This window comes from Triticum urartu, chromosome 2A, assembly GCF_056163025.1.
Source record: "Triticum urartu cultivar PI428250 chromosome 2A, HENAU_Tu73, whole genome shotgun sequence".
In the NCBI taxonomy this organism is placed as follows: domain Eukaryota; kingdom Viridiplantae; phylum Streptophyta; class Magnoliopsida; order Poales; family Poaceae; genus Triticum; species Triticum urartu.
Window position 1 is genome coordinate 767,181,682 of NC_141874.1, and position 72,089 is coordinate 767,253,770.

The following is a 72,089-nucleotide window of genomic DNA, read 5'->3' on the forward strand; positions in this document are numbered from 1 at the left end:
TTGAGAGAGAAGACGTCCATCTTTGTGCTTCTTCACCTCAATCCCAAGAAAATAGTGCAAGTCACCAAGATCCTTTAGAGCAAAATCTGCACTTAGATCCTTAAGAAGTCCTCTGATAGCTTCATCAGATGAGCTGGTTACAATAATATCATCAACATATATAAGAACAAATATGCATGTGTTGAGCTTGTTGTAGATAAACAATGATGTGTCAGACTTGGAGGGAATGAAACCAAGTGCTTGCATTTTGTGACAGAGACGAGCATACCATGCTCTTGGAGCCCGTTTTAATCCATATAGTGCCTTATCAAGCTTGCACACATAAGAAGGAGCATTCTTACTCTCAAACCCAGGAGGTTGTTTCATGTACACTTCCTCTTCCAGAACACCGTGAAGAAACGCGTTCTGAACATCAAGCTGTCTGAGACTCCATCCTCTGGAAACAACAATGGACAAGACAAGACGAATGGTGGCAGCCTTTACCACTGGACTAAACGTGTCCTCATAGTCTATGCCATATCTCTGTTTAAATCCTTTTGCTACTAGCCTAGCCTTATAACGATCAATAGTTCCATCAGCTTTTCTTTTAATCCTGAAAATCCACTTGCAATCAATCAAGTTTTTACCTTGCTGTGGGGGAACCAAATGCCATGTTTTGTTTTTCTTCAATGCCATATACTCTTCATTCATAGCTTTCTTCCACCTCTCATCACATAATGCTGCGTCAAGGGTGTTAGGTTCATCTGGTTCACCTGTGGAACAGACCATGCCATACTTGGTTATATGCTTGTAGTTGACAGGTTGAATTACCCCTTGTTGAAGACGTGTGCGACGTGGCTGCTGAGTACTCGTTTCTGTTGCCACAGAAGATCATGCAGTTCTCAAATCATTGGCTGCACCAGAAACCAAGGAGGATTCGGCAGCAGCAGCGCCACCCAGCAGCGTCGGATCTTCTGTGGTTGCGTCGCGATGCGTGACGCCTAAAGTGGCCGCAGAAGATCCCAAAGCAGCATCCACTCGGGATTCCGCGCCGGTCGGATCCGCGCCAGGTTCCACACGGGATTCCGCGCCGGTCGGATCCGCGCCAGGTTCCACACGGGATACCGTGCCGGTCGGACCTGCACCAGGTCCCGCGCCCTCCCTGGCCCGCGCACCGGCGCGCCGCTTGTACGTCACCGGTTGGGTGGAGTAGCGTGCGTCTCCTGGGCCACCCGGAGCCTGCCAGGTGGAAGACGATGATTGGTGCTGGACAGGGGAGCCGGCGCAGCCGGCGGACGAAGGCCGCGTGTCAGCCGCGGGGCCAACGCTGCGGGAGTCTGGGGAGACCGTGCGGTTGCCTGCACCTGCCATATCCTTTATACTGAGCGCTATATCCTAGGAAGACACACTGTTTTGATTGAAACATGAGTTTGCGATTGTTGTAAGGACGGAGATTTGGCCAACATGCACACCCAAAAACTCGAAGAGACTTATAGTCAGGTTTTGTGTGAAGAAGGCGCTCTATCGGAGTTTCATTATTAATGACACGACTGGGTAGCATGTTGATAATGTGAACGGCAGTGAGGAATGCTTCATCCCAAAATTTGAGAGGCATGCATGGAGGCTCCTGCCAAAAGAGCAAGACCGACCTCTATAATGTGTCTGTGCTTGTGTTCAGCTGAGACGTTTTGTTAGTGAGCGTGTGGGCATGATACTTGGTGAGAGATACCAAGATTTTGGAAGAAGGAGTTCAACTTTTCGTACTCCCCCCCCCCCAGTCTGATTGGACAGCGATGATTTTGCTATCGAACTTGCGTTCAGCAAGAGCTTGGAAATTTTGGAAAACTTGAAACACATCGGATCTTCGTTTTAGAAGATAGATCCAAGAGAATTTACTGTAGTCATCAATGAAACTCACATAATAGGTATGTCTACCAATAGAGTGAGGGGCTGGACCCCAAACATCAGAAAAAATAAGCTGTAAAGGTTTGGTAGAAACACTAGTAGAAACGGGATATGGTAATTGATGACTTTTAGCTCGTTGACATGAATCACAAATAGTTTCAACATGACGCTCACCAACAAACGGGAGCTTATTTTTCCTAAGCAACTTTTCAACTAAAGAAAAAGAGGCATGTCCTAAACGATCGTGCCATCGTGTGGACGTAAGCTTGATAGCACCACAAGCTTGTTTATTGAATCTTCTAAACTCTGGAATCAACGGATAGAGCCCTCGAACACATCTACCTCGATAGAGAATTTCCCTCGTTGCCTGATCCTTGATCAAAAAGAAATAAGGGTGAAACTCGAGAAGAACATGATTATCGATGGCAATTCGATGAACATAAAGAAGATTTTTATGTGCACTAGGGACATGCAAAATTTTCCTAAGATGTAGTTTACGTCTAGGGGTACGAAATATTGAGTGACCAACGTGACATATACTCATACCTTCTCCGCTGGCAGTGTGGATTTGATCCTTGCCGCGGTACTTCTCCATCATGGTGACTTTCTCGAGTTCGTTGGTGATGTGGTTTGTGGCCCCACTGTCGACGTACCAATTTGTGTCGACGCCGTAGGACCCATCGGCCGCCGCAGCAACCTTGTCATCATCCTGGGAGTCCTCATCATCCTCCTCGTACCTGTACCAGCAATCTTTTGCTGTGTGTCCAGGCTTCCCGCAGATCTGGCACCTTGGAGTGTCGGGGCGCGTTCTGTTGCCGCTGCCACGACCGCGACGACGGCCCCTGCCGCCCGCGCGCTGAGGAGAGGAGCCGCGGTCGTTGCTGCTGCAGCCACCAGATCGCCCCTTGTTGCGGGGAGTGCCACGCGAACGGGAGCTGCCACCCCGCCCACGAGACGCCATGTTGGCTGAAGACTTGAAGCCGCCGCCGCCGGACCCGTGGTAATGGGCCACGCGCTGGTCGAAGTTGGAGAGCATGGTGTAGAGTTCGTCGAGTGTGAGGGGGGTGATACGGGCGTCCAGAGCAGATACCAGAGGCTGGTAATCAGCATCTAGCCCGTGGATGATGTAGGAGATCAGTTCGTCATCCTGGATGGCCTTGCCCGCCGCGGCGAGCTCATCTGCATATCCTCGCATAGCAGCAAAGTAAGAAGCAACCGAAAGTTTACCCTTCTGCGCGTTGATGAGGGAGGTGCGAATGTTGTTGATGCGGCTCGCCGAGTGCGACGAGAACATGGTAGCGAGCGTCGTCCAGAGCGTGCTTGCCGTGGTGACCGTGGTCACCGTGACCAAGACCTCCTTTGTGAGGTTGGCCAGCAGGAAACCAAGGACCTGCTGATCCTCCCGGACCCATATAGGGTGGAGAAGGTTGGGTGATGAAGTCTCCTTGCCTTCTTTGGTGGTGATGAGGAGCTTCGCCGGCTCCGGTGTGGTGCCGTCGACATAGCCGTAGACGCCGGCGCCGCGCAGTTGGGGGGTGAGCTGCGTTCTCCACAGCACGTAGTTCGTGCGGGACAACTTCTCTGTGACCTGGCTATTGAGGTTGGAAGAGAAGGCACCGGAGGCGGAGGAGGAAGACATGGCTAGGCTTAGATGGATTCGACAGAAGCTCCAGATGGGGAAAGGAAGGCTCTGACTACCATGTGCGATAGCAGAAAACGTCTTGCCTCTCTCGAGGGACGTGGTTTGTGTTATATGGAAGGGGGGCGCGACCCCAACAATCGTTACAGAGAGATTCTCCAGGGGAGATTACTTGGGAAAGAGGAGATAGAGATAGTTACAATCGTGATATGTTTAAATAGCCTAACTAACAACCAAGTCTATCTTTATCTCTATCATGTCGTGAGATCTTCAACATGTAACGTGAGGTCCAGGGAAACATTGTTTAACAGATGCAACTCAAATGAGGATTCATCGTCACTGTCTGTATGTATTGTGTTGCCACCCACTGGGGCAGAGTAGCTTGCTCTGCTTCTTTTACTATCAGACCATCACTAGTCTTACGGCACTTAGCTGCACTTGCGAATCTGTTATTGACCAACCTCCACTAGTCCTCCATACCCCACATTTTTTTCAACAAGTTGGGGGTTCCGTGGGAGCACGGAAGACAACTTCCTGCTCAGGAGGACTAGGGGAAGCTCGGAGACAAGGTTGCTTGGCACAACCTCGCCGGTCACCGCATGCTCTAGGCGCCGAAAGCGTTCTCTTCTCACCAAATGGTAGACGGGCTGATATTTTTGGGGTACAATAAAATTGACACTTCTGGCGAAAATCCTGTTTGCACGAGGCAAGCTCGGGAGGTGTCCTATGCCGGCGCAGAAATCGTCGACACGGTGGACGGTGATAATTATGTGCAAAGTGCAGGGACGGAAACTTCGTTTCAGTGTGATCAATATGGTGTGAAGAAACGTTCAAAATATAAACCAAGGACGGAAGCAGGAGATGGCAGCACTAGTAAAAAACAGAGCTTTGGTTCATGCTTGGCTAGCCCATTAGTTTCGGTTTAGTCATGAACCGGGACCCCTGGAGGCATAAGTTTCGGTTCGTGCGCCTAGGGGGTCAGCCGGGCCTCGTGGGGCATTTGTCCCGGTTCGTCTGGACTCATTTGTCCTGGTTCCAGGCACGAACCGGGAACAATGGTCCTCGCTCCTGGCCCACATCCATTAGTCCCGGTTCGTGGCTGGAATCGGGACAGAAGGGGGGCCTTTAGTCCCGGTTCAAGCCACAAACCGGGACCAATGAGGTGCCTATATATACCCCCTCGCCGGCGAGCAGAGCACTCCACACTGCTCTGTTTTTTTAGCCGGCAAGGAGAGAGCTTTGTGGTGCTCTGGCTCACCTTCTATGCACATGAGGTGTTCGATGAAATGCGCGAGCCACACTAGTTAAGCTTTCTTCTCTCGAAGCTCGACCTCCAAACTCTATTTTTCTCGAGATTTGTCTAGGTTTAGCGGTTCGTCACGTCCCGTCGCCTTCTTCACCGCCGTCGATCGCCCGCGCTGATCTCGTCGCCGGCACCACCGTGGTGAGCCTCTTGTTCTTATCTTCTTTCTAAAAGAAACAAATTTCTTACCTGTATGATTAGATAGATACTTGTCTAATTTCCTTATTTTTATTATTGCTTGTTATTATATAGTGCGATGGTTTTGGTATCCGCCCCCGTCGGCCCTCGTCCAGTCTATGATTCGGATGTGGTATATATTATCTTTTATAACTATTTGGTTCATTTATTGTTTATGACAATTATGCCGACCAACATGACATAGATTTTATTTATCTAGGGAGTATGTGAACCGGAAATTCCAACCGACCCTATTGTCAAGAGGTTAAATTTAGTTGAAGAAGAAAACAATTACTTGAAGGAAAAAAATAAAAAAAATTAAGGAGGAGAAGATGATATTGAAGTTGCATGTTGCGGATGTCGTCGATGATCACAAGATCAAGATGGACGCAATGCGTTTGAAGATTAGAAAATATGCCATTCATACTGGGGATTGGTATCATTATGCCGTTGGATCAATTGTTACCTTGGTTGCGATTATGATCGCATTTGTTGTTGCATTAAAATGTTTTACATAGTTTCAATGTATGGTTTAATTAGATGCTCTGAAGAGCTATATGTTGTTCAATGAGAACTATATATGTACTTTGGTTTAATGTGATGGTGAACTTCTATTAATTTAGTCACTTATCTATTCATGATGTTCTGTAATGGTTTTTGACACACTTAATTATATATAATGCACGCAGATGAACCGGTAATGGATGTACAATGACAGACACACCTCCAAGTACGTTAAGGGCGTGCATAATTTTCTCAAAGTGACTGAGGCAAACAAGCAGAATGGTTTTATTACCGAAAAAGGCTTTCGCCCCGCTTTATAAATAAAGCAAACCGCCACAGAGCACGCATACATGGACTAGTTCAAACACACGCATCCAAGTCTCACACACAAGTACAAAGGTTCTGCTGAGGGCACAACTCAACAAGCCCAAAAAACTAAAAGAAAAAGAGTCAGGGGGGCGGGGCCCAATAAGCATCTAGTCGGGTTCCGGCGGTGGCGGCGGGGGCGGTGGAGACAGACGGACGGCCATCGAGCGGAGGTCGGCGATGAAGGCAGAGATGGCGTCTCGGTCGTCAGGGCGGCTAAGCGGCCGCCAAAGCTGCAAGAAACCAGACAGTTTGAAGATAGTGTCAGTAGCCGTCGAAGGGGGAGGACTGGAGCTCTGTATACAGGTCGGGGAAGTTGGTGTGGCACCAATTTCCACCCACCACCTCGTGGAAGCAGCTCCACACGAATTGCGCGGACACACAGGAAAAGAAGATGGGGTGGCGCAAAGCGGGCAAAGGCCAGTGCCCGGGCCATTATGCTTGCGGACCTCCACGCCTGACGGTATCCGACCGCAAATCCACCGCCACATGAAGATCCGGATTTTCAGAGGCAAGCGGATGGACCAGACCATCGCAAGGGGGGGGGGGGGGGCGGAGGAGGGGGCGATGGCATGGTAGAGAGACTTAGTGGAGAATTGGCCCGATGGCTCGAGCCGCCATCTCACCTGGTCCGGGACACCGTCCACCATAGGCTCGTGGAGAGCCACGCAATCTAGTAACTCACGCCAGGCGGCGGACTCTGGGGGGACAAAGGGCCTCCGGAAAGTAAGGCGCCCTAAGTCAATAAGGGCCCTCTCAACTGAGATCAAGGGGTCTACAACTATGGAGAAGAGGTCAGAGAAGCGCGCAGCGAAGGGGGAGTCTCCGGCCCACCGGTCAAACCAAAACAAAGTCTCCGTGCCAGACCCCACCGAGATGGAAGTCCCGATGCGAAGGACAGGGAGAAGCTGGACGACCGACGACTGCCAGAACTGCGAGCCGCCGGTTCTCTGACAAAAGGCAAGGGGCTGTCCATGCAGGTACTTGTTCCGGATGATATCGAGCCAGAGACCACCCTGGCCTTGCGAGATGCGCCAGAGCTAGCGGGATGATATCGAGTACACATGGGTGCACCAGCAAGCGGACAAAGCTGTGAGCTCACCCAGGACCATGGCTGGTTCTTAGCTGGAAGTTCCCCGGAAGCTGTGAAGGTTGACTCCTGTAGACTGATAGGCTCCTCCCACCCCTCAGTCTCATCCAACATTGCTAGGTTCATTTCTCTCCTTCTCCTGCTGATGATGTTGCTGCGCTTTTGACAGAGAACGCTCGCGACGGCAAGTAGCACGAATCCAGGTGGGACGGCTTTCTTCTACCAGATCCACGATTTGATTTCTTTTCCACGTATGAAGGTCATTTGGCGACTATGGTACCCTTTTTTTTTGTATTAATACAGTACAGATGCAGTAACAGGCTTCTCAATTTAAATTTGCCTGTATTACAGGGATAATACTTCTTCATTTGTCTGTCTTGCCTTGCTGCAGGGTATTTGTTTTCTTGCTTTCACACAGTATAGGCGTCATCGAGGATGTCGGTATTCAGTTCGCTTAGTCTATTCGTTAATGCTAGAGACACCCGGGAGAAAAGTATATGATCTAAGGTATGAAACAAGGAGCAGGTAGCATCTACAACGTGGTGCACCGGCAAGCGGACAAAGCTGTGAGCTCACCCGGGACCATGGTTGCTTCTTCGTGGAAGCTTCCCAGCATTTTGTATGCAACAAGGAGCAGGTAGCATCATGAATTTTGTATGCAACGGCAAGCGAACAAAGCTGTGAGCTCACCCAGGACCATGCCTTGCTTCTTCCTGGAAACTTCCCGGAAGCTGTGAGGGGTGACTTCTGGACATTGTTAAGCACCTCTCCAAGATTGTTAGCTTCATTTCTCTCCTCCTCCACCTTCTGCGCTTTTTACAGTGAGCGCTCGTCCAAGCCAAGCAGCACCGATCCTGGTGAGCAGGCCTCTCTTGAACCTTGCTTTCTTCTACGGTTTGGATTCTCCTTCTGTGTTCCACATGTCTTGTTTTTTTGTTTGTTTCTGTATGTGCGTTCTTAAAAGTAGAATCCAGGGATCAATTTTAGCTTAGAACAAATCTTTTTCCGAAGAACACTCTGTTATGAAGATGTGAAGCAGGCGGACAAGATAGTTTAGTTTTTTCATGTATTGCACCCAGAGTTGCATAAGTAAATTAATAAAAGCAGAAAAAATTATGTCATGTTCCTCCCCATGTTCTTTCTCTCGGTTCAGTTCCAAATGTGAATAAAGTCCATGTTTGGATCAGAACGTAAATACGCTGTGCTAAGCTGTGGCGAGCCACAAGTGCGGGCGGACGAATCATCCGTTACACTTTACCTGCAAAATGGTGACGCGTGGTGGCTTATTTTGGTTTGGCGTGCTAGAGTGTGGTAGAAACCAAACAATTCCTGTGTTAGTTTGGCACGCCACACATGCACAGCTCAGCGGTGCAAGGCATGATCCAAACACGCCCTAAATCTCACTGGAATATAGCAGTGTATATTTCATGTACGTGATTAAGTAAATCATTTCTGTTAATAATTGTAGAGACATACTGGATTTCTAACTAAATCTTCACTTCAATTCCTGAGATGTTTCTCTAATTTTCTGGTGTGTCTGTTCAATCTAACTTGATTGAAATTTTGGTGGAAACGTATCTGCTGAAAACAACTACTGCAATAGTCGGCTTGTTATATACTCATACTGAAAAATTTACTTCCACAATGCTAATTGCATCTTGTTTGCTCGTAGGAAAATAACAGGTGTCCAGACTCTGGCCACCATGAGCTTGCCTGCCATTGGGATTATTGGTGCCATCAATGAATGCGTCACTTTGTTTCAGTGGGCCAAATCTGCCATTTCATCTCTGCATTCCCGATGGAGTGGCTCACAGGAGCAAAGCCTCCAGGATGGTGTGTTGCTATTGGAGAGTGGACTACAACGCCTCAGGGATACTCTTCCTGCAATGTATGACCTAATCAACAAAGCAGAGTGGAGAAGCCATGAGGAAAATGTGGCCAAGCTGCTTCCCAATCTCAAGGACGCAGTGTATGAGGCCGAGGACCTTCTCGATGAGTTCACATGGTACGAGATGAAGGTGCAAGTGGAGGGCAATGCAAGCCAATCTCCTTTCACTGATTTTTATGATACCGTAATCCAAGGCAGCTTCAACAAACTGAGTGATGTCCATTCAAGATTGAATCTTATTTCAAGCCATCTGGAGAATATGGGGATTCGTGGAGTTGCACAACGCTTTGACAAATTAGTCAGGCCGGAGACCACCTCTCTGCCAAATGAAACAAAAATATTTGGTCGTGACAAAGAACTGAAGCAGGTATTGGGATTTCTTAATATACCTACAAATTCAAAACGCAAGCGAGCAATTAGTTCAATTAATGCATCAACAAGTGCATTAGCAAGCAACCAAGTTAGTAATGAATCAAGAATATCTGCTATTCCTGTTCTGTCAATAGTTGGAATTGGGGGTGTTGGAAAGACTACTTTGGCCCAACATATCTGCAGCCATCAACAAGTGAAGTCCCACTTTGAGCTAATAATTTGGGTTTGTGTCTCAGATGACTTTGACGTAAAGAGGTTAACTAAAGAGGTCATACAATCTTGTAATGGAAAGGAGGCAACATCTGATAATTTGGATGCTCTTCAACGAGCGCTTATAAACCATGTGGACAAAAAAAGGTTATTGATTGTCCTTGATGATATGTGGGATGATGCCATGAAGGAAAATGGGCAGTGCTGGAAGAGGTTTTGTGCACCTTTTAGAAGTGTCCAAGAGGGAAGTGTGATGTTGGTCACCACTAGATGTCCAACTGTTGACGAGGGGGTGCGCACAATGGATCCTGTTATATTAGAAGGTCTAAAAGATGAAGTTTTTTGGAATTTCTTCAAATTGTGTGCCTTTGGATCCGAGAGTTCTCGCAATGACCCTGAGTTGGAGTCAATTGGTAGAAAAATAATTCCTAAACTGAAGGGTTCTCCCTTGGCCGCCAAAACTCTTGGTCGCATGTTAAGCAGGGACCTTCAAGCATCACATTGGAATTCTATACTTGAGCATGAACTCTGGGAGTTGAGTCAACAAGAGACTGACATTTTGCCTGCCCTTCGGTTGAGCTTCATGTATTTACCATTCCATTTGAAGCAATGTTTCTCATTCTGTGCTGTGTACCCCAAAGATTACAAATTTGAGAAGTATTCCTTAGCTGATATTTGGGGAGCAGAAGGGTTTGTGGATCCTCAAGGTGGTGCTACAATTCTATCTACAAGTTTGCAGTATTTTGAAGACCTTGTAACACGGTCCTTCTTTCAAAGGGTTGGTAGTAGATATGTAATCCATGACTTGCTGCATGACATGGCACAGATGGTTTCAAAGCACGACTGCTTCATCTTACAAAAGAAGACTGACTTTGATAAAGTTCCCGAAAATGTTCGTCATCTGTACATACTCCCTAGTGGTGACTTTGATGATTCCAACTTGCTGAGTCTATGCCAATTCACGAAGCTGCGTACCCTTATATGTGAGAAGAAACTAGGGAGAAAATCAGTCTTTGTAATGGATCACTGGGGTACTAAACTTCTGCGTATGCGTGTTTTTTCTTGTGCCTTCATAACCGAGTTACCAGATAGTATTGGCAACTGGAAGCATCTTCGGTACCTTCAAATATCCGAAGCTTGTCCTTTGAAGAGGATTCCCTCAACTTTCTGTTGGCTATATAATTTGCAGAAATTATATGCCCAGAAATGCAAGCTGGAATGCTTGCCCAATGACTTTGGGAAGTTGATCAATTTACAGGAATTTTATGCACGTGGATTATCATATTATGCTGGGCTTCCCATGACTCTTGATTCAGCCAGTGAGCTTAGACGAGTTATCAAGTTAATAAAGAATCTGAAACAATTTCGCGGACACTTGGCGATAGATAATGTTGGCATCCTAAGTAGGGATCATGCAGCAGAATCTGAACTGAAGAACAAGAAATATATAGAAGAGTTGACACTGACGATGTGTTCCTCGGGGGAAGGCTTTCCCGAGTCTCAAATCATCCAGAACAAAGAAGTCCTTGAAGTTATGCAACCTCCTATCAGTCTCAAGTCTCTGTTTCTTGAGAATTATGCCAGTGCCTCGCTTCCAAGCTGGTTTCAGCCAGAGAACTTGCCAAGCTTAAAATCGCTTACTTTTTTAGGTTGTGTTCGACTTGAGAACTTAACAGAGATACCTGCAATTGACGCCTTTCTGTTCCTGACTGACGTAACAATTACTCGGTGTGGAAATATATCAAGCCTTGGAGATTTTCTGCATCCTCGTTTTGTGTCAGCCATTAAGAAAATTAAGATTAAAGAATGCAAGATGTTAGCATCATTACCAACCGAAGATTTTGAGGGTTTTCATTTTCTTGAAGAACTGGATATGGAAGATTGTCCAAAGATCCGCCTCCAAAGATTGGTATCGCCGACCCTTAAGAAGCTCTGTCTATGGAATTCTGGTCTCTTTAGCAGTATTGACTGCTGCTCCCTCACCGACTTCAGTTTAGGATGTCAGTATGTCACATCCATCCAACTAGAAATGTGGAGTCTTCCATCTCTACGGAGGTTGCGCATTAGTTGCTGTTCTCTTACACATATTGGAGGCAACATTGCAACATTCCCGTCTCTAAATGCCCTAGAAATTGAATCATGTCGTAAGTTGTTAACCCTTGATGACATCTTAATGCAAGAAGAATATCTACCCATTATTGAGAAAATTGACATCCAATTTTGCCCCAAGCTATCGTCTCTGCCAATTGGGAATTTTCCTAATCTGAAACATCTGGAGGTTTATGAGTGCCCAAGTCTCAGTTGGCACAAGGGATTGGTGTTACCATCGTCGCTCCAAAGGCTCAGCTTAAGCCAATGTGGAGATATCTCTCCATGTGTTCCCAGCTGCCTAATGGGCCTCACATCCCTCGTCTCACTGACCATTGGTGGCCAGGGTATAACATCCATCCCTGCCGACATTTGGCGTAGTAACCTTGCATTACTTGAGGATTTGAGGATTTGGGGTTGTCCAGACCTAGTATCAATTGGTGGAGCAAAGGCAGTTGCCAAAATAAAGAAGGTGATGATCGTCGAGTGTCCAAACTTAATGGAAGCTAACAGGATCAATGGAAGACCACGCCGAAGGTATTACTTGTTTCCTGTCCAGCTTTTGCTTCTCTTTCATTCGGAAGTCCCTATATACTGAACATGTATTATGCAGTAGCAATCCAACTCAAATCATTATCATTAAAGTATGCTGGACTTGCTCATTGATGACACCTACATGCATTGTATGTCTTGTTTCTACTCCCTCCGTTCCTAAATATAAGTCTTTTTAGAGATTCCACTATAGACTACATACGGAGCAAAATGAGTGAATCTACACTCTAAAATATGTCTACATACATCCGTATGTACTTTGTAGTGGAATATGTAAAAAGACTTACATTTAGGAACGGAGGGAGTACTTGTTAGTTCCAATGTTGAGTCCAATACCTACATACATTTGTAGTTCCAATGTTTAGTCTAATCATAATATATATTGAACGTCTGAACATGTATTATGCAGTTTCAAATCAGTAGAATAATGACGTGTTCATATTTCCTGAAAACAAAGAGTGATGTTTACACTATCGTGTGCATACAATTGTGCCAACATGTAGATCTGTACAAGTGCTGTCCTGTTGCATGTGTTAAGTCAAAACTATCTTTTTGTTGCCAAATCTGTTTTACTGACCATGTTTTGTTCTTCAAGGAACTAATACCTGCATTGCTTGGAAGTTGGACGAAGATCGGCGAAGACAATATATCATGCCTTCCACGTCGCCATCTATATCTATCTCAGTGGCTGATTCTCTCTTGTGCCAGTTTTATTCCTTCGATTATTTCCTAGTTTGCACAACCGTAATAAACTTTTTGTAACCTATGGAAACTTGTTGTATCCGTTTGTTTTGGTGCATCTTTACAATGGAATTATTGATATATTATTCCAAAAGGAGTTTTGAGATAGTATTTTGGATTCCGGCTTTGGTAATTAGTATTAGTGTGCACAACAATTAGAGCACTGAACATGCAGGGGAATTCATATTTTTTCCCTTGAGCATCTCCAACACATGCAAGTGGCTGTATCCTGTACGCATGCAGGTGTGTTTGTTTCTGCTTGTTTGGTAATGTTGGATACGTTTAATTATAATGTATGCGTCTAATTATAATGTATGAGCACTGCAAATGCATATGCCTGCCTGCCTGTTGTATCCGTTTGTTTTGGTGTAATTTTATTATGGAATTATTGATAGATTATTTCAATAGGAATTGCAGTGTGCAACAGAGCCCTTTTTTTGGAGACAGTATTTTGGGTTCCGGCTTTTGTGAATTAGGATTAGTCTGCACAACAATTAGGAACACCCAAGATGCAAGGCTATTCCGATTTTTTTTCCCTTGAGCATCTCCAACACATGCAGTGGTTGTACCCTGTAAGCATGCAGGTATGTTTGTTTCTGCTTCTTTGGTACAGCTAGCTAGCATCATACTCCCTCCGTCCGGAAATACTTGTTGGAGGAATGGATGTATTTGTTAGAGTTATAATATAAGTCATGTACCCCTTTGTATTTATCCCGTTGTATAAGGGGTTTCCTGCATATGTTCCATACCTGTACATGTATATATATCGGCCTATGGCCTCATGGGAATACAAGTTGCATATTTCCTAACATGGTATTAGAGCCCTAGGGTTTTTTATCGCACGCCGCAACTCGTGCTCGATCCCGTCGTGCACGGCCGTTTCCGTTTCCTTCTCTCCGGACGGCCGCTGCTGCTTCCTCTCCTATTCTGCTCCGGTGGAATCTTACCCATCCATCCACGCCAGGTCCTGATCCGCCGCTCCGGCCTGAAGCATCCACGCCCGCCGGCCTCCTCAGCACGCGCTGGGGCACTGCTTCTTCTTCTAGACGCCACAGCCGCCACGTGGTCTGCAAGGTCGGGCAGACTAATCCGGCCGCTCGCTGTTGGCCCGTGACGGCCCGCCTGAACCTGACGTGTGCATGTACAAGTCTCATCCCAATGTGTGCTTGTTCACATGCGGCTGCTGCACCATCTTCCTCCCGTGAAGGCCCGTGACGTGGTGCACTAGCCTCCCCCACTTGATTCTGCTCCGCCGCCGCCTACTGATTCTGATCTGATTTGCTCAGCCGCTGTGTTGGCTGTTTGACTGGTTGCCTTCCGATAAAAAAAAGAAAAAAAGGAAGCATCATGTCGTCGGGTACAATTTTCTCTTCACACTGTCCGCTGATTTTGGAAGGCGTACCCTACACTGATCCTGTCTCGCATATGCGCTTTTCCTTGGTGCTTGGTGCTCGTAGCCTGTGACGTCGTCCGCTACGGCATCTTCCGCCTGTTGTGTTGGTCACTCCTCCGCGACTCTTCTCCCGACCTCTGCACAGGGTGACCGTCGCTCTACGTCGACTCCTCTCGCGACTTTCACTGGTAGTGCTGGTGCATATGGTTCCGTCGACTCCGCCTCGCACAGGCGTCTTCCATTGACGCTTGGCGCTTGTCTACATATGGCCTCGTCTCCTCCACCGGCCTGTGCGGATACTACTGGTCATGCTACACCGCCACATCTAGCGGCTTCCACAGGTGGTGGTGGCCGCTTCTCTCCCGGTGCTCCCGGTGCTACTGCGTCGACTACTTCAGTTGTGTACTTCACTGAGGAGGAGATTGCGCGACTTCGCGCCCTGCTGGTTGCCTCAGACTCTCTATTGTCGGGCGCATCTACGTCGACCTCTTCAGTTGCGCCCCTGACCGAGCAGGAGATTGTGCGAGTTCGATGCCTGCTAGCTCCATCCTCCGGTTCTCCATCGACAGGTTCTGCTGGTTCTGCTGCTGACTCTTCTGGCATTGTGAGACCACCTTCTACACAAGCAGGTACATCTCCGTGGATTCTTGATACCGGAGCATCTTTTTATATGACTCATGATTCATCCACTCTGTCCTCTACTCGACCTCTCGATTCTCCTGTTCATGTTCTTACTGCTGATGGTACCTCTCTCCCGGTTATTGGCCGAGGCATTCTTAGCACTTCTTCTTTTCATGTTCCTGATGTTGCTCATGTTCCCCGACTTACCATGCAGCTCATTTCTGGTGGACAAATTGTTGACTCTGGTTGTCGTGTCATTCTCGACTTTGACTCTTGTTCCGTTCTGGACCGCCATACTGGTACTCTCCTTGGTGCCGGTCCTCGACGTCATGACTCTCAGGGTCTCTGGGAGCTTGACTGGCTTCATCTTCCGTTCGCTGCTGCTGCCGCCAGTCTCTCCTCCTCTGTTGCCTTGTCTACCAGCTCTTTTCAGCAGTGGCATCATCGCCTTGGTCACCTATGTGGCTCTCGTCTCTCATCCTTAGTTCGACGTGGTCTTCTTGGATCCATCTCCGGCGGTGTGTCTTTAGACTGTCAGGGCTGTCGGCTTGGTAAACAGGTCCAGTTACCTTATCCTCACAGCGACACTGTGTCTCAGCGTCCTTTTGACCTTGTTCACTCTGATGTCTGGGGTCCAGCTCCCTTTGCCTCGAAGGGAGGTCATCGCTACTATATTATCTTCATAGATGATTTCTCTCGGCACACATGGATATATTTTATGTCTTCTCGTAGTGAGGTCTTATCTATCTATAAGCATTTTGCTGCCATGGTCCACACTCAGTTCTCTACGCCTATTCGTGTGTTCCGTGCCGACTCTGCTGGAGAGTATATCTCCAAGATGTTGCGTGGAGTTCTTGCCTAGCAAGGTACTCTTGCTCAGTTCTCTTGTCCTGGTGCTCATGCTCAGAATGGCGTGGCTGAGCGCAAGCATCGTCACCTTCTTGAGACGGCTCGTGCGTTGATGATCGCCGCCTCTCTTCCACCTCATTTTTGGGCCGAGGCTGTTTCCACTTCCACCTATCTCATCAACCTTCAGCCTTCCACTGCTTTGCAGGGTGGCGTTCCTTTCGAGCGTCTCTTTGATCGTTCTCCTGATTACTCGGCGCTTCGTTTGTTTGGTTGTGTTTGCTATGTTCTTCTAGCCCCTCGTGAACGCACCAAACTGTCCGCTCAGTCTGTTGAGTGTGTCTTCTTAGGCTATAGTGATGAGCATAAGGGCTATCGTTGTTGGGATCCTATCGGTCGTCGGATGCGTATTTCTCGGGATGTAACTTTTAATGAGTCTCGTCCTTTCTACCCGCGTCCATCTTCCTCAACCTTTTCAGTGGAGGATATCTCTTTCCTCACTTTTCCTGACACACCTCCCTCTGTGCCCAGTATTCCTATTTCTCGTCCTGCTGTTGCAGATCCGACGCCATCCTCTCCTACAGATTCTTCTCCACCTTCATCACCGCCACATTTCCCATCTCCACCTTCATCACCGATACCTTCCCCTTCTCCACCTTCGTCCTCGCTACATTCCCCGTCTCCACCTCCAGTGATTCCACCTCTTCCCTCCTTTCCTTTTCATTATACTCGTCATCCACGTGTTCTAGATAAATCCACTGACATGCCATCTACTTCTGGTGCGTCGTCCTCCTCATCCCAGCCGCCTTATGGTCTTCGGGCTCGGCCTCGCCCTCCCCCTGACCGCTATTCTCCTAGTCGATATGCTCTTTCGGCTATACTCGAGCCTACGTCTTATCGCGATGCTCTTGTTCATCCTGAATGGCAGTTTGCGATGGCAGAGGAGCTTGCTGCTCTTGAGCGCACCGGCACGTGGGATCTTGTTTCTCTTCCTCCTGGTGTTCGTCCCATCACTTGTAAGTGGGTCTACAAGGTTAAGACTCGCTCTGATGGTTCTTTTGAGCGTTACAAAGCTCGTCTTGTGGCTCGTGGTTTTCAGCAGGAGCATGGTCGTGATTACGATGAGACATTTGCTCCTGTGGCCCATATGACCACTATCCGCACACTTCTCGCTGTGGCCTCTATTCGTCATTGGTCTGTTTCTCAGCTTGATGTTAAGAATGCCTTTCTTAATGGTGAGCTGCGTGAGGAGGTATACATGCAGCCCCCACCTGGGTATTCTGTTCCTGATGGCATGGTCTGTCGTCTTCGTCGCTCTCTCTATGGCCTTAAGCAAGCCCCTCGCGCCTGGTTTGAGCGTTTTGCCTCTGTGGTGACTGCCGCTGGTTTTTCAGCGAGTGATCATGATCCAGCGTTGTTTGTCCACATTTCCACTCGTGGTCGGACTCTTCTTCTTCTCTATGTTGATGACATGATCATCACTGGCGACGACCCTGAGTATATTGCCTTTGTAAAGGCTCGTCTTAGTGAGCAGTTTCTTATGTCTGATCTTGGACCTCTTCGCTACTTTCTTGGGATTGAAGTCTCTTCTACCTCTGATGGCTTTTTTATATCCCAGGAAAAGTATATCCAGGATCTTCTTGCTCGTGCTGCTCTTACTGACGAGCGCATTGTTGAGACTCCTATGGAGCTCAATCTTCACCTCCGTGCTACTAATGGTGATCCTCTCCCTGACCCGACGCGTTATCGTCATCTTGTTGGCAGTCTTGTCTATCTAGCTGTCACTCGTCCGGACATCTCTTATCCGGTTCATATTCTGAGTCAGTTCGTCTCTGCTCCCACATCGGTTCACTATAGTCATCTCCTTCGTGTTCTTCGATATCTTCGGGGCACGATCTCTCACCGTCTATTCTTTCCTCGCTCCAGTTCTTTACAGCTTCAGGCCTATTCGGATGCTACGTGGGCTAGTGATCCCTCAGATCGCCGTTCACTTTCTGCTTACTGTGTTTTTCTTGGTGGTTCTCTCATTGCCTGGAAGACGAAGAAACAGATTGCAGTTTCCCGTTCGAGTGCCGAGGCTGAGTTGCGAGCAATGGCTCTTTTGACGGCAGAGGTGACTTGGTTACGGTGGTTACTTCAGGATTTTGGTGTTTCTGTCACTACACCGACTTTGCTCTTATCTGACAGTACAGGTGCTATTAGCATTGCGCGCGATCCTGTGAAGCATGAGCTCACCAAGCATATTGGTGTTGATGCTTTCTATGTGCGCGCTGGTGTGCAGGATCAGGTTATTCCTCTTCAGTATGTGCCTTCTGAGTTACAGTTGGCGGATTTCCTGACGAAGGCCCAGACTAGAGCACAACATGGCTTTTATCTCTCCAAACTCAGTGTTGTTCATCCACCATGAGTTTGAGGGAGGTGTTAGAGTTATAATATAAGTCATGTACCCCTTTATATTTATCCCGTTGTATAAGGGGTTTCCTGCATATGTTCCATACCTGTACATGTATATATATCGGCCTATGGCCTCATGGGAATACAAGTTGCATATTTCCTAACAGTATCTAGACGTATTTTAGTTTTAGATACATCCATTTTTATACATTTCTCCGACAAGTATTTCCGGACGGAGGGAGTACATTAACTGTTGGATACGTTTAATTACAATGTATGAGCACTGCATCTGCCTGTCTGCCTGCCTGTTGATGATCGTAATTAACTAGTCTGAACAATTAACAGGCAAGCAGATTTGAGATGCTGTCTGGAAGTGGTTGATGCAACTGAATATAATTCATCATCAGTGTCACTGTTGGTGACAGTATTTGGGGTTCATAAGTGAGGAGAAAAAAAAATCTGGTTTGCAGGGTTCGGACTTTTTTCTGTTTATTTTTCCTTGCGATAATAGTAGCTGGTTTAGTGTAGCAGTTTTGCAGGCTCAGAGTTTGACTCCTCCAATCAATGACTATTCCATTCAGTCCGCTGCACAAAGTTGAATCTCCGAGGCACAAGTCTGTCGGTGTGGATGATCAAGATTAGTTCTTGTGACAATTAATGAACAGGCAGTCGGATTTGAGGTGCAGTTGTCTTTGGTTCACCGGTGATCACCGGAGTTGACGAAGAGAGAGAGCACACGAGAGAGAGAGAGAGAGAGAGAATTTTTTGCGCTGTGAACAACATGCAGCTTTTCTGCTTCTTCTGCCTTTATTCAGATGTTACCAACTCTAACAGAAAACCGAAAAACCAGGTCATGATCCGGGTCATGAGTACTGCGATCCCACCACTCCCCGCTCTGCGCCTGTCATGCCTCCATGACCGTTGCATCGTGCCATCCCACGATCTGCTCAAGATGCCAAGAAATCCTAGCTAACTAGGCCGAGTCGCGGCTCGATTTATTGCCTGCTAGCTGAACTGAAGAAAAATTCTACTGTCGAAACTGACGACATTCGACACCTAAATCTGACAAAACTGAACCGAGGTTTATCTGCAACAGCAGTATGTTGTTCTGGACTAAAATGATGATTCATCATCACTGTCTTTGTGTGCTAGTGGCGTGCTTTGCCTCCCTGCATATGCAAATTCTTTTCTGTGTCTGGTCGTTCTTCGACAAGAGAAACTCGAGACCAAATCAAATCGGTGCTGTTAGTTTTACATTTGCTAAGCAAGCGAAGATTTGATCCCCTTGATCATTGCAAGAAATCAAGCTTGCACATTTCTGCTGCTATTGGAGTAAAGTAGCATCCGCTGCTTCTTAATTTTACTAGAAGACCGTCACCCTTACTGCACTTGTTAGGTTTCAGTAAGCAAATATAGAACAGTTTGTTTTGCAACTAGTTTCCCCTTGTGCATCTCGAGCTGCAGCAGAATAGCGGTTCAGTTTATGGGAATGGTCAAGCTATTTATCAGCAATTGGAGAAAGTGTTGCATTACTATTGGACATTATCCATGATATACATTTGTCTTCATGAGATTTAATGTTAAATTCAGTTTCTCAAACTCATACACGAAAAAAGTTCACATCAAACTGAATTAAGATATGTTAAATGTTATTTAAGTTGCTCAAAAAAGCCCCCAATCCGGAGGCGCACAGTCGATCTACCAAGGACCAAACAATCCGACGGCGACGCTAGCAACTAGTTCGCCGCGGTGCCGGCAGGAACGCTCACCCGAGACTCGGCGCCGCAGTCACCGTCCACCGCAGTTGTCATGGTCCGACACACACTGCATTTCTGCTCCCCTGTCCTCTGCCTCAACCCTCCTCCGGATGGACTTTCTCTGCGGCGGGGACGCTAGCAACCAGTTCGCCGCGGCGCCAGCAGGAACGCTCGCCCGAGACTCCGTGCTCGTCGTGTCACACGGCACCGTGGCATGCCGGAGGCGCCGTTGCTCGTCTTGCCCAGTGACACCACGGAGACGGCCACGCTCTTCTCGCTGGCGCACCGCCGCTCCGCCGGCGTACACGCCCTAGGGCCCGGTCACCTCGTCCTGAGATTCTAGTTCTCCCGCGGGTGGGTCGTCAGCGCCGATGCCTTTGCCTTCGCCCGGCTGCGCCTCATCAACCCGGTCCCGGTGACCGGCGAGCAGCGGGTGCTCCCGGCCATTCCCTGCGTCGACGCTGAACGTGGGGGCTCCGTCTTCTCGTTCGAGGAGAAGCCGTTCATTAGGGGGCCCCCGCCGTATCCCGATGGGTTCGCAGTCATGAACCCCGGCACAATGCGACGCTACTTCTACCGCAAGGTCATCCTCTCCGACTTCGCCGCCATTGCCATGCTCATCACCGATCTACGGTACGGCGTTGTGGCCTTCGCCACGGCGGAGGGCCGTGTGTGGAAGATAGTGGCCTCACGCCATGGCATCACCAAGGCCGGGACGACATCGGCGACGCCGCGCTGTTTGTCGGGGTGAACGGTTCGCTGTGCGTGTCGACAAGGGAGCACCCTGAACTTAGGGCTGGCTGCGTCTACTACACTGCCGACGATATGTCGCTGTGCTACCCCGACAACCAGCGTGGCGCCGGGGTGTTCAGCCTCAAGGACGGCAGGGAGGAGAAGGTCGAGGGCCTTGGGCCGCACCGGAACAAGCCGCCGCCGGCGTGGTTCACGCTTTGCATCCCATGATAGATTTGGTGTCTGATTTCATAGCTTGGGTGGGTTAAGTACTAGTAGTAACAGTTCTGTTTGATTTTCAGTAAAAGGCTTTAGAACACAGGAAACAGTTTGATTTTCAGCTTCTTCTTTTCGCCCTTTTGATCACGGCACCAAACGAAGGTGGCCCCTTTAGGTTTTCTGAGGGAACAGTCTAATCAGTGTTGCAGGGTTCAGACTTAATTTTATTCTTAGTTTTAATCATTGCCTTGTGAGGTTTCTGGATTAACTAACATGTTTAATTCAGAACTAAACAGAGGAGAAGAGTAATTCTAATGATTTATTCCAAATTGCAACCAAGCTAACAAAATGAAGGGATATATTGCAGTGTCCTACGGGTTGACTGTTTAGTTTGATGGGTTCAGAACTAAACTGCAACAAACCAAGCTTCAAAAAAAAAAAAGATCTTTGTCTCAGTATGCAGGTTCTGGACGTCTAGTTCCTCGACCATATTGAGAATTTATCTGCAGCAGGTCCGGACTGCAAAGCTGTAGTCAGCATGTTGAATTGACTTTCGCGTTCTTCTCCCTCTCCCAAGGCCACGCTGCCGCCGTGTGCGCCCCGGGGCCCGACCACGTCATCCTGGGCTCCTCCTCTGGCAGCTGGTTCGTTACCCCCGCCGACGCCCGACGAGGCCTGGCTGCACATTGTCAACCGGGTCTCCAGTGAGCAGCGCACGCTCCCTGGCATCGATACCATCCCCTGCCTAGGTGCTGCAGATGATATTGCTGCTGATGCTTGGGTGACATTTTTTTTAAGACAGTGGAGTTTCAGAAGTATGAAAGCAATTTAGTTTGCAGGGTTCAGACCTAGTATTAATTTGGTGTTTGTTTTGTCTTGTGATTGTTTCAAACTTCAACCAAGTTATAGCATTCATCATAAACCCACTCTGCATCTGCCTGCCTGGTTGATGATCAAGCTAGATCTTTTTTTTTAGGGTTTGAGGGTTGATGATCAAGGTAGATCTGAGGGGTAGGGTCTTGAGAGGGTACATTACAGTACCAGGCAAATCGGTGGCATTTGGTTTGCATTGTTAAGCAAGCATTTGATGCCTTTGATTATTGAACAGAATCAAGCTGTCGTTTTTGCCCATTTCGGTTGCTGCTGGAGCAGCATCCTCTGCTTTTCTTCACCAGCAGAGCACTCACAGTGCATCTGTAAGACATATCGTACCTGTTGTGTATCTTTACTCTGGATTTGTTGATTGATTATTTCGAAAGGAATTGCAGTGTACCTTATTTAACTCATTAATACAGTTTATGCATGCGCTGCTGGAGCTTAGAATGGGTTGAGAGCCTGCTTACTCACATTTTTCCAAGACAGATTTTGTGGTTCAGAAGTGAAGAAAAGAATTTGGGTTGCAGGGTTCAGACTTCAGACTGTTTTTGTGTGTTTGTTTTACCTTGCGGTTGTTTCCAAGTTTTAGAAGTGGGGAAATAATAGCTAGTTTAATGGTGCAGTTTTGCAGGGCTCAAATTTCTATGCCTCCGGTGATTATTTCAGCCTGCTGCTGCACAAATTAAGTTGAATCTCCAGGTCACAGGAGTCTGTCAGTGTTGATGATCAAGATTAGTTGTTTGGACAATAAGCAGGCAGGCAGTTTTGAGGTGCAGTCAGTTTTAAGGCCTCCATAATCCACAGTGTTCAACTTGTATGTGATTATTCTCCGAAACTGAAGGGAGTATGCATTTTGTTTTTGTTTTCACGAATGCAATATACTCGTGATCGAGAATGTCGGTATTCGGCTCATTCTGTTCTCGATTCATTCGTTTTCGCGACTGTGTCCATCTTGGAAAAAGTTGAACATAATTTAAGATAAAAAAAGACAAAGATATTATGATAACATAGCTTACACCTGGGTGTTGTCGCCAAGGAGAAGCGAACAAAGCGACCATGCCTTGGTACTTCCGCCCACAAGCTGTATGAATGTGAGGATTGACACTTCCCATGAGATTGTTGTTAGGCTCCCTTCTCTCGGACGTCAGCCCCATCCAGGATTTCTCTCCTCCTCCTGCTGAGGCCGCGCATTCGGCGCTCGTCGACAGCAATTAGCACCGATCCAGGTGAGCTTCAACCTTTGATTTGCCCTACTCCTTTGTTTCTTCTTCTGTGTTCCACTCCGCGTACCCCAATTTTTTCCAGTGTGTCGTTAGAAATAGAATCCACCATTTCTCGAAGAAGATAAAACCAATTTTAGCTTTAAAACAAACCATTTATCGAATAAGATAAATCGAACGAAAATTTCAGCAAGCTGAAAAAGAGAGGGAGTGGTAGGACTAGGGTTCCTACCGGCTCTACTCCGTAGGTTATACGGGCAGGACAGTGAGGGTTGGGGGCGAGGGCGGCGGCTCCGGCGTGTTGGCGCCGTCGCAAGGGAGACGAAGGCCGGCGGCGGCTAAGGCAAGGTGCGGCTAGGGTTTCCGGCTCCTCTGGAGCCGGGCAATATGATAGAACTATCTTTATTGCTTGATCTCAAACGATGTCTTACAACTAGTATTTATAACTTTAGCCTAACATAACTTGCCTAAGATAACTTGCCTAAGATAACTTATGGGCCAAGCCCCTAATTCTAATGCCCGGTGGGCCTCTTCCTAGTATAGACCAAACCGGTCATAACAGGGAGAGAGAGGTAGAGGAAGCAGAACGTTGTGTTATGAGGGACATCTCTTTCATGTTCAACTCCATATTCTACGCGTCCTGCGCCCAGGCTCTTTCTCTATGTTCCGCATGTGAATAGGTCTCATTTGAATTGGAATATGTTGGTGTATATTTCAGGTAGATGATTTCTAAAGGCACCTTTGTTAACAGTTGCGAAGACATACCGAAACTGTATTCCCACTTCATGAAGTTTCATTAACTCGTCCCTTGAAACTAACTTCATAGGTATTTTTCATGGAACTGTATCTGGAGAAAATAATTACTTCCGCGATGCTAGTTTCATGCACTGCTTGATTGCAGGACGGACCAGCCACCATGAGCTTATCTGCCACTGCAATCGTTAGTGCCATCAATGAATGTGTCACTTTGTTTCAGTGGGCCAAATCTCTCATTTCATCTCTGCGCTCCCGATGGAGTGGCTCCCAAGAGCAAAGTCTTGAGGATCATGTCTTGCAGCTGGAGAGTGGCCTACAAAGTCTGAGGGATACTCTTCCTACAATGTACGACCTCATTAATAAAGCAGAGTGGAGAAGCCACGAATATGGTGTGGTGAACATCCTTCCTAATCTCAAGGATGCTGTAGCTGATGCCGAGGACCTTCTTGATGAGCTCACATGGTATGAGAAGAAGGTGCAAGTGGAGGGCAATGCAAGCCAATATCCTTTCATTGACTTCTTCGATACCGTCATCCAAGGCAGCTTCAACAAACTGAATGTTCTCCAATTGAGGTTGAATCATCTTTCCAGTCAGCTGGAGAACATGGGGCTTCATGGAGTTACACAACGCTTTCATAAATTAGTCAGGCCGGAGACCACCTCGTTGCCGAATGAAACAAAAATATTTGGTCGTGACAAAGAGCTGGAGAAGATATTGGGATTTCTGAATGTATCCACAAATTTAAAACGCAAGAGAGCAATGTGGTCAACCAATGCATCAACAAGCAACCAAGTTAACGATGAATCAATAATACCGAATCTTCTAGTTTTGCCACTAGTTGGAATTGGTGGCGTTGGAAAGACCACTTTGGTCCAACATATATGCAGCCAACAACGAGTGAAATCTCACTTTGAGCTCATAATTTGGATATGTGTGTCAGATGACTTTGATGTGAAGAGGTTAACAAAAGAGGTGATACAATCATTTAATGGGAAGGAGGCAACAACTGATAATTTGGATTCTCTTCAATCTGCTCTCTCTAACCTTGTGAGAAATAAAATGTTATTGATAGTACTTGATGACATATGGGATGATGCCTTGAAGGAAAATGGGCAGTGTTGGAAAAGGTTTTGTGCACCTTTTAAAAGTGTGCAAGAGGGAAGTACGATGTTGGTCACCACTAGATGTCCAAATGTTTCCAAGGGGGTGTGCACAGTGGAGTCTGTTATAGTTCAAGGTCTGAAGGACGACATCTTTTGGAATTTCTTCAAATTGTGTGCGTTTGGATCTGAGGGTTCTAACAACGATCCTGATTTAGAGTGCATTGGTAGAAGTATACTTCCAAAATTGAAGGGTTCTCCCTTAGCTGCCAAAACTTTGGGACGCATGTTAAGCAGGGACCTTCAAGCATCACATTGGAATTCTATACTTGAGAGTGAACTGTGGGAGTTGAAACAAGAGGAAACCGAGATTTTGCCCGCCCTTCGATTGAGCTATATATATTTACCATTCTATTTGAAGCAATGCTTCGCATTATGTGCTGTTTATCCCAAAGATTACAAGTTTCATAAGGCATGGTTAGCTGAAATTTGGGTAGCAGAAGGCTTTGTGGAGCCTCAAGGTGGGGTTCCCATTCAAGATGTTGCTTGTCAGTATTTCGAAGATCTTGTTGCACGGTCCTTCTTTCAAAATGTTAATGGTAGATACATAATCCATGATTTGCTGCATGACATGGCACAGAAAGTTTCCGAGCATGACTGCTTCATCTTAAGAAAGAAGAGTGACTTTGGTAAAATTCCCCAGAATGTTCGTCATCTGTACATACTCCCAAGTAATGAGTTAGATGATTCCAATTTGTCGGGATTATGCAAGTACACAAAGCTGCGCACCTTAATTTGCAAGAATGATTTAGGCAAAGAAACTGGCTTTGTAATGGACAAGTGATGTACTAAGCTTCCACGTATGCGTGTGCTTTCTTGTGCCTCCACAAATGAATTACCAGATAGTATCGGCAACTGGAAACATCTTCGATACCTTGAAATCTCCAGAGCTTGTCCTTTAAAGAGGATTCCTTCAACTTTCTGTTGGTTATATAATATGCAGATTTTATATGCCAAAAAAATGTGAGCTAGAAAGCTTGCCTTTCAACTTTGGTAAGCTGACTAGTTTGCAAAAATTCGAATCAAATGGATTACAATATTATGCTGGGGGTCGCATGCGTATTGATCCAGCCAATGGGCAGGGACGAGGAATTGTGTTATTAAATAATCTGAATCAGTTTCGTGGACACTTGGAGATAGCTAATGTTAGCATGCTTCGTAAGGATCATGCAGAAGAGGCTAAACTGAAGAGTAAGAAATATCTTGAGGAGTTGAAACTGTGTGTGCAGTCAAATTCCCAATTAATCCAGGACTACGAGATAGAAGTGCTTCAAGTTCTACAACCTCCTAGCAGTCTCAAGTCTCTGGTTCTCCAGAATTATGCCGGCGCGTCGCTCCCAAGTTGGTTTCAGCCACAAAATCTGCCAGACTTAAAATCAGTTACATTTGTAGACTGTGTTGGACTCAAGAGCATATCATTTCCCATGATCTCACAGAGCATAAACTTAAATGAGACACCTATAGGTTGTATTCTCATGTCCCTGACAGATATAACCATTGATGGGTGCGAAAATATATCAAGCCTTGAACATTTTCTGCATCCAAATTATGTACCAGGCATCAAGAAAATAAGAATTAAAAATTGCAAGAGGTTAGCATCAATACCAACTGAAAATTTTGGGGATTTGCATTTCCTTGAAGAACTAGACGTGTGCCATTGCCCAAACATCCGCCTCCAAAGATTGGTTTCACCATCCCTTAAGAAGTTACATCTGTGGTGTGCTGGTCTCTTTTGCAATATTGTTTGCTGCTCCCTCACCAGCTTTTATTTATCATGCGAGTCTGTCACGTCCATCCAACTACAGACGTGGAGTCTTCCAGGTCTAAGGGGGTTGCGCATTCGGTGCAAATCTCTTATCTCCATTGGAGGCTCCACTAACCTTTCCATTTCTGCGGGTACTGGCAGCATTACAGCACTCTCCTCGCTTAATGTTCTAGAAGTTACATATTGTGATAAACTATCAACCCTACATGACCTCCTGACACCAGAATATCTACCTGCCATTGTGAGCATTTATGTCAAATTTTGTCCCGAGTTATCATCCCTGGCAGATGAAAGGTTTGGAAGTTTTTCTTATCTGGAACATATGGAGGTTATTGAGTGTCCAAGTCTTAGGTAGCAAAGGGGACTGGTGTTGCCATCATCTCTCCAAAGGCTCTGCTTACAAAAATGTGGGGATATATCTGCATATGTTCCCAGCTGCCTACTGAATCTCACGTCCCTCGTCTCACTGAGCATTCGTGGATGCAAGGGTATAATATCCATTCCAGGTGACATTTGGCGCAGTAATCTTGCATCACTCTTGAAAAATTATGGATTTTGGATTGTCCAGACCTAGTTTCATATGGTGGAGCAGATGCTGTTGCAAATATAAAACAAGTGATAATAATGTGGTGTCCAAACGTAAGGGGAGTCCAGTGGATCAATAGAAACAACCTAAGGTATTTGTGCGATAGCTTTTTGCTTGTATTTTCTTCTTCAAAACTCCTTATTACTGAAAACAACTAATGTATTATGCAGTAACATTGCAACTAAAATCATCATTATTGAAGTATGCTGGACTTGCTGATGACACCTACACGAATACTCCCTCCGTCCCACATGTAAGATCATTTTTCAAGCTACTAACATAGCTTGAAAAACGATCTTATATTATGGGACGGAGGGAGTAGTTTGTCTTGTTTCTGCTTGTTAGCTCCAATGTTCAGTCTGTATAGAATCTCGATCTATTAATGTCTCCTGAAAGAAAAGTGTGATGTTTATAGTACCTCCATACAACTGATATTTTGGAAAAACTTGCTTACCTGGAGATGCACATGTCCTGACGTGTTCCGTGTGTTAAGTTGAAACTCTCCTTTTTTTTCCGAGCGCCAGTGATTTGCTAACAATGTTTTTTTCTTCAAGGACTGGACCAGATAGCTGGATTAGTTGGAAGTTGGAAGACCCAGGACAACAAGACATCATGTCCTCACCTTGCTGCCTCTATCTATCGCTCTGTGGCTTCTTCTTGTGTGATATGCGTGAAGCGCCGTACCCTGTTCGGGGGTGCGCCTTCGTGTTATATAGGCAGGGGCTTATCCCTGGATATGCATACAAGTAGTTGGAGAGATTACATCTTGGGAAGCAAGGAAGGGATAAGAGATAGAGATAGATACATGCGGTTGAGAGAGAATCTAAACTATCTCCTAGCTACCTCCTGCCGAAGTCACGTGACACATATGCCATCGTGACATGATAAATGATGTTTAACACCCTCCCTTAATCACAACTTGGACAAGTTGAATTACGCTTAAACTCTTCAAAGCTCCGTGTAGGTAATGCTTTGGTGAAACCATCTGCAAGCTGATCCTTGGAATGAACAAACTGAATTTCCAACTGCTTGTTAGCAACACGTTCTCTGACAAAGTGGAAATCAATCTCAATATGTTTTGTTCTGGCATGAAAAACTGGATTTGCAGAGAGATATGTGGCACCAAGATTGTCACACCACAAGCATGGTGCTGGGATTCGTCTTATGCCAAGCTCCTTGAGTAGAGACTGAACCCATATAATCTCTGCAGTTGCATTTGCTAATGCCTTATACTCTGCTTCTGTACTGGATCTAGATACTGTAGCTTGTTTCTTGGCACACCAAGATATAAGGTTGGGTCCAAAGAAGATTGCAAACCCACTTGTAGACCGTATATCATCCAGACATCCTGCCCAGTCAGAGTCAGAAAAAGCACTGACTAGAGTTGATGAAGACTTGCTGAAAGTAAGACCAGTGTTCAGAGTGTTTTTGATATATCTGACTATGCGTTTAGCTGCAGTCCAATGAACTGTTGTAGGAGCATGAAGGAACTGGCATACTTTATTAACAGCAAATGAAATATCTGGTCTTGTAAGCGTCAAATATTGAAGTGCACCTACTAGACTTCTGTAGTTTGTGCTATCCTCTTGATTCAAGGGATCTCCTTATATAAGTGACAACTTTTCTGAACTAGATAAGGGAGTGGGTGATGGTTTACACCCTTGCTGAAGGAAATATGCCCTAGAGGAAATAATAAAGTTATTATTTATTTCCTTATAATCATGATAAATGTTTATTATTCATGCTAGAATTGTATTAACCGGAAACATAATACATGTGTGAATACATAGACAAACAAAGTGTCACTAGTATGCCTCTACTAGACTAGCTCGTTAATCGAAGATGGTTATGTTTCCTGACCATGAACAATAAGTTGTTATTTGATTAACGAGGTCACATCATTAGTTGAATGATCTGATTGACATGACCCATTCCATTAGCTTAGCACCCGATCGTTTAGTATGTTGCTATTGCTTTCTTCATGACTTGTACATGTTCCTATGACTATGAGATTATGCAACTCCTGTTTGCCGGAGGAACACTTTGGGTGCTACCAAACGTCACAACGTAACTGGGTGATTATAAAGGAGCATTACAGGTGTCTCCAAAGGTAGATGTTGGGTTGGCGTATTTCGAGATTAGGATTTGTCACTCCGATTGTCGGAGAGGTATCTCTGGGCCCTCTCGGTAATACACATCACATAAGCCTTGCAAGCATTACAACTAATATGTTAGTTGTGAGATGATGTATTACGGAACGAGTAAAGAGACTTGCCGGTAACAAGATTGAACTAGGTATTGGATACCGACGATCGAATCTCGGGCAAGTAACATACCGATGACAAAGGGAACAACGTATGTTGTTATGCGGTCTGACCGATAAAGATCTTCGTAGAATATGTAGGAGCCAATATGGGCATCCAGGTCCCGCTATTGGTTATTGACTGGAGACATGTCTCGGTCATGTCTACATAGTTCTCGAACCCATAGGGTCCGCACGCTTAAGGTTACGATGACAGTTATATTATGAGTTTATGCATTTTGATGTACCGAAGGTTGTTCGGAGTCCCGGATGTGATCACGGACATGACGAGGAGTCTCGAAATGGTCGAGACGTAAAGATTGATATATTGGAAGCCTATGTTTGGACATCGGAAGTGTTCCGGGTGAAATCGGGATTTTACCGGAGTACTGGGAGGGTTACCGGAACCCCCCGGGAGCTATATGGGCCATAGTGGGCCTTAGTGGAAAAGAGAAGGGGCTGCCCTAGATGGGCTGCGCGCCTCCCCCCTTCTCCTAGTCCTATTAGGACTAGGAGAGGTGGCCGGCCCCCTCCTCCTCTTTTCCCTCTCCGCGAATCCTATTCCAACTAGGATTGGGGGGGGGGAATCCTACTCCCAGAGGGAGTAGGACTCTCCTGGCGCCTCCTCCTTGGCCGGCTAGCCTCCCCCTCTACTCCTTTATATACGGAGGCAGGGGACACCTCTAGACACACAAGTTGATCCACGTGATCTATTCCTTAGCCGTGTGCGGTGCCCCCTGCCACCATATACCTCGATAATACTGTAGCGGAGTTTAGGCGAAGCCCTGCTGCTGTAGTTCATCAAGATCGTCACCACGCCATCGTGCTGACGGAACTCTTCCCCGACACTTTGCTGGATCGGAGTCCGGGGATCGTCATCGAGCTGAACGTGTGCTCGAACTCGGAGGTGCCGTAGTTTCGGTGCTTGATCGGTTGGATCGTGAAGACGTACGACTACTTCCTCTACGTCGTGTCATCGCTTCCGCAGTCGGTCTGCGTTGGGTACGTAGACAACACTCTCCCCCTCGTTGCTATGCATCACATGATCTTGCGTGTGCGTAGGAAATTTTTTGAAATTACTACGAAACCCAACAGTGGCATCCGAGCCTAGGTTATTTATGTTGATGTTATATGCACGAGTAGAACACAAGTGAGTTGTGGACGATACAAGTCATACTGCCTACCAGCATGTCATACTTTGGTTCGGCGGTATTGTTGGGCGAGACGACCCGGACCAACCTTACGCGCACGCTTACGCGAGACCGGTTCCCTCGACGTGCTTTGCACAGAGATGGCTTGCGGGCGACTGTCTCCCCAACTTTAGTTGAACCAAGTATGGCTACGCCCGGTCCTTGCGAAGGTTAAAACTGAGTCTATTTGACAAACTATCGTTGTGGTTTTGATGCGTAGATGAGATTGGTTCTTGCTTAAAGCCCGTAGCAGCCACGTAAAACTTGCAACAACAAAGTAGAGGACGTCTAACTTGTTTTTGCAGGGCATGTTGTGATGTGATATGGTCAAGACATGATGCTGAATTTTATTGTATGAGATGATCATGTTTTGTAACCGAGTTATCGGCAACTGGCAGGAGCCATATGGTTGTCGCTTTATTGTATGCAATGCAAATCGTGATGTAATGCTTTACTTTATTACTAAACGGTAGTGATAGTCGTGGAAGCATAAGATTGGCGAGACGACAACGATGCTACGATGGAGATCAAGGTGTCGCGCCGGTGACGATGGTGATCATGACGGTGCTTCGGAGATGGAGATCACAAGCACAAGATGATGATGGCCATATCATATCACTTATATTGATTGCATGTGATGTTTATCTTTTTATGCATCTTATCTTGCTTTGATTGACGGTAGCATTATAAGATGATCTCTCACTAAATTATCAAGAAGTGTTCTCCCTGAGTATGCACCGTTGCCAAAGTTCGTCGTGCCCAGACACCACGTGATGATCGGGTGTGATAAGCTCTACGTCCATCTACAACGGGTGCAAGCCAGTTTTGCACACGCAGAATACTCAGGTTAAACTTGACGAGCCTAGCATATGCAGATATGGCCTCGGAACACGGAGACCGAAAGGTCGAGCGTGAATCATATAGTAGATATGATCAACATAAACGATGTTCACCATTGAAAGCTACTCCATCTCACGTGATGATCGGTTATGGTTTAGTTGATTTGGATCACGTAATCACTTAGAAGATTAGAGGGATGTCTATCTAAGTGGGAGTTCTTAAGTAATATGATTAATTGAACTTAAATTTATCATGAACTTAGTACCTGATAGTATCTTGCTTGTTTATGTTGATTGTAGATAGATGGCTCGTGTTGTTGTTCCGTTGAATTTTAATACGTTCCTTGAGAAAGCAAAGTTGAAAGATGATGGTAGCAATTACACAGACTGGGTTCGTAACTTGAGGATTATCCTCATTGCTGCACAGAAGAATTACGTCCTGGAAGCACCGCTGGGTGCCAGGCCTGCTGCTGGAGCAACACCAGATGTTATGAACGTCTGGCAGAGTAAAGCTGATGACTACTCGATAGTTCAGTGTGCCATGCTTTACGGCTTAGAATCGGGACTTCAACGACGTTTTGAACGTCATGGAGCATATGAGATGTTCCAGGAGTTGAAGTTAATATTTCAAGCAAATGCCCGAATTGAGAGATATGAAGTCTCCAATAAGTTCTATAGCTGCAAGATGGAGGAGAACAGTTCTGTTAGTGAGCATATACTCAAAATGTCTGGGTATAATAATCACTTGATTCAATTGGGAGTTAATCTTCCGGATGATTGCGTCATTGACAGAATTCTCCAATCACTGCCACCAAGCTACAAGAGCTTTGTGATGAACTATAATATGCAAGGGATATACAAGACTATTCCCGAGCTCTTCGCAATGCTGAAAGTTGTGGAGGTAGAAATCAAAAAGGAGCATCAAGTGTTGATGGTTAACAAAACCACTAGTTTCAAGAAAAATGGCAAAGGGAAGAAGAAGGGGAACTTCAAGAAGAACGGCAAACAAGTTGCTGCTCAAGAGAAGAAACCCAAGTCTGGACCTAAGCCTGAAACTGAGTGCTTCTACTGCAAGCAGACTGGTCACTGGAAGCGGAACTGCCCCAAGTATTTGGCGGATAAGAAGGATGGCAAGGTGAACAAAGGTATATGTGATATACATGTTATTGATGTGTACGTTACTAGAGCTCGCAGTAGCACCTGGGTATTTGATACTGGTTCTGTTGCTAATATTTGCAACTCGAAACAGGGACTACGGAATAAGCGGGCACTGGCAAAGGACGAGGTGACGATGCGCGTGGGAAGCGGTTCCAAAGTCGATGTGATCGCGGTCGGCACGCTACCTCTACATCTACCTTCGGGATTAATATTAGACCTAAATAATTGTTATTTGGTGCCAGCGTTGAGCATGAACATTATATCTGGATCTTGTTTAATGCGAGACGATTATTCATTTAAATCAGAGAATAATGGTTGTTCTATTTATATGAGTAATATCTTTTATGGTCATGCACCCTTGAAGAGTGGTCTATTCTTATTGAATCTCGATAGTAGTAATACACATATTCATAATGTTGAAGCCAAAAGATGCAGAGTTGATAATGAAAGTGCAACTTATTTGTGGCACTGTCGTTTAGGTCATATCGGTATAAAGCGCATGAAGAAACTCCATACTGATGGACTTTTGGAACCACTTGATTATGAATCACTTGGTATTTGCGAACCGTGCCTCATGGGCAAGATGACTAAAACACCGTTCTCCGGTACTATGGAGAGAGCAACAGATTTGTTGGAAATCATACATACCGATGTATGTGGTCCGATGAATATTGAGGCTCATGGCGGATATCGTTATTTTCTCACCTTCACAGATGATTTAAGAAGATATGGGTATATCTACTTAATGAAACATAAGTCTGAAACATTTGAAAAGTTCAAAGAATTTCAGAGTGAAGTTGAGAATCATCGTAACAAGAAAATAAAGTTTCTACGATCTGATCATGGAGGAGAATATTTGAGTTACGAGTTTGGTGTACATTTGAAAAATTGTGGAATAGTATCGCAACTCACGCCACCTTGAACACCACAGCGTAATGGTGTGTCCGAACGTCGTAATCGTACTTTACTGGATATGGTGCGATCTATGATGTCTCTTACTGATTTACCGCTATCGTTTTGGGGTTATGCTCTAGAGACGGCCGCATTCACGTTAAATAGGGCACCATCAAAATCCGTTGAGACGACGCCTTATGAACTGTGGTTTGGCAAGAAACCAAAGTTGTCGTTTCTTAAAGTTTGGGGCTGCGATGCTTATGTGAAAAAGCTTCAACCTGATAAGCTCGAACCCAAATCGGAGAAATGTGTCTTCATAGGATACCCAAAGGAAACTGTTGGGTACACCTTCTATCACAGATCCGAAGGCAAGACATTCGTTGCTAAGAATGGATCCTTTCTAGAGAAGGAGTTTCTCTCAAAAGAAGTGAGTGGGAGGAAAGTAGAACTTGACGAGGTAACTGTACCTGCTCCCTTACTGGAAAGTAGTTCATCACAGAAAACTGTTTCAGTGACACCTACACCAGTTAGTGAGGAAGCCAATGATAATGATCATGAAACTTCAGATCAAGATACTACTGAACCTCGTAGATCAACCAGAGTAAGATCCGCACCAGAGTGGTACGGTAATCCTGTTCTGGAAGTCATGATACTAGATCATGATGAACCTACGAACTATGAAGAAGCGATGGTGAGCCCAGATTGCGCAAAGTGGCTTGAAGCCATGAAATCTGAGATGGGATCCATGTATGAAAACAAAGTATGGACTTTGGTTGACTTGCCCGATGATCGACAAGCAGTTGAAAATAAATGGATCTTCAAGAAGAAGACTGACGCTGATGGTAATGTTACTGTCTACAAAGCTCGACTTGTCGCAAAAGGTTTTCGGCAAGTTCAAGGGATTGACTACGATGAGACCTTCTCACCCGTAGCGATGCTTAAGTCCGTCCGAATCATGTTAGCAATTGCCGCATTTTATGATTATGAAATTTGGCAGATGGATGTCAAAACTGCATTCCTGAATGGATTTCTGGAAGAAGAGTTGTATATGATGCAACCGGAAGGTTTTGTCGATCCAAAGGGAGCTAACAAAGTGTGCAAGCTCCAGCGATCCATTTATGGACTGGTGCAAGCCTCTCGGAGTTGGAATAAACGTTTTGATAGTGTGATCAAAGCATTTGGTTTTATACAGACTTTCGAAGAAGCCTGTATTTACAAGAAAGTGAGTGGGAGCTCTGTAACATTTCTGATATTATATGTGGATGACATATTGCTAATTGGAAATGATATAGAATTTCTGGATAGCATAAAGGGATACTTGAATAAAAGTTTTTCAATGAAAGACCTTGGTGAAGCTGCTTACATATTAGGCATTAAGATCTATAGAGATAGATCAAGACGCTTAATTGGACTTTCACAAAGCACATACCTTGACAAAATTTTGAAGAAGTTCAAAATGGATCAAGCAAAGAAAGGGTTCTTGCCTGTGTTACAAGGTGTGAAGTTGAGTAAGACTCAATGCCCGACCACTGCAGAAGGTAGAGAGAATATGAAAGATGTTCCCTATGCATCAGCCATAGGATCTATCATGTATGCAATGCTGTGTACCAGACCTGATGTGTGCCTTGCTATAAGTTTAGCAGGGAGGTACCAAAGTAATCCAGGAATGGATCACTGGACAGCGGTCAAGAACATCCTGAAATACCTGAAAAGGACTAAGGATATGTTTCTCGTATATGGAGGTGACAAAGAGCTCACCGTAAAAGGTTACGTTGATGCAAGCTTTGACACTAATCCGGATGATTCTAAATCGCAAACAGGATACGTGTTTACATTAAACGGTGGAGCTGTCAGTTGGTGCAGTTCTAAACAAAGCGTCGTAGCGGGATCTACATGTGAAGCGGAGTACATAGCTGCTTCGGAAGCAGCAAACGAAGGAGTCTGGATGAAGGAGTTCATATCCGATCTAGGTGTCATACCTAGTGCATCGGGTCCAATGAAAATCTTTTGTGACAATACTGGTGCAATTGCCTTGGCAAAGGAATCCAGATTTCACAAAAGGACCAAACACATCAAGAGACGCTTCAATTTCATACGGGATCTAGTCCAGGTGGGAGACATAGAGATTTGCAAGATACATACGGATCTGAATGTTGCAGACCCGTTGACTAAGCCTCTTCCACGAGCAAAACATGATCAGCACCAAAGCTCCATGGGTGTTAGATTCATTACAGTGTAATCTAGATTATTGACTCTAGTGCAAGTGGGAGACTGAAGGAAATATGCCCTAGAGGCAATAATAAAGTTATTATTTATTTCCTTATAATCATGATAAATGTTTATTATTCATGCTAGAATTGTATTAACCGGAAACATAATACATGTGTGAATACATAGACAAACAAAGTGTCACTAGTATGCCTCTACTAGACTAGCTCGTTAATCGAAGATGGTTATGTTTCCTGACCATGAACAATAAGTTGTTATTTGATTAACGAGGTCACATCATTAGTTGAATGATCTGATTGACATGACCCATTCCATTAGCTTAGCACCCGATCGTTTAGTATGTTGCTATTGCTTTCTTCATGACTTATACATGTTCCTATGACTATGAGATTATGCAACTCCCATTTGCTGGAGGAACACTTTGGGTGCTACCAAACGTCACAACGTAACTGGGTGATTATAAAGGAGCATTACAGGTGTCTCCAAAGGTAGATGTTGGGTTGGCATATTTCGAGATTAGGATTTGTCACTCCGATTGTCGGAGAGGTATCTCTGGGCCCTCTCGGTAATACACATCACATAAGCCTTGCAAGCATTACAACTAATATGTTAGTTGTGAGATGATGTATTACGGAACGAGTAAAGAGACTTGCCGGTAACAAGATTGAACTAGGTATTGGATACCGACGATCGAATCTCGGGCAAGTAACATACCGATGACAAAGGGAACAACGTATGTTGTTATGCGGTCTGACCGATAAAGATCTTCGTAGAATATGTAGGAGCCAATATGGGCATCCAGGTCCCGCTATTGGTTATTGACCGGAGACATGTCTCGGTCATGTCTACATTGTTCTCGAACCCGTAGGGTCCGCACGCTTAAGGTTACGATGACAGTTATATTATGAGTTTATGCATTTTGATGTACCGAAGGTTGTTCGGAGTCCCGGATGTGATCACGGACATGACGAGGAGTCTCGAAATGGTCGAGACGTAAAGATTGATATATTGGAAGCCTATGTTTGGACATCGGAAGTGTTCCGGGTGAAATCGGGATTTTACCGGAGTACCGGGAGGGTTACCGGAACCCCCCGGGAGCTATATGGGCCATAGTGGGCCTTAGTGGAAAAGAGAAGGGGCTGCCCTAGATGGGCTGCGCGCCTCCCCCCTTCTCCTAGTCCTATTAGGACTAGGAGAGGTGGCCGGCCCCCTCCTCCTCTTTTCCCCCTCCGCGAATCCTATTCCAACTAGGATTGGGGGGGGGGGAATCCTACTCCCAGAGGGAGTAGGACTCTCCTGGCGCCTCCTCCTTGGCCGGCCAGCCTCCCCCCCTCTACTCCTTTATATACGGAGGCAGGGGACACCTCTAGACACACAAGTTGATCCACGTGATCTATTCCTTAGCCGTGTGCGGTGCCCCCTGCCACCATATACCTCGATAATACTGTAGCGGAGTTTAGGCGAAGCCCTGCTGCTGTAGTTCATCAAGATCGTCACCACGCCGTCGTGCTGACGGAACTCTTCCCCGACACTTTGTTGGATCGGAGTCCGGGGATCGTCATCGAGCTGAACGTGTGCTCGAACTCAGAGGTGCCGTAGTTTCGGTGCTTGATCGGTTGGATCGTGAAGACGTACGACTACTTCCTCTACGTCGTGTCATCGCTTCCGCAGTCGGTCTGCGTTGGGTACGTAGAAAACACTCTCCCCCTCGTTGCTGATCTTGCGTGTGCGTAGGAAATTTTTTGAAATTACTACGAAACCCAACACTTGCAACCCTACTCGTTTGACCAAGTTAGTAGCATACTTTTCTTGAGAGAGATGAAGATCATTACCATGTTTCTTGACTTCAATCCCTAGAAAAAAATGCAAGTCTCCAAGGTCCTTCAAGGCAAACTTAGCACTTAAATCCTTTAATAGTCCTGCCACTGCCTCATCAGATGAGCTTGTAAAAATTATATCATCCACATAAATAAGTACAAATATAGATGTATTTGACCTATTGTATATAAACAAGGAAGTGTCAGACTTGGAAGGAATGAAACCAAGAGCTTGCAGGTTGTGACTGAGCCTGGAATACCATGCTCTAGGAGCTTGCTTCAATCCATAAATGGCTTTATCAAGCCTGCAGATATGAGAGGGAAATTTTCTGTTTTCAAACCCAGGAGGCTGTTTCATGTAAACCTCTTCTACCAGAACACCATGGAGAAACGCATTCTGTACATCTAGTTTCCTGAGACTCCATCCCCTTGAAACAGCACTAGACAGAACAAGATGAATGGTAGCAATTTTTACAACTGCACTATATCTTCGTAGTCTATGCCATACCTTTGTTTGAAGCCTTTTGCAACCAGACTAGCTTTATAGGGATCTATGGTTCCATCGGATTTCCTTTTGATTCTGAATACCCATTTGCAATCTATCAAATTTTTACCTTGCTTTGGGGGGAACCAGATGCCATGTTTTATTCCTCTAAAGAGCCATGTATTATTCTTCCATAGCCCTTTTCCACTTCATATCACCAAGTGCTTTTTGCAAAGAAGTCGGTTCACCTGTGGTACATGCCATGCCAAACTTGGTAATGTGTTTGCAATTGACAGGTTTAATTACCCCTTTTTGAAGACATGTTCGTGTTTTTGTGAAGCAGTTACAACCGCAGGATGCACAGAAGATCCATCAGCAGCCTCGGATCCGGCGCCAGATCTTGCTGCAGGAGATGTTGGCGAGCCGGGATCTTCTGTGGCTTTAGCTGACGAAGGGGAGACGTGATCCGGTGCAGAAGATCCGGAACCGGCCCCTGCCAGCGGCTCATCAGGGCGTGATGTTGGCGCTGGCCGACAGGGATCAGCGCTGGATCTCAAGCCAATCAGTGGACCAGGGGGATCAGGCCGACCGGTCGGCTGGCTCGTGGAACGCCGTGCGTAGCAACGGTCCACCCCCGTGGGCCACCGATTCAGAGGTGGCCCCGTGGCAGGTGCAGATTGGCGTGGACCGGTGCCCGCCGCGTGACGAACGGAAGAGCCTCGCGTGGCAGAGGCGGAGCCGCCGCTGCGGGCGTGGTTGTCTCCTGGCGCGCAGGCGCGGTCGCTGCTGCCCCCTGGCGCTGAACCCGAGGCGCAGGTTTCCTGCTGTGGCGCTGACCCCACACAAGATGGCGTGACAGACTGCTGCGGCGGCGATCCTGAGGAGGATATGCTCCCTGGGGCTGGGCACATAAAATGTTGCTTGTTTAGGGTGATTTCTTCACCATTTTGACTAATTTCTTCACCATTTTCTTGTCCTGTTTCACCACAAAACTCTGCCAAACTGTTGTTATGAGGGTCAGTCAATATTGCATCATCACAATTATTTCCCCGTTGATCAGTGCCAGTTAGTTGAGATGGAAGAAGGAGAATTTCTTGACGTAGAATAGCACCGACATTTGGATGTAGATCGGAGAAGGGGAATTTTGTCTCATAAAAAACGACATCAGGAGAAATATATACTCGACCAGTAGAGACATCAAGGCATTTGACGCTTTTGTACTGTACCGTATGAAAACACACTGTTTGGATCGAATCATGAGCGTACGTTTGTTGTATGGGCGCAAATTTGGCCAACAGGCACACCCAAACACACGAAGAGTGGTATAGTCAGGTTTGGTATGAAGGAGACGTTCCATAGGCGTTTCATTATTAATGACACGACTAGGTAACATATTTATGATGTGTACGGCTGTGAGGAAAGCCTCATCCCAGAATTTCAAGGGCATGGATGCGCCGGCTAAGAGAGAGAGACCAACCTCTACGATATGACGGTGTTTGCGTTCAGCAGATTCGTTCTGTTGGTGAGCATGCGGGCATGACACATGGTGAGAAATACCAAGTTTTTGGAAGACGGAATTCAACTTTTTGTATCCCCCTCCCCAGTCGGATTGGACAGCAATGATCTTGCTATCGAATTTTGTTTCAACGAGTGCTTGAAAATTTTGAAACACTTGAAAAACATCGGATCGTTTCTTAAGTAGATAGATCCAAGAGAATTTACTATAGTCATCAATGAAACTTATGTAGTAGGTGTGCCTACCAACAGAAGAGGGTGATGACTTTTAGCTCCTTGGCAAGAATCACGAACTGTTTCAACATTACGCTCTCCAACATATGGGAGCTTATTTTATCTAAGCACTCGTTCTACTAAAGAAGAAGATGCATGCCCTAAACGATCATGCCACCGGGTTGAAGATAACTTGGTGACAACACATGCTATTTTATTGAATCTCCTAAGCTCGGGAATTAACGGATATAGCCCTCGAATGGATCTAGCTCGATAGAGGATTTTCTTCGTGACCTGATCTAGAATCAAAAAGAAATAGGGGTGAAACTCAAGAAAGACATGGTTATCAATGGCAATGCGATGAACTTAAAGGAGATTCATGGAGGATCTAGGGACATGCAATATTTTTCTAAGATGGATTTTTCGGTGAGGGGTTTGGATAATTGAGTGACCAATATGATTATTCTCATACCTTCTCCATTTGCGGCATGGACTTGCTCTGGGCCGCGGTATTTCTCCCTCATGGTGACTTTCTCTAACTCGCCGGTGATGTGATTGGTAGCGCCCCTGTCAACATACCAGTTGGTGTCGACTCCATACGAAGCCTCCGCCCCACCAGCAACTTTCTCATCTTGGGAGGAGTCTTCATCCTCTTCAAAACGGTACCAGCAATCCTTTGCTGAGTGCCCCGGTTTGCCACGGATTTGGCACCGGATGGTGTCAGGGCGTGACTTGGGAGAATTGCGATGGCCCTTAGGGTTGGTGTAGGAGGGCCGACCGCTGTCGTTGTTGTTGTCGGGGCCGCGGAAGTTGCTGTTGTTTCCGTTGCTGTCGACGCTGGTTTTGCCCTTCCGCGGTGGCCCGCGGTAGCATGATCCGCCACCACCACCACCATGGGCGCGAGTGGCGGCATTTGCCGACGACTTGAAGCTGACGTTCCCCTGGAAGAGCGCAACGCGCTGGTCGAAGTTGCTCATCTGGGAGAAGAGCTCGTCGAGGGTGACCGGCTGTGTGCGCGCGTCGAGGGCGGAGACGAGCGGCTGGTACTCCATGTCGAGGCCGGCGAGGATGTAGGAGACCAGCTCGCCGTCTTGGAGAGGCTTGCCCGCAGCAGCCAGCTCGCCGTCTTGGAGAGGCCGGCGAGGGGCTGATATGCTCTTTCCCATCCTTGTCCTTGGTGACGACTTGCTTGGCCGTCTCCGTTGTGGTTCCATCCACGTATCCGAAGAAGCTCGCTCCTTTGATCTGCGGGGTGATCTGGGTGCGCCAGAGAACGTAGTTGGTGCGGGATAGCATCTCGGTGACTTGTCCTGAGAGGTTGGAGTTGGCGGCGGCAGAGGAGGCCATGGCGGCGAGCTTTGGTGGTAGGAAAACCTAGCGAACTAGATGTGATGGAAGAGATGGGCTCTGTATACCATGTGCGATATGCGTGAAGCGTCGTACCCTGTTCGGGGGCGCGCCTTCGTGTTATATAGGCAGGGGCTTATCCCTGGATTTGCATACAAGTAGTTGGAGAGATTACATCTTGGGAAGCAAGGAAGGGATAAGAGATAGAGATAGATACATGCGGTTGAGAGAGAATCTAAACTATCTCCTAGCTACCTCCTGCCGAAGTCTAACGTGACACATATGCCATCGTGACATGATAAATGATGTTTAACACTTCTATCCCATGTTGCGTTTAATTCCTGTTCGACGCGATTTTGTCATAATTTTGTGTTTGTCAATTATGAAAATATGACATTAATACGCATGTACAAGCATGTATATACTGGAAATTACTCTGCATGTATTGCATGTCGTAATTTTTGCTTATTTGTCTTGATCATCAACCCTCAAGACAGTAGGGTTTCAGAAGTATGAAAACAATTTAGTTTGCAGGGTTCATAATAGTATTAATTTGGTGTTTTTCTTGTCTTGTGATCGTTTCAAACTGCAACCAAGTTATAGCATGCTTCATAAACCAACTCTGCATCTGCCTGCCTGTTGATGATCAAGGTAGCTCTTTTTTTTGAGGTTTTGAGGGTTGATGATCAAGGTAGATCTGAGGGGTAGGGTCTTGAGAGGGTACATTACAGTACCAGGCAAATCGGTGGCATTTGGTTTGCATTGTTAGGCAAGCATTTGATGCCTTTGATTATTGAACAGAATCAAGCTGTTGTTTTTGTCCATTTCTGTTGCTGCTGGAGCTGCATCCTCTGCTCTTTTTTACCAGCAGATCACCACTCTCACTGCACCAAACGGTTCATCTGTAAGACATGTGGTATCTGCAGTGCATCTTTACTCTGGAATTGTTGATTGATTATTTCGAAGGAATTGCAGTGTGCAGCAGAGCAAGCTAAGGCAGTGTACCTTGTTTAACTCACTAGTACAACAGTTTATGCATGCGCTGCCGGAGCTTGGAATGGGTTGAGAACCTGAAGCCTGCTTACTGCAAATTTTTCCAAGACAGTTTTTGTGGGTTCAGAACTGAGAAAAACAATTTGGCTTGCAGCAGGGTTCAGACTGCTCTTTTGTGTTTGTTTGTTTTACCTTGCGATTGTCACAAGAGTTGATTGATTCCCTTGTCTAGAGTTTCTACTAGACAAATTGATTCCCTTGTAAGCAACAATTTGACCCCCTCGATCATTCAAAGGAATCAAGCTTCGTGTTTTTCCCATTTCTGTTGCTATTGTATTGGAGTAGAGTATCATCCTCTGCCTCTTTTACCAGCAGTGGACTGTTTGGTTTGCAACTATTAACTGTTCTGCATCTCGAGCCGCAACATGGGAACGGCATATTACTTGCATGGTCGCCACGGCGAAGAATTGCTATGGCGGCTGGAGGCTATGGAAAGCTGCACATGTTCTTCAGGATAGAACAAAACGGATTATTTCACGACGATGGTGAGTGGCCATTTTTGTACTGGCAGCTGGACGCTATGGAAAGCTGCATAGGTTCTTAAGGAATTGTGATTTGCTGTTGAGAGGGAGAAGTTGGGAGCATGGAAAATAACTGGCTTGCATTGCAAGGTTAACACTTATTTTTCTTTTATCTAGATCTTACCGTGCTATATATTATTCTCGTTATTGTTTCATCGCACGTACGCAATATATTTGTGACATTGAAGATATCGTTATTCGGCTGGCTCCTCATTCGAGTCACCGTCACGACCTTGTCTGACTTGGAATATATATATCCATATATGTTTAGGGCCTGTTTGGTTCCAATAAGTCACCTGACTTATAAGTCAGGTGACTTAAAACCAGTGACTTATAAGTCACGCCTGTTTGGTTGTCACCTGACCACACCTTTTCACCCTGTTTTTTATGTAAAGGTGATGAGACCCACGCAAAAGGAGGTGACTTATAAGTTTTAAGTTGGGGTGAAGCAACTTATGACTTATAAGTTGGGTCTGTTTGGTAAAATAAGTCATTTTTTTCACTTTTCGACTTATAAGTTGGTGACTTATTTGGAATCAAACAGGCCCTTAAGATACGCAACAAGGAGCGGCTCTCCTCGGTGTTGCCGCAGGCGGACAAAGAAAGCTGTGTGAGGCCGGCCGTGACAAATTAAAGCATGGTTACTACTTCCGCCCACAAGCTGTATGTATGTGAGGGTTGACACACCTTCCAGGAGATTGTCATTGGACTCCTCTCCCACACATTTCACAGCCATCCAAGAGCTCTCCCACCCTCCTCTTGCTGCTGCTGGTGCGCATTTGACAGCGAGCCTCTCATCGACGGCAATCAACGCCGATCCAGGTGAGCTTCAAGCTTGCTTTCTACTAAGTACCGCTTCATTTCTTCTTCTGATATTTTTTCCTCTGTGTGTTGTTAAAAATAGATCAACCAATCTATTCTGGCTTCGAGCAACCCATTTTTCAAAGAAGAAAAATCGAGGGAAATTTCAGCAATCTGAGGAAGAGAGCACTAGCTATAGCAAGCAGAAGATAATCTGCTTTTATTTCATTATTTGAGGTATTTTCATGTACTGCTTCTAAAGTCTTCTGGCATATTCACAAAATGAGGGATATCTCTCTCTTTCTGTTGTGCACTGTCCTGCCCAGGCTCTATTATTTCAATGTTTCGAATAGCGGGCTATGCTAAATAGCGGCGGCCTTCAAATCAGCTATAGCGGGCTATGCTAAATAGCGGCGGCCTTCAAATCAGCTATAGCAGGCTATTTGTATATGAGACCATTTAGCGGTGCTGAAAAGGCTATAGCGGACTATAGCAGGGCTATAGCTGGCTAAAACTATGGAATAATCTCATTTTAATTTATACTCCCTCCGTCCCAAATTCTTGTCTTAGATTTGTGTAAATACGGAAGTATCTAATACTAAAACGTGACTTGATACATCCGTATCTAGACAAATCTAAGACAAGAATTTTGGGACGGAGGGAGTATATGTTTGTGTATATTTCACATAGGTGATTTCTAGTGGAAGTACAATATCTTTCTTAACGTTACCAATTGCAAAGACACACTGGAACTATAAAACTTTGTTTTCACTTCATGACATTTCTCTAACGTATCCACGGAAACTAACTTCATGGGAATTTTCAGTGGAAACATATGTGGAGAAAATAACTAAAACGGTAGTCGGCTTGTTGCATACCAATACTCCGCTTGTTATATACTCTGACAACAAAAACTACTACCAAGATGTTAATTGTGTCCACTGATTGCTTGCAGGACCTGCCAACCACAATGAGCCTATCTGCCATTGGGATCGTTGGTGCCATCAATGAATATGTCACTTTGTTTCAGTGGGCCAAATCTACCATCTCATCTCTGCACTCCCGATTGAGTGGCTCACAGAAACAACGTCTTCAGGATCAAGTCTTGCAACTAGAGAGTGGCCTACAACGAATGAGGGATACTCTTCCTGCAATGTACGACCTCATTAACAAAGCAGAGTGGAGAAGCCATGAACAATGTGTGGCCAAGCTCCTTCCGTGTCTTAAGGATGCTGTGTGTGAGGCCGAAGACCTTCTTGATGAGTTCACATGGTACGAGAAGAAGGTGCAAGTGGAGGGCAATGCAAGCCAATCTTCTTTCATTGACTTCTTTCATACCGTCATCAAAGGCAGCTTCGACAAAGTTAATGATGTCCAATCGAGGTTGGGCCATCTTTCAAGTATGCTGGATAATTTGGGGCTTCATGGAATTGCACAACGCTTTGACAAAGTAGTCAGGCCAGAGACCACATCTTTACCAAATGAAACAAAAATATTTGGTCGTGCCAAGGAGCTGAAGCAGGTATTGGGATTACTCGGTGTACCTACATGCCCAAAACGTAAGAGAACAACTAGTTCAATTGATTCATCAACACGCACATCAACAAAATCAAGAATATCGAGTCTTCCTGTTTTGGTGATGGCTGGAATTGGTGGTGTTGGAAAGACTACTTTGGCCCAACATGTCTGCAACCATCCACGAGTGAGGTCCCACTTTGATCTGATAATTTGGATTTGTGTCTCGGATGACTTTGATGTGAAGAGACCAACTAAAGAGGTCATACAATCATGCACTAAAAAGGAGGGGGCAAATGATAATTTGAATTCTCTTCAACATGCTCTCTCTAACCATGTGAACAATAAAAGGCTATTGATAGTCCTTGATGACATGTGGGATGACTCCTTGAAGGAAAATGGGCAGTGTTGGAAGAGGTTTTGTGCACCTTTTAGAAGTGTCCAGGAGGGAAGTATGATATTGGTCACCACTAGATGTCCAAATGTTACCGAGGGGGTGCGCACAATGGAGCATGTTATAGTTGAAGGTCTCAAGGATGGCGTATTTTGGAATTTCTTCAAATTGTGCGCTTTTGGATCTGAGAGTTCTGACAATGATCCCGAGCTAGAGCGTATTGGCCAAAGAATACTTCCTAAATTGAAGGGTTCTCCTTTGGCAGCCAAAACTCTAGGACGCATGCTGAGCATGGACCTTCAAGCATCTCATTGGAATTCTATACTTGAGAGTGAGCTATGGGAGTTGAAACAAAAGGAAACCGATATTTTGCCTGCCCTTCGGTTGAGCTACATGTATTTACCATTCTATTTGAAACAATGCTTTGCATTCTGTGCCGTGTATCCCAAAGATTACAAATTTGAGAAGGCATGGTTAGCTGAAATTTGGGTAGCAGAAGGCTTTGTGGAGCCTCAAGGTGGTGTTCCCATTCAAGATATTTGCTATCAGTATTTTGAAGACCTTGTGGCACGGTCCTTCTTTCAAAAGGTTAATGGTCGGTATGTAATCCATGACTTGCTGCATGACATGGCACAAAAAGTTTCAGAGCACGACTGCTTCATCTTACGAAATAAGAGTGACTTTGATAAAGTTCCCCAGAATGTTCGCCATCTATACGTACTCCCTAGCAGTGAATTTGATGATTCCAACTTGTTGAGACTACGCAAGTACACGAAGCTGCGCACCCTAATTTGCAAGATTAATTTGGGGAAAAGAACATGCTTTGTAATGGACCACTGGTGCACTAAACTTACACGTATGCGTGTGATGTCTTGTGCCTTCACAAATGAATTACCAGATAGTATCGGTAATTGGAAGCATCTTCGGTACATTGAAATCTCTGGAACTTGTACTTTGAAGAGGATTCCTTCAACTTTCTGTTGGCTATATAATATGCAGATTTTATATGCCAAGAAATGCAAGCTACAAAGCTTACCCGCTGGCTTTGATAAGTTGACCAGTTTACAGAAATTTGAATTAAATGGACTAACTATTGATTCAGCCAACAATGATATAGAAGTACTTGAAGGTCTGCAACCTCCTACCAGCCTCAAGCATCTCTATGTCAGGAAATATGTCGGTGTCTCGCTCCCAAGCTGGTTTCAACCACAAAACTTGCCAAGCTTACAATCTCTTCATTTTAAAGGTTGTGTTGGACTGAAGAGCATAAACTTAAACGAGATACCTGCAATTGGTACTTTCTTGTCCTTGACAAAACTATGTATTGATGGGTGCAAAAATTTATCAAGCCTAGAAGATTTTCTGCAACCAAGTTATGTACCTGGCATCAAGAAAATAGAAATTAAAGATTGCAAGATGTTAGCATCTGTACCAACTGATATTTTTGGGGGTTTTCATTTCCTTGAAGAATTGTGCATAGTTGATTGTCCGAACATCTGCCACCAAAGATTGGTTTCGCCGTCCCTCAAGGAGCTCCGTTTGTGTCGTTCTGGTCTCTTTTGCAATATTGACTGCTGCTCCCTCACCTCCTTTCATTGTCAGTGCGAGTTTGCCACGTCCATACAACTACAAACCTGGAGTCTTCCAGCTTTAAAAACGTTGGAAATTATGTGCAAATCTCTTACATCTATTGAAGGCCCCCCTAGTCTTTCCATTTCTGGCAACATTAGAGCACTCTCGTCCCTTACTGTCCTACAATTTCAGTACTGTCATAATTGTCGACCCTTGATGGCATCCTAACACAAGAATACCTACCTGCTATTGAGAGAATTTACGTCGGCTATTGTGACGAGTTACTGTCCCTGCCAGTTGAAAGGTTTGTGAGTTTCCCTTATCTGAAGTATCTGGGGATTTGGAACTGCCCAAGTCTCAGCTGGCAAAGAGGGCTCGTCTTGCCATCACATATAAACGTTGAGATATCCCGGTGTCCAAAGTTAGAGGAAGTGGATGAGATCAATGGAAGAACGGCCTGAGGTATTTGTGCTATAACGCTCGTTTCCTGTCCAGCTTTTATTTCTCTGTTGCTCGAAATTCCCTATATACTGTAAATATTTTACCCTTGTATTATGCAGTGATGATCCAACTTAAATCGGTATCACTAGAGTATGCTGGACTTTATGTACTACAATGTCTAGTTTCTGCTTGTTAGTTCCAACGTCTAGTTCGTATAGAAATCTGGATCTGTTAATCATTTCCATAAAGAAATTCCAGTATAGCGCGACATTTTAAAGAAAATCTGTCCATACGAGTGCCGCCGCGTTGTGTGCGTTAAGTCGAAACTCTTGTTAGTTTTATTTGGCCAAATTTGATATACTGATTGTGTTTTCTTCTTCAAGGAACGCATAGCTGCATTACTTGAAGTTGGAAGACCTGAGAACAACAAGATATCATGCCATTGTCTCGCTGTCTTTATCTGTCTCTCGGTGGCTCCGTGATTGTTTCTCCTTTTTTTTACAGTTTTATTACATCAATCATTTCCCATATTTGTGCTGATAACTACAGCACAAACCGTAGACTTGTTGTAATAACTTATGAAACGACAGAGAGTCGCTGTGTAAGACATGTGGTATATGTATGCATTTGTGCGTTATATGGTGCATCTTAATTAGTTTGTACAGTGAAGAGGCAAGCAAATGGTTTCAGGTTTCATCAGAGGTAAAGAATATATTAGGTCGTTTGCTGTTGCAGTTTGCAGGGGACAGATCTGATTAAAATTTCTGTGATTATTATTTCAAACCGCCAGAGAGTTGGACTAAATTAAAATGCCATGTTCAGGCTGGTGGGTGGGAGAAAGCTGGACTTTCACAGGGAATTGCAGTTCATAGCAGAGCCTGCTTACTGAACATTTTTTAGCAGTTCGGAAGCGTGGACAATTTGGTTTGCAGCAGGGTTGCAGACACTAGTCTTTTGTGTTTGGTTTGCCCTGTGATTGTTTCAAACTGCTGCAAATTTTGTTTTTTGAGCGGACTTAGCTTTCAGAGCGGATGGAGCTGACACAAAGAAAGTTGCTGCACTTTGAGTCGAGAGGCAGGTGAGGTTAATTAATTAAGATCAGTCTGCAATCAGGTTGAGAGGCAGACGAGCTCTAGTGCCTTTCTGTCCCTAGCTCCATTTGTTTATATATGCATTTTATTTATTGTCCTCCCCATCCGTTGCTTACACAATAATTGGTTGGGACGTTGTACATATATGAAAATACTTCATTCAAGAGTTGCAATTGTAAGAGCATCTCCAACAGCCGCGCGATATAAGCGCCATGATGGAAAAATTCTGATTTTTGCGCGCGCGTAGCCGCTCCGGGCGCTCTAGGAGGCGCCAAAAACATGAGCGCGACATAAGTTGTTCAGAGCGCGGGGCGAAACGGCATCCGGTGCCGCTTATTTCGTGCGCCCGCTCCCGCGCACTGCACACTCGAGCGCCCGCGCCGCGACTTCCACCTACCCCCAATCCAGGCGCTGGCGCCGCCGCCCGCACCACCCCGTTTGCTCCGGCGACCCGATGTCGCTTCTCCGGCCTATACCCGCGCTGCCGCTACTTCCTCCATCTCCCTCTAGTCGCCGCCGCCCCTCGTGCGCGCCATTCCTCCGACACTAGTAGAAAACAGGGCTTTGGTCCAGGCCGGGTCAGCCCATTAGTCCCGGTTCAGTCTAGAACCGGGACCAATGCCACATTGGTCCCGGTTCGTGAGCCCAGGGGGCCGGCCGGGCCACGTGGGCCATTGGTCCCGGTTCATCTGGACCTTTTGGTCCCGGTTGGTGGGACGAACCGGGACCAATGGGCCTCGCTCCTGGCCCACCACCATTGGTCCCGGTTGGTGGCTTGAATCGGGACCAAAGGCTCCCCTTTAGTCCCGGCTCATGTCACCAACCGGGACCAATGAGGTGCCTATATATACCCCCTCGCGCAAGAGGAGAGCACAGTGCTCTGTTTTTTCTGGCCGAGGGGGAGAGGGCTTTGTGGTGCTCTAGCTCACCTCCTATGCACATGAGGTGTTCGATGGAATGCCCGAGCCACACTACTTAAGCTTTCTCCTCTCGAAGCTCGACCTCCAAGCTCCATTTTCCTCGAGATTTGTCTAGATTTAGCGGTCCGTCACGCCCCGTCCCCGTCTTCACCGCCGTCGATCACCCGCGCCGATCTCATCACCGACACCACCGTGGTGAGCCTCTTGTTCTTATCTTCTTTCTGAAAGGAAAAATATTCTTACTTGTATGTTTAGATAGATACTTGTATCATTTTCTTACATTTATTATTGCATCTTATATAGTGCGATGGTTTTGGTATCCGCCCCCGTCGGCCCTCGTCCTGTCTATGATTCGGATGTGGTATGTATATTATCTTTATAACTATTGGTTCATTTATTGTTTATGAAAATTATGCCGACCAACGTGACATAGATTTTCTAGGATGTATGTGAAGGAAATATGCCCTAGAGGCAATAATAAAGTTATTATTTATTTCCTTATATCATGATAAATGTTTATTATTCATGCTAGAATTGTATTAACCGGAAACATAATACATGTGTGAATACATAGACAAACAGAGTGTCACTAGTATGCCTCTACTTGACTAGCTCGTTAATCAAAGATGGTTATGTTTCCTAACCATGGACAAAGAGTTGTTATTTGATTAACGGGATCACATCATTAGTTGAATGATCTGATTGACATGACCCATTCCATTAGCTTAGCACCCGATCGTTTAGTATGTTGCTATTGCTTTCTTCATGACTTATACATGTTCCTATGACTATGAGATTATGCAACTCCCGTTTGCCAGAGGAACACTTTGTGTTCTACCAAACGTCACAACGTAACTGGGTGATTATAAAGGAGCTCTACAGGTGTCTCCAAAGGTACATGTTGGGTTGGCGTATTTCGAGATTAGGATTTGTCACTCCGATTGTCGGAGAGGTATCTCTGGGCCCTCTCGGTAATGCACATCACTTAAGCCTTGCAAGCATTGCAACTAATGAGTTAGTTGCGGGATGATGTATTACAGAACGAGTAAAGAGACTTGTCGGTAACGAGATTGAACTAGGTATGGGATACCGATGATCGAATCTCGGGCAAGTAACATACCGATGACAAAGGGAACAACGTATGCTGTTATGCGGTCTGACCAATAAAAGATCTTCGTAGAATATGTAGGAGCCAATATGAGCATCCAGGTTCCGCTATTGGTTATTGACCGGAGACGTGTCTCGGTCATGTCTACATTGTTCTCGAACCCGTAGGGTCCGCACGCTTAAGGTTACGATGACAGTTATATTATGAGTTTATGCATTTTGATGTACCGAAGGTTGTTCGGAGTCCCGGATGTGATCACGGACATGACGAGGAGTCTCGAAATGGTCGAGACATAAATATTGATATATTGGAAGCCTATGTTTGGATATCGGAAGTGTTCCGGGTGAAATCGGGATTTTACCGGAGTACCGGGAGGTTACCGGAACCCCCCGGGAGGTATATGGGCCTTAGTGGGCCTTAGCGGAAGAAGAGTAGAGGCGGCCAGGGTTGGGCCGCACGCCCCTCCACCCCTAGTCCGGATAGGACAAGGAGAGAGGGGGCCGGCGCCCTCCTCCTTCTCTCTCTCTCTCTCTTTTCCCACCTCACGAATCCTATTCCAACTAGGAAAGGGGGGAGTCCTACTCCCAGAGAGGTAGTAGGACTCCTCCTGGCGCGCCACACCTTGGCCGGCCGGCCCCCCTCCCTTGAACCTTTATATACGGAGGCAGGGGCACCCCCTAGAGACACAAGTTGATCCACGTGATCATATTCTTAGCCGTGCGGTGCCCCCTTCCACCATAGTCCTCGATAATATTGTAGCGGTGCTTAGGCGAAGCCCTGCGATAGTAGTACATCAAGATCGTCACCACGCCGTCGTGCTAACGGAACTCTTCCCCGACACTTTGCTGGATCGGAGTCCGGGGATCGTCATCGAGCTGAACGTGTGCTAGAACTCGGAGGTGCCGTAGTTTCGGTGCTTGATCGGTCGGGCCGTGGAGACGTATGACTACATCAACCAAACGCTTCCGTTGTCGATCTACAAGGGTACGTAGATCATACTCTCCCCTCTCGTTGCTATGCATCACCATGATCTTGCGTGTGCGTAGGAATTTTTTTGAAATTACTACGTTCCCAAACAGTGGTATCAGAGCCTAGGTTTTATATGTTGATGTTATTTGCATGAGTAGAACACAAGTGAGTTGTGGGCGATATAAGTAATACTGCTTACTAGCATGTCATACTTTGGTTCGGCGGTATTGTTGGACGAATCGGCCTGGACCGACATTACGCGTACGCTTACGCGAGACCGGTTCTCCCGACGTGCTTTGCACATAGGTGGCTTGCGGGTGACAGTGTCTCCAACTTTAGTTGAACCGGGTGTGGCTATGCCCGGTCCTTGCGAAGGTTAAAATAGCACCAACTTGACAAACTATCGTTGTGGTTTTGATGCGTAGGTAAGATTGGTTCTTGCTTAAGCCCGTAGCAGCCACGTAAAACATGCAACAACAAAGTAGAGGACGTCTAACTTGTTTTTGCAGGGCATGTTGTGATGTGATATGGTCAAGACATGATGCTAAATTTTATTGTATGAGATGATCATGTTTTGTAACCGAGTTATCGGCAACTAGCAGGAGCCATATGGTTGTCGCTTTATTGTATGCAATGCAATCACGCTGTAATGCTTTACTTTATCACTAAGCGGTAGCGATAGTCGTGGAAGCATAAGATTGGCGAGACGACAACGATGCTACGATGGAGATCAAGGTGTCGTGCCGGTGACGATAGTGATCATGACGGTGCTTCGGAGATGGAGATCACAAGCACAAGATGATGATGGCCATATCATATCACTTATATTGATTGCATGTGATGTTTATATTTTATGCATCTTATCTTGCTTTGATTGACGGTAGCATTATAAGATGATCTCTCACTAATTATCAAGAAGTGTTCTCCCTGAGTATGCACCGTTGCGAAAGTTCTTCGTGCTGAGGCACCACGTGATGATCGGGTGTGATAGGCTCTACGTTCAAATACAACGGGTGCAAAACAGTTGCACACGCGGAATACTCAGATTATACTTGACGAGCCAAGCATATACAGATATGGCCTCGGAACACGGAGACCGAAAGGTCGAGCGTGAATTATAGTAGATATGATCAACATAGTGATGTTCACCAATGAAACTACTCCATCTCACGTGATGATCGGACATGGTTTAGTTGATTTGGATTACGTAATCACTTAGAGGATTAGAGGGATGTCTATCTAAGTGGGAGTTCTTAAGTAATATGATTAATTGAACTTAAATTTATCATGAACTTAGTCCTGGTAGTATTTTGCAAATAATGTTGTAGATCAATAGCTCGCATTGTTGCTTCCCTGTGTTTGTTTTGATATGTTCCTAGAGAAAATTGTGTTGAAAGATGTTAGTAGCAATGATGCGGATTGGATCCGTGATCTGATGTTTACCCTCATTGCTGCACAGAAAAATTATGTCCTTGATGCACCTTTAGGTGACAGACCTATTGCAGGAGCAGATGCAGACGTTATGAACGTTTGACTGGCTCAAAATGATGACTACTTAATAGTTTAGTGCACCATGCTTAACGGCTTAGAATCGGGACTTCAAAGACGTTTTGAACATCATAGAGCATATGAGATGTTCCAGGAGTTGAAGTTAATATTTCAAGCAAATACCCGAGTTGAGAGATATGAAGTCTCCAACAAGTTCTATAGCTAAAAGATGGAGGAGAATCGCTCAACTAGTGAGCATGTGCCCAGATTGTCTGAGTACTACAATCGCTTGAATCAAGTGGGAGTTAATCTTCCAGATAAGATAGTGATTGACAGAATTCTCTAGTCACCATCACCATGTTAGTAGAACTTCGTGATGAACTATGATATGCAAGGGATGACAGAAACGATTCCCAAGCTCTTCGTAATGCGGAAATTGACGAAGGTAGAAATCGAGAAAAACATCAAGTATTGATGGTAGACAAGACCACTAGTTTCAAGAAAAGGGCAGAGGGAAGAAGGGGAACTTCAAGAAGAACAGCAAGCAAGTTACTGCTCAAGTGAAGAATCTCAAGTCTGGTCCTAAGCCTGAGACTAAGTGTTTCTACTGCAAAGGGACTGGTAACTGGAAGCGGAACTACCCCAAGTGATTGGCAGATAAGAAGGATGGCAAAGTGAACATAAGTATATTTGATATACATGTTATTGATGTGTACTTTACTAGTGTTTATAGCAACCCCTCAGTATTTGATACTAGTTCAGTTGCTAAGATTAGTAACTCGAAACGGGAGTTGCAGAATAAACAGAAACTAGTTAAGGGTGAAGTGACGATGTGTGTTGGAAGTGGTTCCAAGATTGATATGATCATCATCGCACACTCCCTATACTTTCGGGATTAGTGTTGAACCTGAATAAGTGTTATTTGGTGTTTGCGTTAAGCATGAATATGATTTGATCATGTTTATTGTAATACGGTTATTCATTTAAGTAAGAGAATAAATTGTTGTTCTGTTTACATGAATAAAACCTTATATGGTTACACACCCAATGAAAATAGTTCGTTGGATCTCGATCGTAGTGATACACATAATCATAATATTGAAACCAAAAGATGCAAAGTTAATAATGATAGTGCAACTTATTTGTAGCACTGCCGTTTAGGTCATATTGGTGTAAAGCGCATGAAGAAACTCCATGCTGATGGGATTTTGGAATCACTTGATTATGAATCACTTGATGCTTGCGAACCATGCCTCATGGGCAAGATGACTAAGACTCCGTTCTCCGGAGCGAGCAACTGACTTATTGGAAATAATACATACTGATGTATGCGGTCCGTTGAGTGTTAAGGCTCACGGCAAGTATTGTTATTTTCTGAACTTCACAGATGATTTGAGCAGATATGGGTATATCTACTTGATGAAACATAAGTCTGAAACATTTGAAAAGTTCAAAGAATTTCAGAGTGAAGTGGAAAATCATCGTGACAAGAAAATAAAGTTTCTATGATCTGATCGCGGAGACAAATATTTGAGTTACGAGTTTGGTCTTCAATTAAAACAATGTGGAATAGTTTCACAAACTCTTGCCACATGGAACACCACATCATAATGGTGTGTCCGAATGTCATAACCGTACTTTATTGGATATAGTGCAATCTATGATGTCTCTTACCGATCTACCACTATCGTTTTGAGGTTATGCATTAGAGACAGCTGCATTCACGTTAATAGGGCACCATCTAAATCTGTTGAGACGACACCATATGAACTATGGTTTGGCAAGAAACCTAAGCTGTCGTTTCTTAAAGTTTGGGACTGCGATGCTTATGTGAAAAAGTTTCAACATGATAAGCTCGAACCCAAATCGGAGAAGTAAATCTTCATAGGATATCCAAAGGAAACTATTGGATACACCTTCTATCACAGATCCAAAGGCAAGAATTTTGTTGCTAAATTCGGAAACTTTCTAGAGAAGGAGTTTCTCTCGAAAGAAGTGAGTGGGAGGAAAGTAAAAAACTTGATAAGGTAATTGTACCTTCTCCCTTATTGGAAAGTAGTTCATCACAGAAATATGTTCCTGTGACTACTACACCAATTAGTGAGGAAGCTAATGATGATGATCATGTAACTTCAGATCAAGTTACTACCGAATTTCGCAGGTAAACCAGAGTGAGATCCGCACCAGAGTGGTACTGTAATCCTGTTCTGGAAGTCATGTTACTAGACCATGACGAACTTGCGAACTATGAGGAAGCGATGATGAGCTCAGATTCTGCAAAATGGCTTGAGGCCATGAAATCTGAGATGGTATCCATGTATGAGAACAAAATATGGACTTTGGTTGACTTGCCCGCTGATTGGCAAGCAATTGAGAATAAATGGATCTTCAAGAGGAAGACGGACGCTGATAGTAGTGTTACTATCTACAAAGCTAGAATTGTCGCAAAAGGTTTTCGACAAGTTCAAGGTGTTGACTATGATGAGAGTTTCTCACTCGTATCTATGCTTAAATCTGTCCGAATCATGTTAGAAATTGCCGCATTTTATGAAATCTGGCAAATGGATAACAAAACCGCAATCCTTAATGGATTTCTTAAAGAAGAGTTGTATATGATGCAACCAGAAGTTTTTGTCAATCCTAAAGGTGTTAACAAAATATGCAAACTCCAGCGATCCATCTATGGACTGGTGTAAGCATCTCGGAGTTGGAATATACGCTTTGATAAGTTGATCAAAGCATATAGTTTTATACAGACTTGCGGTGAAGCCTGTATTTACAAGAAAGTGAGTGGGAGCACTACAGCATTTCTGATAAGTATATGTGAATGACATATTGTTGATCGGAAATAATGTAGAATTATTCTGCAAAGCATAAAGGAGTGTTTGAAAGGAGTTTTTTCAAAGAAAGACCTCGATGAAGTTGCTTACATATTGAGCATCAAGATCTATAGAGATAGATCAAGACGCTTGATAAGGTTTTTCAATAAATACATACCTTGACAAGATTTTGAAGTAGTTCAAAATGGAACAGACAAAGAAAGAGTTTCTTGCCTATGTTACAAGGTGTGAAATTGAGTAAGACTCAAAGCCCGACCACGGCAGAAGATAGAAAGAGAATGAATGTCATTCCCTATGCCTTGGTCATAGGTTCTATAAAGTATGCCATGCTATGTACCAGATCTATTGTATACCCTACCACTGAGTTTGGCAAGGGAGTACAATAGTGATCTAGGAGTAGATCACTAGACAGCGGTCAAAATTATCCTTAGTGGAATAAGGATATGTTTCTCGATTATGGAAGTGAAAAAAGGATCGTCGTAAAGGGTTACGCCGATGCAAGTTTTGACACTAATCTAGATGAATCTAAGTCTCAATCTAGATACATATTGAAAGTGGGACCAATTAGCTAGAGTAGCTCCGTGCAGAGCATTGTTGACATAAATATTTGCAAAATACTTACGGATCTGAATATAACAGACTCGGTGACTAAAATTATCTCACAAGCAAAACATGATCACACCTTAGTACTCTTTGGGTGTTAATCACACAGCGATGTGAACTAGATTACTGACTCTAGTAAACCCTTTGGGTGTTGGTCACATATCGATGTGGACTATGGGTGTTAATCACATGGTGATGAGAACTATTGCTATTAAATCACATGGCGATGTGAACTAGATTATTGACCAACGTGACATAGATTTTATTTATCTAGGATGTATGTGAAGGAAATATGCCCTAGAGGCAATAATAAAGTTATTATTTATTTCCTTATATCATGATAAATGTTTATTATTCATGCTAGAATTGTATTAGCCGGAAACATAATACATGTGTGAATACATAGACAAACAGAGTGTCACTAGTATGCCTCTACTTGACTAGCTCGTTAATCAAAGATGGTTATGTTTCCTAACCATGGACAAAGAGTTGTTATTTGATTAACGGGATCACATCATTAGTTGAATGATCTGATTGACATGACCCATTCCATTAGCTTAGCACCCGATCGTTTAGTATGTTGCTATTGCTTTCTTCATGACTTATACATGTTCCTATGACTATGAGATTATGCAACTTCCGTTTGCCAAAGGAACACTTTGTGTGCTACCAAACGTCACAATGTAACTGGGTGATTATAAAGGATCTCTACAGGTGTCTCCAAAGGTACATGTTGGGTTGGCGTATTTCGAGATTAGGATTTGTCACTCCGATTATCGGAGAGGTATCTCTGGGCCCTCTCGGTAATGCACATCACTTAAGCCTTGCAAGCATTGCAACTAATGAGTTAGTTGCGGGATGATGTATTACAGAACGAGTAAAGAGACTTGTCGGTAACGAGATTGAACTAGGTATGGGATACCGACGATCGAATCTCGGGCAAGTAACATACCGATGACAAAGGGAACAACGTATGTTGTTATGCGGTCTGACCGATAAAAGATCTTCGTAGAATATGTAGGAGCCAATATGAGCATCCAGGTTCCGCTATTGGTTATTGACCGGAGACGTGTCTCGGTCATGTCTACATTGTTCTCGAACCCGTAGGGTCCGCACGCTTAAGGTTACGATGACAGTTATATTATGAGTTTATGCATTTTGATGTACCGAAGGTTGTTCGGAGTCCCGGATGTGATCACGGACATGACGAGGAGTCTCGAAATGGTCGAGACATAAAGATTGATATATTGGAAGCCTATGTTTGGATATCGGAAGTGTTCCGGGTGAATTCGGGATTTTACCGGAGTACCGGGAGGTTACCGGAACCCCTCGGGAGGTATATGGGCCTTAGTGGGCCTTAGTGGAAGAAGAGTAGAGGCGACCAGGGCTGGGCCGCGCGCCCCTCCACCCCTAGTCCGAATAGGACAAGGAGAGAGGGGGCCGGTGCCCTCCTCCTTCTCTCTCTCTCTTTTCCCACCTCACGAATCCTATTCCAACTAGGAAAGGGTGGGAGTCCTACTCCCAGAGGGAGTAGGACTCCTCCTGGCGCGCCACACCTTGGCCGGCCGGCCCCCCTCCCTTGAACCTTTATATACGGAGGCAGGGGCACCCCCTAGAGACACAAGTTGATCCACGTGATCATATTCTTTGCCGTGTGCGGTGCCCCCTTCCACCATAGTCCTCGATAATATTGTAGCGGTGCTTAGGCGAAGCCCTGCGACAGTAGTACGTCAAAATCGTCACCACGCCGTCGTGCTGACGGAACTCTTCCCCGACATTTTGCTGGATCGGAGTCTGGGGATCGTCATCGAGCTGAACGTGTGCTAGAACTCGGAGGTGCCGTAGTTTCGGTGCTTGATCGGTCGGGCCATGGAGACGTACGACTACATCAACCAAACGCTTCCGTTGTCGATCTACAAGGGTACGTAGATCATACTCTCCCCTCCCGTTGCTATGCATCACCATGATCTTGCGTGTGCATAGGAATTTTTTTCAAATTACTACGTTCCCCAACAGTATGTGAATCGGAAATGCCAACCGACCCTATTGTCGAGAGGTTAAATTTAGTTGAAGAAGAAAACAATTTTTTGAAGGAAAAAATAAAAAAAATTGAGGAGGAGAAGATGATATTGGAGTTGCATGTTGCGGATGTCGTCGATGATCACAAGATCAAGATGGATGCAATGCGCTTGAAGATTAGAAAGATTAGAAAATATGCCGTTCATACCGAGGCTTGGTATCATTATGCCATTGGATCAATTGTTACCTTGGTTGCGATTATGATTGCATTTGTTTTCGCATTGAAATGTTTTACATATTTTCAATGTATGGTTTAATTAATTAGATGCTCTGGAGAGCTATATGTTGTTAGATGAGAACTATGTATGCACTTTGGTTTTAATGTGATGATGAACTTCTATTAATTTGGACACTTAATTATATATAATGCACGCAGATGAACCGGCAATGGATGTATGGTGACAGACACACCCGCGAGTACATTAAGGGCGTGCATGAGTTTCTCGATGCGGCTGAGGCAAACAAACAGAATGGTTTTATGTGTGGTCCATGCACTGAATGTGGGAATACGAGGTCTTACTCTAACCGGAAAATCCTTCACTCCCACCTGCTTTACAAGGGTTTGATGCCACACTATAATGTTTGGACGAGGCACGGAGAAATAGGGGTTATGATGGAAGACGGCGAAGAAGAAGAGTACGATGACAACTATGTGCCCCCTGAATACGGTGATGCTGCAACGGGGGGAGCTGGTGAAGATCAAGAGGAACCAGACGATGTGCCCAATGATGCTGCCACGGGTGAAGCTGCTGAAGATCAAGAGGAACCAGACGATGTGCCCGATGATGATGATCTCCGCCGGGTCATTGTCGATGCAAGGACGCAATGCATTAGTCAAAAGGAGAAGCTGAAGTTCGATCGCATGTTAGAGGATCACAAAAAAGGGTTATACCCCAATTGCGAAGATGGCAACACAAAGCTCGGTACCGTACTGGAATTGCTGCAGTGGAAGGCAGAGAATGCTGTGGCTGACAAAGGATTTGAGAAGCTACTGAAAATATTGAAGAAGAAGCTTCCAAAGGATAACGAATTGCCCGACAGTACATACGCAGCAAAAAAGGTCGTATGCCCTCTAGGATTGGAGGTGGAGAAGATACATGCATGCCCTAATGACTGCATCCTCTACCGCGGTGCATACAAGGATCTGAACGCATGCCCGGTATGCTGTGCATTGCGGTATAAGATCAGACGAGATGACCATGGTGATGTTGACGGCGAGCCCCCCAGGAAGAGGGTTCCTGCGAAGGTGATGTGGTATGCTCCTATAATACCACGGTTGAAATGTCTGTTCAAAAACGAAGAGCATGCCAAGTTGATGCGATGGCACAGTGAGAACCGAAAGAAAGATGGGAAGTTGAGAGCACCCGCTGACGGGTCGCAGTGGAGAAAAATCGAGAGAAAGTACTGGGATGAGTTTGCAAAGGACCCAAGGAATGTATGGTTTGCTTTAAGCACGGATGGCATTAATCCTTTCGGGGAGCAGAGCAGCAATCACAGCACCTAGCCCGTGACTCTATGTATGTATAACCTTCCTCCTTGGATGTGCATGAAGCGGAAGTTCATTATGATGCCAGTTCTCATCCAAGGCCCTAAGCAACCTGGCAACGACATTGATGTGTAATTAAGGCCATTAGTTGAAGAACTTTTACAACTTTGGAATGGAAATGGTGTACGTACGTGGGATGAGCACAGACAGGAGGAATTTAACCTTAAGGCATTGTTGTTCGTGACCATCAACGATTGGCCCGCTCTCAGTAACCTTTCAGGACAGACAAACAAAGGATACCACACATGCACACACTGTTTAGATGACACTGAAAGTATATACCTGGACAAATGCAGGAAGAATGTGTACCTGGGCCATCGTCGATTTCTTCCGACCAACCATCAATGTCGAAAGAAAGGCATGCATTTCAAAGGCGAGGCAGATCACCTGAAGAAGCCCGCCATGCGCACCGGTGATCACATGCTTGCTATGGTCAATGATTTACACTACGTAATCTTTGGAAAGGGTCCCGGTGGACTAGCTGTTCCGAATGACGCTGAGGGACACGCACCCATGTGGAAGAAGAAATCTATATTTTGGGACCTACTCTACTGGAAAGACCTAGAGGTCCGCTCCTCAATCGACGTGATGCACGTGACGAAGAACCTTTGCGTGAACCTGCTAGGCTTCTTGGGCGTGTACGGGAAGACAAAAGATACACCTGAGGCACGGGAGGACCTGCAACGTTTGCACGAAAAAGACGGCATGCCTCCGAACCAGTATAAAGGTCCTGCCAGCTACGCTCTTACGAAAGAAGAGAAAGAAATCTTCTTTGAATGCCTGCTCAGTATGAAGGTCATGAGTGGCTTCTCGTCGAATATAAAGGGAATAATAAATATGCCAGAGAAAAAGTTTCAGAACCTAAAGTCTCATGACTGCCACATGATTATGACGCAACTGCTTCCGGTTGCATTGAGGGGGCTTCTACCGGAAAACGTCCGATTAGCCACTGTGAAGCTATGTGCATTCCTCAATGCAATCTCTCAGAAGGTGATCGATCTAGAAATCGTACCAAGGCTAAGGAGTGATGTGGCGCAATGTCTTGTTAGTTTCGAGCTGGTGTTCCCACCATCCTTCTTCAATATCATGACGCACGTCCTAGTTCATCTAGTTGACGAGATTGTCATCCTGGGGCCCGTATTTCTACACAATATGTTCCCCTTTGAGAGGTTCATGGGAGTCCTAAAGAAATATGTCTATAATCGCGCTAGGCCAGAAGGAAGCATCTCCATGGGCCATCAAACAGAGGATGTTATCGGGTTTTGTGTTGACTTCATTCCTGGCCTTAACAAGATAGGTCTCCCTAAATCGCGGTATGGGGGGAGACTGACTGGAAAAAGCACTCCTGGAAGAGACTCAATAATATGTAGGTACGGATATTCTTGGTCTCAAGCACACTACACAGTTCTACAGAACTCTACCTTGGTGACCCCGTATGTCAATGAACACAAGAACAGTCTGCGCTCCAAACACCCGGAGCAGTGCGACGACTGGATTACATGTGAACACATCAGGACTTTCAGCAGTTGGTTGGAAACACGTCTCAGAGGTGACAACACTGTTTGTGATGAGTTGTACTTGTTGTCCAGGGGACCATCTTTGACTGTATTGACTTACAAAGGATACAAGATAAATGGGAATACATTTTACACGATCGCCCAAGATCAAAAGAGCACCAACCAAAACAGCGGTGTCCGCTTTGATGCAGCAACCGAGAGCGGAAAGGATACATATTATGGTTACATAGTGGACATATGGGAACTTGACTACGGACCTAATTTTAAGGTCCCTTTCTTTAAGTGAAAATGGGTCAATCTGTTAGGCGGCGGGGTACAGGTAGACCCATAGTTCGGAATGACAACAGTGGATCTGAAAAATCTTGGGTACACTGACGAACCGTTCGTCCTAGCCAATGATGTGGCACATGTTATCTATGTGAAGGACATGTCTACCAAACCGAGAAAAAGAAAAGATTAGGAAGCGAATACATCATACGATGAGCCAAAGCGCCACATAGTTCTTTCAGGAAAAAGGGACATCCTGGGAGTGGACGGCAAGACAGACATGTCTGAAGATTATGAAAAGTTTCATGAAATTCCTCCCTTCAATGTCAAGGCTGACCCAAGCATCCTGATAAACAATGAAGATTATCCATTGTTACGGCGCAATAAGCAAATGACACAAGTGAAGAAAAAGTGAAGACTTTCTCCCGCAACTTTGTAACACACGAACATGCTACCATTGTCCGTTTTGTACATGCACATGCTATGTGGGTGAAATTATGATACCATCCCAACTTTCAACTTTTTCAGAGTTCATTTGAAATGCTTTCATGTCTTATGGTTCGGCCCTCGTAATACCATGACCATTAGTCCCTGGCCCATGCCAACTTTCAACTTTCTAAAACTAATGGCACTAACAAAAACTTTCAACTTTCATCTATTCTCATTTTTAGTAAGTTAATCACAAACTTGTGATTCAAACAATTTTCAAAGAATTCAAATTTTAACTATTCAAATTTGAAAACTAATGGCACTAACAGAAAGTTTATAATTTTTCTAAAACTAATGGCACTAACAGAAAGTTTATAATTTTGCTAACCTAAAAGCAAACAGAATTAAAAATTAAAGCAAAAAACAAAAGAAAATAAATAATGCAAAAAACAAATCAAAAAAACAGGAAAAAACTATTTTTATAGTAAAGTTAATCACAAAATAAAATAAATAAAGCAACAAAGAAAACAAAAAAAATAAAAAAGTGTTTTCAAATTTGAAAACTAATGGCACTAACAGAAAGTTTATAATTTTTCTAAAACTAATGGCACTAACAGAAAGTTTATAATTTTGCTAACCTAAAAGCAAACAGAATTAAAAAGTGAAGAAAAAAACAAAAGAAAATAAATAATACAAAAAACAAATAAAAAAACAGGAAAAACTATTTTCATAGTAAAGTTAATCACAAAATAAAATAAATAAAGCAACAAAGAAAACAAAAAAAACTAAAAAAGTGTTTTCAAATTTGAAAACTAATGGCACTAACAGAAAGTTTATAATTTTTGTAAAACTAATGGCACTAACAGAAAGTTTATAATTTTGCTAACCTAAAAGCAAACAGAATTAAAAATTAAAGCAAAAAACAAAATAAAATAAATAATGCAAAAAACAAATCAAAAAAATAGGAAAAAACTATTTTTTATAGTAGAGTTAATCACAAAATAAAATAAAATAAAGCAACAAAGAAAACAAAAAAACAAAAAAATTATTTTCAAATTTGAAAACTAATGGCATTAACAAAAAGTTTATAATTTTTCTAAAACTAAAAGCATAAAGAATTAAAAAAATAAAGCAAAAAACAAAAGAAAATAAATAAAGCAACAAAAAAACAAAAAAAATGCCACCTACTTCGCCACCACGGCCTGAATACGACTAGAAACCGTACCATGGGCCAGGATTCAGGCCCGCAGCGGGCCCAGTAGGCCCACAGGCATTGCAGTGACAGATTAGGCCCGAAAGCCTGCAGTTGAGAGGAGCTCGGGAGGGTGGGTGCAGCAGCGCTTATAAACCACTCCCGAGCCCTCTCAACTAGCGAGGTGGGACTAAACTTTTGGGCGCGGGGCAGCACAAGGCCATTGGTCCCAGTTGGTGGCACTAACCGGGACTAAAGGGGGCATTGGTCCCGGTTCGTGGCACCAACCGTGACCAATGCCCCCCTTTAGTCCCGGTTGGTGCCACCAACCGGGACCAAAGGCCGCCGCTTCCCGCCCTTTTGGCTGCTGAAAATTGGCATTTGGTCCCGGTTGGTGGCACCAACCGGGACCAAAGGGGGGCATTGGTCACGGTTCGTGCCACGAACCGGGACCATTACTCTGGGTATATAAGGTAGCACTTGTGAAAATTTCGCCAACCGCTCCCATTCGCCCCCGATCGACGCCCCCAGGCTGTTTGTCGTCGTCGCCGTCCCGAGCCCGTCGTCGCCCGCTCCCCGTCGTCGTCGCCCCGCGCCGCCGCAGGCCTTGTCCCCGTCGCTGCTTGCGCCGTCGCTGGCCTCCTCCTCGTCGATGCATGCGCCATCTCCGGCCCCCTCTCCGTCGCCCCGTGCCGCGTCGCCGGCCTCCCCTGAGCCGTCGCCCCTGCCCCGCCCGTCGTCGTCGCCCCTGCCCCGCCCGTCGCTGTCACCCCGGCCCGCCCATTGCCGTCGCCCTGCCCGTTGGTCCGGCCGGCGCCCCTCCCCTATTTTTTATATATTATATATGCTTGTGTATATTGCCTCTTTGTGTATATTATGTATATATGTATTGTGTATATTGCTTCTTTTCAGATTTTTTTTCATATATATGTTTGTATTTTGTATTTTTCTTTTTTATAAAAATGTATATATGTTTTTATGTTCTCTGTGTATATATGTTCATATATGCAAAAGTTAGGTTTAAATATTTAGAAAAGGATTATCTATATATGTTCTCTGATTTAGTACATTTTAGGTTACTTTCATTTTTAGAAAAGTTTTATATATTTAGGAGGAAAAAGGAGAAGAAGAGGAGAGGAAGAAAAGGAAGAGGAGAAGAAGAAAGGAATAGAGGAGAAGAAGAAAAAATAGATTTTTTTTCTATTTTTTCTTCTTCTCCTCTATTCCTTTCTTCTTCTCCTCTTTTTTTTCTTGTTTTTTTTTCTTCGATCTTCTCCTCTATTCATTTCTTGTTCTCCTCTTTTTATTTCTTCTTCGTTTTCTTCAACACGAGGGGGGGGGTCGATATAACCCCCTCCCGATAGGAAAGTTTTATATAGAAAGTTACAATTTTAGAAAAGTTTTATATATGCAAAAGTTACAATTTTAGAAAAAGAAGGATAGGAAAGAAGAAAATAAGAAGAGGAAAGAAAGAAGAAGAGGAGAGGAAAAGAAGAGGAGAAATAAATAAGAAGAAGAAAAAATAGGAAAAAGAAGAGGAGAAGAAGAAAGGAATAGTGGAGAGGAAGAGAAAATAGAATATTCTATTTTCTCTTCCTCTCCACTATTCCTTTCTTCTTCTCCTCTTTTTTTTCTTCGATCTTCTCCTCTAGCTATTCCTTTCTTCTTCTCCTCTTTCTTCTTCTTCTTCTTCTTCTTCTTCTTCTTCTTCTTCTTCTTCTTAATTTTTATCGGGAACGAGGGTGTCGAGGATCGCCGAGGGGTCGAGGGTCGGGAACTAGGGTAGAGGGTCGAGGGTCGTTAAGGGGTCAAGGGTCGAGGGTTTCAGGGTCGAGGGTTCGAGGGTTCTGTAGGGTCTAGGGATCGAGGGTCGAGGGTTCCAGGGTCGTCTAGGGGTCGAGGGTTCCAGGGTCGTCGAGGGTTCGAGGGGTTGAGGATCGCCGAGGGGTCGAGAGAGGTTTCCTAGTGTCAAAGTATTGAAGAAATCCATGGCTTCATCATTAGCTGGAAGTAACCAGGGCATGAAGAAGCCCTCCAAAGTTATTTTGGAATGGTGTCCCAGATAGGATAATTTGCCTTTTTGTATGAATTTCAGCAAAGGCCTTCCAAATAACGATATTTGGAAGGTGTTGCTGAACTTTGTACCAAAAAGCGAATTATCTTATCTGGGACTCCGTTCCAAAATAACTTTGGAGAGCTTCGTACCATCATGCACATGTTACTTTCGCCTAATGATGAAGACATGGTTTTGTTGAATCCTTTGACACTAGGCAACCTCCGACCCCTCGACGATCCTCTCGAACATGAGAGGAAGAAGAGGATCGCCGAGGGGTCGAGGGTTCCAGGGTCGTCGAGGGTTCGAGGGGTCGAGGATCGCCGAGGGGTCGAGAGAGGTTTCCTAGTGTCAATGTATTGAAGAAATCCATGCCTTCATCATTAGCTGGAAATAACCAGGGCATGTTGGTACGAAGTTTTGCAAAGTTGTTCTGGAATGGAGTCCCGGATAGGATAATCCGCCTTTTGGTACGAATTCAGCAAAGGCCTTCCAAATAGCGATATTCGAAAGGCTCTTGCTGAACTTTGTACCAAAAAGCGAATTATCCTATCTGGGACTCTGTTCCAGAACAACTTTGAAGAGCTTCGTACCATCATGCACATGTTACTTTCGCCTAATGACGAAGACATGGTTTTGTTGAATCCTTTGACACTACGCAACCTCCCGACCCCTCGGCGATCCTCTCGAACATGAGAGGAAGAAGAGGATCGCCGAGGGGTCGAGAGAGGTTTCCTAGTGTCAAAGTATTGAAGAAATCCATGCCTTCATCATTAGCCGGAAGTAACCAGGGCATGTTGGTACGAAGTTCTGCAAAGTTGTTCTGGAATGGAGTCCCGGATTGGATAATCCGCCTTTTGGTACGAATTCAGCAAAGGCCTTCCAAATAGCGACATTCGGAAGGCTCTTGCTAAACTTTGTACCAAAAAGCGAATTATCCTATCTGGGACTCCGTTCCAGAACAACTTTGAAGAGCTTCGTACCATCATGCACATGTTACTTTCGCCTAATGATGAAGACATGGTTTTGTTGAATCCTTTGACACTAGGCAACCTCCCGACCCCTCGGCGATCCTCTCGAACATGAGAGGAAGAAGAGGATAAAAAAAGAAGAGGAAGAAGAAAAAAAAGAGGAGAAGAAAGAATAGAGGAGTTCTTCTCCTCTATTCTTTCTTCTCCTCTTTTTTTTCTTCTTCTTCCTCTTTTTGTTATCGGGAACGAGGGTCGTCGAGGGACATAGATGTAGTGTCGTCGTTGTCGATATATACCCCCTCCCGATAGCTTACTATGATTATGTAGCTAGTTCTACGTTTGGCACTAATATATCCATCTGTCATGTTTGAATAATAATTGCCATGTTGTAAATATTTGTAGAAACTATGGACACCGCCCTAGACGAAGCAAAAGAAGCGTTGTTGAGGGACATAATCGCAGAAGGAAGTGATGCCGTCTCGTTGTTTCTCAATGAAACCGATGGTCTGGAAGGAGAGGTGAACAAGATGGCTACGGTGACCTAATGCCGGTGCAAGAAGAAGAACATGAGGACGGCTCCGGTGACCCAATGCCGGTGCAAGAAGGAGACCGTGATGACGGCTCCGGTGACCGAACCGAGTCCGGCCAGGTATATATATTAGTTAAGCCTGTGCTGACTAGCTGATTGATGCATTCATTATTTTGGTATGTACACATATTAATTAAGTCTTTGTTCTTTTTTCTAGCCCTCCGGATCGAGCACAACTTCGGTAAAGAGACGAGGCCCGAAGAAAAAGTTGAGCTCGGATGAAAAGTTTGAGATCATAGCAATCGCGCCCGACGGCCAACCGATTGAACCCATCCGAACAAAGAACGCATTTGTTGCTCAGTGTGGGGTTCTGGTTAGGGACAAGATCCCGATAAGCATCCAACAATGGTTTAAGCCGGCTACAGAAGACCCTGAGGTGTCTTATGTCAATGATATGCAGAAAAATGATCTTTGGACTGAGCTGAAGTCAAATTTCACCCTACCGCCAGAGGATAATCCAGAGAACCCAGTTAAAGAGAAATTAATCAAGTCTTTTGCTCTTAAGAGGATGGCAGAACTATTCAGGAGGTGGAAGAAAGAGCTGAATAAGTTTGTCGAAAATAATGAGACACCAGAATTCAAGGGAAGATATGAGAAGATCAGAGATCACTGGCCCGCATTTGTGGCCCACAAGACATCGGAAAAGAGTAAGAAGATGTCGGCGACAAACAAGCAAAATGCTGCGAAGAAGAAGCTTCACCATCGCATGGGGTCAGGTGGCTACCTCGTAGCCCGGCCTAAGTGGTCCAAGACTAAGAATGATCTGGTTGATTAAGGGATCGAACCAGAGACAATTAACTGGCCAGACCGTTGCCGGACTTGGTTCTTTGGGGCTGGCGGAACCTTGGACCCTGTAACAAGGAAGTGCATTTGGACGAACGATCAAATGGACATACCAGTCAGGAAGCTTAAGCAGTATATCGAAGGAGCGCAGGAAGGGACGTTCTTTCCAGACAGAGAGAACGACGAGCTCACAATGGCCCTCGGGAATCCTGAGCACCCTGGACGGACACGAGGCACGCCAGGCTCCATTCCGTGGAATGTTGGGTTTCCGGACGCAGGCGGTTACAAATCCCATGAGAGGAGGAAAAAAGTGCAGCAGACCCAAATGCAGGTGCTGCAAGCAAGGGTAGACGCGATAGAGAAACGAGAAGCAAATCGCAGCAAACGTACTGCCGAAGCCTCCCCCGAAGCTACCCCGCCATCTCAGCGCAGAAGCAGCGTGGCTTCCACCGAGCTGCTTCAGCCGGAGCATGCCTTGACGGCTCCTGCCAGCTATCCCGTGGATGCTATCACGGAGTCTCAAAATTGCCACCTTATGACGCAATGGATGAATTTGAAGGTCAAGGCGGCTGTTGGCTCTGTTTATCCTACTGAACCCGGCGCAACTTTTCACTGTCGGCCGATTCCAGAAGGATATGCTAGGGTGATGGTGGATGAAATAACGGAGGGATTTGAGGACCTCCAGCTTGACCACCCTACCGGTGAAGGGGAGACTCGGCTGGGGTCTGCTCTGGAGACTCCATGCCTATGGCGGAAGGAGCTCATCAACCTTCCGAACTGGACGCCTCCGCCTCCTCCTCCTCCTCCGGCGAGTCAGGGCACTCCGCCTCCTCCACCGCCTCCTCCTCCGGCGAGTGACGATCAGGGCCCTCGGCCGGCTCCTTCTCTGGTGCGTGGCGGCACTCCGCCTCCTTCTCCGCCTGCGCCGACGCGCCCTAGCAGCCAGCCTCCTCCTTCTCCGCCTCGTCAGCAAGGGCGGAAGAGACCTGCCGCCGCTCCAGTTGCTCCGGCGTGTCTTAGTCCTTCTCCTCCGCCTCGTAAGCAAGTAAAGAAGACAACCGCTCCGTCTTCTCGGTCGGCGTCTAGTAGTACAACCAGAGGCGGGAGGACATACAGATTCGGTCCTTCTCTGAAGACTCCAGAGAAGTTACCATACAAGAGGACCCCGGAGGAGAACGCGAAGATCGCGCAAAACGAAGTGGATGACTGGTTTCAAGGGTTGAAAGCAAAGAGACATCCACCTCCGGAGGAGAAGGTACATCCGGTGAAAGTGAAGCGCACTCTGGCTGCCCTGGCAAAACCACCCAAGTCTCCGCCGAAAGGCAACTATGAGCGCATTATTGCAAAGACATGGGCCGAAGCGGAGCGGTCGGGAAGTACAGTCAGTGATCAAAGGCTGAAAGAACGACGAGCAGCTTGGAAACAAATTGCCTAGCTCGGCGAACAAGCAAAGCAATCGTGCCCCCCCCTCAAGGTGCCTAGCGACATCGTCGATCCGAGGATGGTGCCCGGTTATGGCAATGTTGACGATTACCTGCCCGACGATGTACATTATGATCCCATGGAGGTGCAGATACACAGATACGAGTACGGGAAGCCTCTCGTCAAAGATGAAAAATCTTTAACAACGATGATGCGAAGATTACATGATTGGTACTTGAAAATCTGCAGAGAGTCTGGGGGGAGGATTACTTTGTATGCGAGAGTTAAACCGGAGCATGACCTCATTGGAATTGAACTGTTGCCTATTCCATTTAAGGAGTTCTATCAGTTTTTCAATCAATTGGCCCTCGATAAAACAACGATCACCTGCTACTGTCTGTAAGTACTACTACTTCTGTCATTAAGTCTCTCTATATAGCTCATCTCTTTCATTGCATGTATTTATAATTATCCTCACTATATTATGCAGAATGAAGATCACCGAATTGAAGAAAAGACAAATCGGTGATATTGGGTTCGTTAACACATATCTCATAGATGCAACTGAGGTTGAACATCGTCCCGGAGATACCGAGGCCAACTTGCTACGATCATTAAAAAAATGAAAAAAAGATATAATACTCTTTCCTTACAACTTCAAGTGAGTGTTACTGTCTTGTGCATATTCGGTTTCCCTTATATATTAGTCCAGGTTATGGTAATGTAATTGATGAGTTATGCATGCGTGTGCAGTTTCCACTATATTCTCCTAGAGATTAGGCTTGAGCAGGGAGTAGTAACCGTCTTGGACTCTAAACGAAAAGATGCCCAGGAGTATGCGGACATGACTGAAATCCTCAAGAAGTAAGTTAAATCGATCATTATCCACCATATCAGCAACTTTGTTCATTTCCTGATATCAAGTAATTGTTTTCTTTGTCCGGCAGGGTTTGGAGAAAATTCACCAGAAAATTTCCGGGACTGCCGAAGGAGCTGCAATTTAGACACCCGAAAGTAAGTACTATAGTAGCATGTTCCGCGCATCTACTAGTGATTCAAGCGCTAGTTTCATCAATACTATTTAGCATTCTTGCTTATCAGTTTGATTGACCTCTATTTCTTGTAAAGTGGTTGTGGCCGGAACAAGGGAATGATTTCTGTGGATACTACGTCTGCGAGTCCATCCGCAACACGACCTGTGAGCGGGGCGGGTACTCTGACGAACAATATGAAGTACGTAAATAACAACATTCACAATTTTATTTTATTACCATCATTTGTATTGAGTTTCATTCATTCATTCATATATATATATATATATATGTATTGACCCCCTTCTTCAAATTAGGTGTTTCGGAAGCGGGATGAACTCCTAGAACCATCTCGCATGCGAGCAATTCAAGAGGAATTGGCGGCATTCTTTCTTGACCAAGTGATCGCTGAAGACGGAGAATACTATGTGGACCATGAGTCCGTATGATTATATTTGTAAGAGACAATTATTGTATATATGTAGCCGGTAGTGTCGGATAGATATACGAGAACTTGTTGTTCGACCAATCTCTCGAAGAAGGAGAGGTGGTCGATATCACTTCTCTCTGTATGCATATATGTTCATGACGATCTTCGGTTTCCTTCGTTTGCTTACTAGCTAACTAGCGTGTCTAGTCCTCTCTATACGTATGTATAGTACGTAGCGTCGACCAAGCACGGACGTAAGAGAGGACACTTCTCTCTATTAATTATAGCTAGCTAACACAATATATGAAACACCTTAATTAACCCCCCCCCCAAAACCCCCAAACCCCCCCCTTAAAAAAAAACAAAAACCCCAGGCACAGAAATGCTGACGCGTGGATGCCTATTGGTCCCGGTTGGTGCCACCAACCGGGACCAAAGGGTCTCCTGCCTGGGCTCTGCGCACTGCCCACGTGGAGGCCCATCAGTCCCGATTCTGGATTGAACCGGGACTAAAGGGTCGGGGAATTAGTACCGACACTTTAGTCCCGGTTCAGGAATCGGGACTAAAGGCCCTTACAAACCAGGACTATAGGCCCTTTTTCTACCAGTGCGATGAACAACGCCCGGCCGCTCACTGCTGCGTGGCGCCCACAAGGTGTTCGACAAAACGCTTGCAAGGTATGCATTGCTTCACTTCACATTTTTTACATGAATTTGGTGCATGTTGTTTGCATGTTTTATAGACTAATTTAAATTCAACATTGTAGATGAGTTCATCATATGATTCTTCCGAAGAAGAATTTAATATTGAAGAGGAGGAGGACCTTGCAATGATCCTAGCTATGCACATCAATAAAACACCCAAGCACGGTGGTTTGGTTATGGGTCGGCAGAAAATTTGGAGGGACAAGATCGATGCCGACAACAGATTGATGAGGCACTATTTTGTGGACAATCCCACATACCCTGAATCCTACATCCAGGGCCAGTTTAGGATGAGCACCGAGTTGTTCAGGCGCATTGTAGAGAAACTGGTGAGGCATGATCGGGTTTTTAGCAAAGGAGGAATGCTGCCGGAGAACTTGGGCATATCACCTTTTAGAAGGTGACAACCGCTTTGCGTATGTTGGCATACGGTATTCCGGCTGATCTAGTTGATGACCACTTGGCCATGGGTGAGAGTCAAGCCATCATGTGTGTCAAGCGCTTCGCAGTCGGAATTGTGCAAATGTTTGGCCCCAAGTATTTGAGATCTCCCAATGTTGAAGACGCCGCAAGGCTTTTAGAGATAAACAAGGCTCGCGGGTTCCCACGTATGCTTGGTTCAATAGATTGC

The 72,089-nt window shown here is 45.2% G+C and overlaps 2 protein-coding genes and 3 pseudogenes across 3 annotated transcripts; 4 read left to right on the forward strand and 1 right to left on the reverse strand.

Annotated features, from left to right (window-relative positions):
* Positions 1-7,628: 7,628 nt before the first annotated feature.
* LOC125540523 (putative disease resistance protein RGA1) lies at positions 7,629-13,129 on the forward strand. 2 transcript variants are annotated; one of them, XM_087545632.1, is made up of 3 exons: positions 7,629-7,857; positions 8,636-12,058; positions 12,669-13,129. In XM_087545632.1, exons 2-3 carry the CDS (start codon positions 8,667-8,669, stop codon positions 12,673-12,675), a joined length of 3,399 nt encoding a protein of 1,132 aa, XP_087401758.1. In that variant the 5' UTR covers positions 7,629-7,857; positions 8,636-8,666; the 3' UTR covers positions 12,676-13,129. The 2 variants fall into 2 exon arrangements, with proteins under 2 accessions (XP_087401758.1, XP_087401757.1); XM_087545631.1 differs by having other exon boundaries at positions 7,684-7,820.
* Positions 13,130-20,039: 6,910 nt separating this feature from the next.
* On the forward strand, positions 20,040-20,576 carry LOC147988108 (uncharacterized; annotated as a pseudogene).
* Positions 20,577-23,788: 3,212 nt separating this feature from the next.
* On the forward strand, positions 23,789-38,498 carry LOC147988109 (disease resistance protein RGA2-like; annotated as a pseudogene).
* Positions 38,499-40,158: 1,660 nt separating this feature from the next.
* LOC147988110 (uncharacterized) lies at positions 40,159-40,947 on the reverse strand. The gene has a single exon (XM_087542607.1). It carries the CDS (start codon positions 40,945-40,947, stop codon positions 40,159-40,161), a length of 789 nt encoding a protein of 262 aa, XP_087398733.1.
* A 3,526-nt stretch (positions 40,948-44,473) lies between these two features.
* On the forward strand, positions 44,474-47,445 carry LOC125518121 (putative disease resistance protein At3g14460; annotated as a pseudogene).
* Positions 47,446-72,089: the final 24,644 nt, after the last annotated feature.

Bases quoted from the DNA above. Each gene is read 5' to 3' on its own strand.
- LOC125540523 (XM_087545632.1), top strand. From the start codon at position 8,667: ATGAGCTTGCCTGCCATTGGGATTATTGGTGCCATCAATGAATGCGTC.
- LOC147988110 (XM_087542607.1), bottom strand. From the start codon at position 40,947: ATGGGAAAGAGCATATCAGCCCCTCGCCGGCCTCTCCAAGACGGCGAG.